Source organism: Crinia signifera, unplaced genomic scaffold (assembly GCF_055691185.1).
Source record: "Crinia signifera unplaced genomic scaffold, ASM5569118v1 HAP2_SCAFFOLD_272, whole genome shotgun sequence".
Taxonomy (NCBI): Eukaryota; Metazoa; Chordata; class Amphibia; order Anura; family Myobatrachidae; genus Crinia; species Crinia signifera.
This window is the reverse complement of record NW_028142165.1, coordinates 46,268-118,356: the sequence shown is the minus strand read 5'-3', so window position 1 is coordinate 118,356 and position 72,089 is coordinate 46,268. Positions and strand designations below refer to the sequence as shown.

Genomic DNA, 72,089 nt, shown 5'->3' with positions numbered 1-72,089 from the left:
TACCATCAACTCCCATTGTAGTGACATTTGATTCTGGGGGGGGGGGCAGATGCAGGAGGGATGCAGCTGCATGCTCTGTCTTGTGGTGGCTGGTCCCCAGTGAGCTTTCCTCTCCCACAGACTGATGGAAATAAGAAGCCGCATCTGGAAGTAATGTCAATGTGACTGGGTTTCCCTTTGACAGAGTTGGACTGCTCTGCAGATCCCTCTTGCAATTGTACTGAAGCATTAGAAATTACAAGGGAAGACATTTTTTAAATATCTCTTCCCAGGTAAGTTTGTTAGGAATAATTGCTCTTTGGGAAATAATCAATTAGAAAATAAAATGTCAAACCTGTGCTCAAAGTGGGGTTCTATACAGCAACATAACATACCAGCAGGACTTTTCCTTCTGTTTCCTTTTTATTTTCAATATGCTTTTCATAATTTTTCCAATGAAGCTGCGATGAAACACATTGATTGATAATGCTCAGAGATCCTGTTAGTGAAATCCAGCACCAGATCCCCTATTTATTTATTTACAGTTTCTTATATAGCGCAGCATATTCCGTTGCGCTTTACAATTGGAAACAACAGTGATCAAACAAACTGGGTAGATACAAACTGACATGGAGGCAGGAGGGCCCTGCTCGCATGTTTACAATCTATAGGGATAATAAGAGGGATACATAAGGATAGATTTTCATTGCATGGCAGTCCCACCAGATTACAAGACAGTCCTGATGGGATGCAAATAGATATAAATGCTATTGGTGGTTGTGTGGGGGTTCCTGAATATGATAGGCTTGCCTGAAGTGGGAGCAAGTAATGAGTGTGGATGAGAGATGCAGATCTTGTGCAGAGCGGAGAGGTCGGGTGGGGATATATTTTGAGATAAGCAAAGAGATATAAGTCGGTGTAGTCAGAGTGATGGCTTTGTATGTAAGTAGAAGTATTTTATATTGAATACTGTCAATAAGGCAACCAATGGAGGGACTGACAGAGTGGATCAGCAGACGATGAGTTTCTAGCCAGGAAGATCAGTGTTAGTGTTTTTCAGTGTCTTGTGTAAGGTATGGATGAATTTTGGATACGTTTTTTTAAATGCATGTAACATGATTTAGAGACAGATTGAATGTGAGGAATGAAGGATAGTTCAGAATCGAGGATGACTCCTAGGAAGCGATCTTGTGGATTAGGATTAATTGTTGTGTTCTCAACAGTGATAGAGATATCAGGTTGGTAACTACTCTTGGCTGGTGGGAATATAATTAATTCTCTTTTGGAAATGTTGAGTTTGAGGTGGCAAGATGACATCCAAGATGAAATGGCAGAAAGACATTCAGAGACACGGAGCAACACTGATGGTGACAATTCCGGTGAGGAAAGATAGATTTGAGTATCATCAGCATACAGATGATACTGAAATCCAAAAGAGTTGATTAATTTCCTAAGTGAGGAGAAAAGTAATTTCTTAAGTGAGGAGTTATAGATTGAGAAAAGCAGAGGACCTAAGACTGAGCCTTGTGGTACTCCAATGGACAGAGGTAGTGAGGAGGAGGTAGAATCAGAGAATCAAACACTGAAAGAGCAATTAGATAAGTAGAAAGAAAACCATGAAATGACTGTGCTCTGAAGATCTAGAGATTGTAGTGTTTGTGGTTTACAGTGTTATAGGCATCTGAGAGATCTAGAAGAATAAGAAGTGAGAAATGGCCTTTCAAATTAGCAGTGGCCAAATCATTGACTACTCCATCTCTGTGGAGCGTTGAGAGCAAAAGCCTGACTGAAGTGGGTTCAATAAGTTGTAGGAGTTAAGAAAGTGTGTGAGGCGAGTGTAGGCAAGTCTCTCAAGTAGCTTGGAGAGGCATGGGAGGGTGAAGGAGGGTAAAGAGGCATGGGAGCTGAGAGATAGGACGGTAATTAGAGAGACAGTTTGGATTAGAATTTTTAGAATGGGAGTAACAAGTGCATGCTTGAACAGAGAAGGAAAGATACCAGTAGAGAGAGAGAGGTTACTGATTTTAGATAAGCTTGGGATAAGCACAGGAGACAGAGCTTTACTGAATTGTAAGGGTATAGGATCAAGAGGAGAGTTAATGGAGTAGGAAGATGAGAAGAGTGTGGATACTTCATCCTCACTTGTGGGGTCAAATGAGGAGAAAGTGGCAAAGGGCTCAGGAAAGGAAGCAAGCAAGTCACTGGCTGACGAAGAGCATGCCATTTCATCTTGGATTTTAGCACTCTTTTTCTTGAAGAAGGAAGCAAGCTCTTGCGCACTGATATCAGCAGGTGGGGAGGGTGAAGGAGGGTAAAGAAGTGATTTAAATGTATTAAAAAGTCGCTTGGGGTTAGTGGCATGAGAAGAGATGAGAGATTGAAAATAAGTTTGTATAGCAGTGTCCAGAGCATTACGATAGGAATGGTAGGTAGTCTTAAATGTGACAAAGTCACTTGGATTTTGAGATTTACGCCACTGATAGTTTTTGAAGGTGTCTTTTTAATTTAGAGTGCCATGATTGGCATCTAATCCTACGTGGATTGTGAGGAGTAGCTGGAGCAGCTTCATCAAGGGCAGTTTGTAGAGTCTGGTTCAGGTGGGTTACAGCTGTCTCAGGACAGGCAATTGTAGAAATGGTTGAGAGCAGTTGTTGCAGAGAGGTGGAAAGTTGTTGTCTTACTGAGAAACGAAAATGAGGCTTGGTTCACAAATAATAAAGATGGCCGCGGCTCCCTGAAAAATAAAAACGAGGCTTGGAATCCAAATAACAAAATGTCTGCCGCTGTCTATATATAGCAGCAGAGCCAAAACGAGGCTTGGAATACAAACCAGGAAGTGCGGGAGCGCAAGACGCGCGAACTGGCACACTATTAAAAAACGCCACTTGTACACCTGATAGCTCAAACTGAGAAAGCTGCCGATAAGCACACAGGCGGAGAAACGCGTTTTTGAGCTTTACAGACACCTATTCCTTCAGGCTATACCGGCCAGTTACATCTCACAGTGGACATCATTCCATCCAGTTACATCACTGGTAAAGGAGGAGGAAAACGTGCCACCCACAGAATTTCACCTGCATAAGGAGGCGCATCCACCTGTAAATCACTGTTGAAGGACTGGTAACTATAAACGGATTACAAAATGCCAATAAGGAACTAATACCATGCCTTGTCATTTCCAAGCCTGCTAAAATTGCCTCTAATCCAAAACAGCCAGCAATTTATGTTATATGTTGTATGTCATTCTGTTGTGTATGTGTTTTTTATTATTGTACATTGCTATGGTGAAGTGCACTTCACTCATATATTTATATGCTTAACTTTGCAAAATAAATACATCAAAGTATTTTACTATATTTCGTGTTTAATGTTTATTCAGGTCAGACTGCGCTTCTTAAATTGACAGCGTCCCAATTTTGGGACAAAATCACTTCACAATTCTTTTCCCAGTATCTTGAAGAGGCTACACATCCTCTCTTACAAGCGGCAGCAGTCTCATCTGTTATTTTAACCATTTTAATCGTATTGTGATCCACATCACCAATTATAGTGCTTCCAGCGCTCTTATAGTGCCCCTAGGGACACTCCACCCCCTTTGTTGTTTGGAAAGCCCAGGTGGGCGATAGATAGCTGCAACACGCAGAGAGAACGGGGTGAAAACCTGATAGAGTGAATGTGAGTGAAGGAACCAGTGGTTGGACTGTGTATGTGCACAGCTGGGACAGTAATATACATACCCCACCTCCTTTACTGTTACCATGCCTGGAGGTGTGTGTGAAGTGGAAACCACCACGTGATAGTGCTGCAGGGGAACCGGTGTCTGATCTCTGTGAAAGCCAGGAGATTAAAATTGCAAGAGATGAAGAGGTTGTGGATTGATGTTAATTTATTACAAACAGAGCGTGCATTTAGTAAGGCACAATTTAGTGACTTGGAGGGTGATGGGATACATGTGACAATTATGAGGTTGGCTAGATTTCTATAATGTTTTGACCCAGCTGAATGTGATAGTGGCAGGTGATTAGGGCCTGGATTTGTGGATATATCACCAGCTAATAAAAGCAGAAGAGCTAAATAAATGTTGTGGAGGTTTGTGAATATTTGGTATAGTGACAAGTTTTGGATGATAAAGTGCATGTGGAAAAGTAAGTAAAAAGCTCATGAGTGTTCAGAAGAGGGGAGTGAATAATGGAAGCAGAAATGTGCACAGAGGGGATAGATGTAGGGGTATTGCAGGATAAATAGATTTTTAAAAGAATTCCCCTAGAACACAGAGATATACCTGTAGGTCACCCAGCCAGCAAGTACTCACCGGTGAGTGTGGCAGTGTGGGAGTAAAGTAGACAATTTTTGTTTATCTGCAGCAGTTGTGTTCTAGATTTCAACAACAGGAAAAGCAGAACTTTCCTGGAAAGATCCCCACATGGACAACATCAGACAAAGGTGTCTGCCACATCTTCCAGATATAGACACTAGGCTTTATTCTGGTTGACTTGCTCGGATGCAAATTTGCATCCTTGTGATACATCCTAACCCCACATTGCGAATGCTTAGCCACTCATTCGCAAGCGGGATTTATTCGCAAGGCTTGCAAATAGATGTTGTACATGAACATCCATTCGTATGCCAGTAGGATCCTCCCCCATCTTTCGATGGTCGCCGACCACCGACTGATGGCGACGGTGTACTCATATGCATACCATTTACAATTTAAGGTATTCAGTACACACACATGTTCTACCTAATATTAAAGGAAGTCATTTTTATTGAAATGTGTTGGTTGCTTCAATAGTTTGTCCCTCACATGCCCCTCCTGCCCAACTACAGCATGTCCCTCACATGCCTCTCTTACCCAACCACAGCATATGCCTCACATGCCCCCTCCTTCTCAGCCACAGCATGTCCCTCACATGCCCCTCCTGCTCAGCCAGAGCATGTCCCTCACATGCCCCCTCCTGCCCAACCACAGCATGTCCCTCACATGCACCCTCCTGCCCAACCACAGCATGTCCCTCACATGCACCCTCCTGCCCAACCACAGCATGTCCCTCACTTTCCCATTCCTGCACAGCCACAGCATGTCCCTCACATGCCCACTCCTGCCCAACCACAGCATTTCCCTCACATACCCTTCCTGTTCATCCACAGCATATCCCTCAGATACTCAGCCCTGCTTACCAACAGCATGTCCCTTACAAGTCTCCTCTTGCCCACCCACATCATTTCCCTCACATGCCCCCCTGAACCCCCACAGCAAGTAACTCACATATCTTCTCCTGCTTACCCACTGCATGGTATTCACATGCACCCTCCTGCCCAACCACAGCATGTCCCTCACATGCCCCCTTCTGCCCACCCGCAGCATACCCCTCATATGTTTGCTAATGCTTACTCACAACATGTCACTCACATGCCCCCTCCTGCTCACTCACAGAATGTACCTCATGTGCCCCCTCATGCACACTTGCATCATATCCTTCCCAAGCCCACTGATCCCCTGCAGTATCTTTCTCACATGCCCTTTTCTGCCCATCCACAGCATGTCCCTCAAATGCTCCCTCCTGCCATCCACTGCATGTGCCCCACATTTTTCCCTCTTGCCTACCCACAGCATGTCCTCCAATTACATCTTCCCAAACCTGCCAATGTCTCATTGCAAAATGGACAAAAGTAGCCATGTTGAGTGGCATGCCCCTCTGCTCTCCCACAACATATCCCACACACTTTCTGTCAGGCTCACCCAAATTGTGCCCATTCACCCCTATCTCTGTCACTAGCCCTGTCCTCCTAAAAACACATTCCTTTTGAGTGTCCCTTCTCCGCTGTGCACAACACAACACCACGAAGTGAACAATAAATGCCTTTGTATTTGCCATACCCCACATCAAACATCCCACTTCTACCACTGGTTCTAGCTCAAGGTCAAACAAAAACATAAATGTACAGTATTACATAGTTTAATCGTTATTCATGAGAATACAATAAACTGTTACACCAGTGCACTACACCCAGAACACTGCTATTCTGTCTCTTGTGTGTTGTATATTATTGTATTGTACAGCATGTCAGTAGTGTCACCCCCTTATGTCATTGCTTCTTGTATTGGTGCACTGGTGCAGAGGATGGATGTAGATGAGCATTTTTCCAGGTTTTCTCCAGGTTTTTTTTTTAGCAATATTGATTTTAATAAAAAAAATATTATATTCAGAAAATAAAACAGTTTTCAGTGGTATTGAAGGGATACAAGGTAACTGAATTAAAAAACAGATGTTAGATTCAGGTACTCAGAGTGACTGCATGTGAGTAATAAGGGATATATTACTAGTAATCCTCCTGCTGCATTCAGAGCAATCAAATGGTTTCTCTCCAGTATGATTCCTATGATGTATTTTTGGATAAAACACTTGCTGCAATAAGAGCATTTAAATGTCTTTACTCCTGTGTGACTCCTCTGATGTGTGACATGATGTGACTCATGGGAAAACACTTGCTACATGCAGAACATGTAACTGGTTTCTCTCCTGTGTGACTCCTCTGATGTGTAACACGATGTGACTCATGGGAAAACATTTGCTACACTCAGAACATGTAACTGGTTTCTCTCCTGTGTGACTCCTCTGATGTGTGACATGATGTGACTCATGGGAAAACACTTGCTACACTCAGAACATGTAACTGGTTTCTCTCCTGTGTGACTCCTCTGATGTGTAACATGATGTGACTCATGGGAAAACACTTGCTACACTCAGAACATGTAACTGGTTTCTCTCCTGTGTGACTCATCTGATGTGTGACATGATGTGACTCATGGGAAAACACTTGCTACACTCAGAACATATAACTGGTTTCTCTCCTGTGTGACTCCTCTGATGTGTGACATGATGTGACTCATGGGAAAACACTTGCTACACTCAGAACATGTAACTGGTTTCTCTCCTGTGTGACTCCTCTGATGTGTAACATGATGTGACTCATGGGAAAACACTTGCTACACTCAGAACATGTAACTGGTTTCTCTCCTGTGTGACTCCTATGATGTGTAACATGATGTGACTCATGGGAAAACACTTGCTACACTCAGAACATGTAACTGGTTTCTCTCCTGTGTGACTCCTCTGATGTGTAACAAATTATCGCCTATAATTAGATTGATTTGTAAAAATCATTTGCCATCCCTAGAACACATATTGGGGTAATACAACTTAAGGCCCATACACACTAGATGATATGAAAGACAGCAGATATTGGTGAACATTTTCCCTTGAATTGATCATGAAAGACATTGTGCATACACACTGAAATATATGAAATTGAAGACATAAAAGACAACAAATATTGGCACCAATCTTCTGAGACACTTCAGTGACTGCACATTTATATAATGGGCTGGTGTGAAACCCTGAAATTTAAATGAAGGGCAGGCATTTGTGGGAAGGCGGCCTGAGTACTGCAGTATGCACCATTATAAAATCCTTTCCTTTATTAATTTAAAGTTAATAAGAATACTAATGGTGCCCATAAACTTATACAATCAGATGCAATATCGCAATGCAAAGTCCTATCGGATCCAATCGCATTTGATGGAGCCTAAAGTGTCCTCTTCCAGCACCCGATGTCGTATGCCGTCTGCACTGGCATATCACATGCTGTAAGAGGGTGGGTGGCAGTGGAGCATAGCGCTGTGAAGGAGGCTAGTGGGTGGCTGGAGCCAGTGGCAATAACAGAACCTTAAAAACACTGGCCTCACAATCAGGTGGACACTGATTGGCTGAGAGAGCTCTTTCAGCCATTAAGAGGGCCACCTAGGGGCTTAAACTTTTTTTTTAACTTTTGCCACCACCACTGACACTGACTTTGCCACCACCACTGACTCCCACCACCCAATAGTGTTCCTTCACAGAGCTATGCTCCACTGCCACCACAGCTCCCCGCAGCCCCTCTCCCCAAACTGATGGCACCAAAAGTGTTCCCTCCGCCCCCCACCCGCTGATTGCATTGGATTGAAAGCATGTGGTTAGAAACCACCAGCAATTGCTCATGCAATGCTATAAATACTATATGCAGCATATAATATCTATCACGATATGCTACCGACGGACCCATTTGATGTGCATACAGTTCTTGGTTTTATCGCATAGATGTGATCGAAATGGAAGGATTGTATGCAATATTGCCCTAGTGTGGAGCATAATGTGTCAGGGGCATTGCGAGGTGCAGCATATTGTGTAAGAGGCATTGCTGTGTGCAGGATACTATGTCAGGGGTATCGTGTGTGTGGTATAATGTGTCAGGGGCACTGCGGGGTGCAGCATATTGTGTAAGAGGCATTGCTGTGTGCAGGATACTATGTCAGGGGTATCGTGTGTGTGGTATAATGTGTAATAAGCAATGGAGGTGGGCGTTGACATCATGTGACATCAGCTGCCCACCCCTAGCAGGCTGTGGAATGCTTCTGTTCACCAGGGCACCCCCAGCATTTATCTGGTTGTGCCCAGCAATTTTTGGTGCATGCCCAGAAAAGGCTGGGGGTATGTCTCTGCACGCCCCCGGCCTGCCAATCACCCTACATTTGGCTTCAAGCATCTGAAGTAGATTGTAGCAGGGCCCAGCTATACTTTGGTGGCAGCATGTCACATGTTAAAATACATACAGGCTATACATTGGTGGATTGTTGGTGTATGTATGCTACACACAGCAGAGAGAGAGGCAGCAGGGTAGTTCAGCCTTGGGTAGAGAAGGAGACATGTTGGCAGGAACAGGCGTAAAGATGGCAACAGCCTTCCGGAGAGGAGGCAGTGAGGTGGGGGGAGATGACAAGATCTTTCATGTTGTTCGGTGCTCCATACACACATAATGATTTGCCAAACGACATGAAAGATAAGCTGTAGATTCGGCAGATGCCGACGCTAGTTAATGACATGCAGGGCCACGCATGGTTAATGAGATAAGGCATACACACTACATGACATTGGCCTTAATATCATTCAAAGGCCCTTTATGAACAATATTGATGACAATATATTCTAGTGTGTATGGGCCTTTATCTAATAAACACATGCAACATCCAGACAATCAGAGTAACTCATTATGTGATTAACAAGTGTTATCTTTGTAGTAAGACATTTACTACAGGAATAACATGTTACATGGTTTCAGTCTGGTGTGAATCCTCTGATGTGAAACCAGATGGGTCTTCTGGGAAAAAGATTTTCTGCATTCAGAGCATTTAAATGGTCTCTCTCCTGTGTGACTCCTCTGATGTGTAACAAGCGCTTGCTTTGTGATAAAGCACTTGCTGCATTCAGAACATGTAAATGGTCTCTCTCCTGTGTGACTCCTCTGATGCGTAACAAGCTCTTGCTTTGTGATAAAGCTCTTGCTGCATTCAGAACATGTAAATGGTCTCTCTCCTGTGTGACTCCTCTGATGCGTAACAAGCTCTTGTTTTGTGATAAAACACTTGCTGCATTCAGAACATGTAAATGGTCTCTCTCCTGTGTGACTCCTCTGATGTCTAACAAGATTGTGCCTGTTAGAAAAACACTTGCTGCATTCAGAACATGTAAATGGTCTCTCTCCTGTGTGACTCCTCTGATGTGTAACAAGCTCTTGCTTTGTGATAAAGCACTTGCTACATTCAGAACAATTAAATAGTTTCTCTCCTGTGTGACTCCTCTGATGTCTGATAAGATTTGCCTTTTGTGTAAAACACTTGCTGCAATTAGAACATGTAAATGGTTTCTCTCCTGTGTGATTCCTCTGATGTGTATCAAGCTGTTGCTTGGTGATAAAACACTTGCTACATTCAGAACAAGTAAATAGTTTCTCTCCTGTGTGACACCGCTGATGTCTGACAAGATTTGCCTTTTGTGTAAAACACTTGCTGCAATTAGAACATGTAAATGGTTTCTCTCCTGTGTGATTCCTCTGATGTGTATCAAGCTGTTGCTTGGTGATAAAACACTTGCTACATTCAGAACAAGTAAATAGTTTCTCTCCTGTGTGACTCCTTTGATGTTGAACAAGATGTGACTTTTGTGTAAAACACTGGGTACATTCAGAACATGTAAATGGTTTCTCTCCTGTGTGACTCCTCTGATGTATGAGAAGCAGTGATTTACATGTAAAGCATTTGTCACACTCAGAGCACATATGTGGACTGTCTCCTGTGTGACTCCTCTGATGTCTGAGAAGCGCTGATTTATATTTAAAGCATTTGTCACACTCAGAGCACAGATGTGGTCTGTCTCCTGTGTGACTCCTCTGGTGTCTGAGAAGATGTGATTTATATGTAAAGCATTTGTCACACTCAGAGCACAGATGTGGTCTCTCTCCTGTCAGATTCATCCTGTATTAGATGAGATACAATAAGCTGTACAAAGTTTCTTCTACCTGGAAGATGTGAATAGATTTTGTGAGTTCCCCAGAGCTGTAAGAAGAAATTCTATCTGTAGTTGGCTTGATCAGAGAACAATGTTTCCACAATGTCTTCTAATATTCTTAGTGGGATTTTGGTTTCTTAATTGTTCTGTAAGAAAAAAGTTAATATTTAAAAGCATAAAGGTTACTGGGGAAATTCTGTTTTTACAGTAGTAAAGTTATTTTGTATGAGGAACATGATAAATTGTCACATTGGGTTTTATTCTGATTGACTTGGTAACCTGCGAACATCACAGTTTACTGAATACCAGAGAGCCCGCCCCACCAAAGCCACATCCCCTCACATGTATCTTCTGCAGGAGAAATGATTTAACCCCTTCAGTGGCAGTCCCGAAAAATTTTTCGGGCCAAGCTGCGATGCTGCAGAGGGCCATCCCGGAAAATTTCCGGGCATGCCACAAATCTACAGGTGTGTACCAGTGGTGCCTGCAGGTGTGCACCACTGGTGCATCACCTCCCCAGCGACCCCCACTATGCCGCTCCCTCCCCACCTCCACTGTTGTGCCCCCTCACCTTCGCTCCGGCGATCCTACTACGGAGCTCAGCTGCCGCCGCCATTACTTCGGGAGAGACGGAGGCAGGCTCGAGTATGTTCAGGTGCCTAGGAGGACTCAGGATCACTCGAGCTTTCAGGTGCCTGAGTCCTCCCAAACCGCCCTGAACATCCCCGAACCTGCCGCCTGCTGCCGGTCAGTGTGCTGCTATGATTGGCAGCAGCCGCAGTGGCAGGGGAGCTCCGCTGAAGACCGCTCGAGTGGAGGGGGGGGGCACAGGAGGGGAGGGGAGCGCTGGGACTCATCTACCCTATTAGTGGAAATTTTTTCTGGGACAGGAAAAATATGTCCTATTTAGGTACTCCTGCCCCAGAAAACCCCCACCACTGAAGGGGTTAATGGTCACCGACCATCGAATGATTACTCCTGGACTTGCAAATAAAAGTAATTGTAAACATGGTTATTTGCTTTTGCCGGGACAAAGACATCCTGGGCAGCTGACGGGCTGTGATGGCAGCAGCCCACCCTGCAGCACACATTAGCCCACCCACATTCCCATGAGTGACACCCATAAGCCTCGCTGTATGCCCCCGGCCATCCCTAATCCCTCAAAGGGCTCACAGACTGCTAAATAACTTTGAAAGCATAGGATTGGATACTAACATGGTTGTATGGATAAGATCTTGTATGCAGGATAGAAAATAGAGAATTGTAGTAAATGGAGCAATCACAGGAGGGAAATGACACCAGTGATAAACCCCGGGGATCTGTACTTGGGTCAGTGCTTTCTAATGTCTGTACTTGTGACCTTGCAAATAGTTTTGAAGGCATAGTATGCCTTTTTGCAGACGACACAAAGGTATGCAACAGGGTAGACACAGCAGGAGGGGTAACACATGACTGATAATCTAGGTAGACTAGAGGAATGGTCAATAGCATGGTAACTACAGTCTAATGCCAAACAATGCAAAATCATACACTTGGGTCTCTAAAATCCAAAGGCTAAATATATTGGAACTATATTGGGAACTACCGAGGAGGAAAGGGATCCAGGAATTACAATTTCAGTTGACAAAATGGCCGGTAAGCAATGTAACAAAGCAATGAGGAAAGCAAGTCAGATGCCTGGTTGTACAGAGAGAGGAATCAGCAGCAGATAGAAGTAATAATGTCACTGTATAGGTCATTGGCCGACCTCATCTAGATACTGTGCCCAGCTCTAGAGGCAATATTTCCATAATGATATAATTACATTAGAGAGATGGTAAATGGCAACTAAAATGGTGCATGGCCTACATCATAACTCTCACCAAGAAAAACATATAGTTTGGCACAGAATAATGAAAGGGGACATAATAAAGAAAGTCAAATATACCAATGGTATTAACAAGGTCCCAGAGGGAAACAATTTTCAAAAAAAAAAAAGATTTAGAACACAAGGACATGCACTGACACTGGGGCAGGGGAGGGAGGTCTGGGAGAAATGTGATGATTTTTTTTAGAAACGGTATTGGATAAGTGTAATAGCCCCCCATCAGAGGTGGTAGAGGATAAGATTGTTGAGCAATTTAAACATGCACGGGATAGACATAGGGACATCCTTACATAGAAATAATAATCAAATAGGAGTTGATGCAACAATATAGTTTAAAATGGACAGACTAGATGGGTCAAATAGTTCTTATCTGTTGTCAGGTTCTATAAAAAAAACTACAAAATAGTATTTACAAGATTGTATTTATATATAATGTATTAGAATAAATTCATAATATAATTACCTTTTTGATTTTTTTTGTCTGTCTCTCTCTCTCTCTCTCACTCCTCCTTCCTCCCAGTTCTTTAACCAGTTACTCTGCAGCAGCTCCTCCATCAGCTCCCAGTGGCCTGATACAGCCTATTTATAGTCACTCCTCCCCATCTCTCCCCAGTAGTTCCCAGGATGCCCTGCAGGAATTCTTACACTGAGAGGTGACATGTAAATTAGGGTCACATATCATTATTATACAGTCATTCAACACAGCAGCTCCTCCTGCCCAGCCCCTTGTCTTGTAAATGAGGTGTAAATATTCCTATAGTCACTTACTACAATGGGAAATGCTAATTACACCCTGGCAGGGTAACACCTTGTATTCTAATTCGATCACAGTAGCCTCCGACCTTCTGTTATGTCACCAAAGGGACCTTTTATTACATTTTATAATAATATTACTATCTAAATACTACCGTTTAGGCAGTTAGGTTCAAAATATTCTTTATTACTTTAAAGTACTAAAACTGATTTATAAGCAATAGCTGTTTGCAACCTACATAATAATATTGTATAGTATATGCCAAGTATAGAGTAGTCATCCAAGAATGGTCTGATTTTGCATTGGAAGGTATAAAAAGTTAAACAAAATTCCAGTAATATAAATGTATTATATATGAAAACTACATAAGCATGTAAAAATACCGCCAGGAACATCTATACTTGTAGTGTACAACTTCTTTGTACACTAATCTATGACATTGTTTTGATTTAATGAAAAAAAAAAGTTATTTCTTGAATTATAAATCAAAGGTTCTGTAAATCTTTTAACCCCTTCCTGACACAGCATGTTTTTGCCTTCCTGACAGAGCCCTTTTTTTCAAATCTGACATGTATCACTTAAGTGGGGATAACTTTTTTTTGCTTTTACTTATCCCAGTGATTTTGAGATTGTTTTCTCGTGACACATTGTACTTCAAATTAGTGGTAAATTTGGGTCGATACAGTCTGTGTTTTTTTGTGAAAAATACCAAAATGTCGTAAAAAATGGAAAATTTAGCAATTTGCAAAATGTTAAATTTTCTGCTTGTGAGATAAATAATCATACCACTCAAAATAGTTAATAACTAACATAGACCATATGTCTACTTTATGTTTCCATCATTATTTCAACTTCCTTTTAATTTTTTGGACACTAGGAGGCTTACAATATGAATAGCAAATTTTCAAATTTTCAAGAAAATTTCAAATACTGATTTTTTTAGGGACCAGTTCAGTTCTGATGTGACTTTGAGGGACTTGTATGTGAGACACCCCCATAAATGATGCCATTTCAAAAACTGCACCCCTCACAGTATTCAAAACAGCATTTTGGAAGTTTGTTAACCCTTTAGGTGTTTCACAGGAATTAAAACAAAGTGTAGGTGAAATTTCACAATTTCATTTTTTTTGCAGATTTGCAATTTTAATACATTTTTCTAAGGAACACAGTAGATTTTACTAGAGAAATGTGACTAAAAATTGATTCCCCCAATTCTTTTGTTTTCATAAATATCCTATATGTGGCCCTAGTGTGCACGTTGACCAAACCACAGGCTTCATAATAGAAGGAGCACCTACTTGATTTTGGAGCCTCCTTTTTATGAGATTATTTTTTAGGCACCATGTAGGTTTCTAGGCACCATAAGATGCTAAAAGTTAGGAACCCCCCCACAAGTGACCCCATTTTGAAAACTACACCCCTCAGGGAATTCATCTAGGGGTATAGTGTACATTTCAAACCCCCAGGGGTCTCACCAATTGTGGTACAACTGGGCAGTGAAAATGAAAAAATATTTTTTTTACACAAAAATGCAGTTCTGGCTCCTAATTTTTCATTTTCACAAGGAATGAAGGAGACAAAGCACCCCAAAATCTGTGCCCCAATTTCTCCCAAATACGGCAATGCCTCACATGTGACCAAAAAATACCATATGGGTGCATGGCAGGACTCAGAAGGGAAGGAGTGATATTTGGATTTTGCAGCACAGATTCTGGTGGAATTTTGGTGGGTGCTATGTCGCATTAGCAAGACCCCCAAAGCACCAATACAGTGGAACCCCCCCATAAGTGACCCCATTTTGCAAACTACACCCCTCAGGGAATTTATCTAGGGGTATAGTGTACATTTCAAACCCCCAGGGGTTTCACCAATTGTGGTACAACTGGGCAGTGAAAATGAAAAATTAATTTTTTTACACAAAAATGCAGTTCTGGCTCAAAATTTTTCATTTTCATAAGGTATGAAGGAGAAAAAGCACCCCAAAATCTGTGTCCCAATTTCTCCCGAGTACGGCAATGCCTCACATGTGACCAAAAAATACCATTTGGGTGCATGGCAGGACTCAGAAGGGAAGGAGTGATATTTGGATTTTGCAGCACAGATTCTGGTGGAATTTTGGTGGGTGCTATGTCGCATTAGCAAGACCAACAAGCACCAATACAGTGGAACCCCCCCACAAGTGACCCCATTTTGCAAACTACACCCCTCAGGGAATTCATCTAGGGGTATAGTGTACATTTCAAACCCCCAGGGGTTTCACCAATTGTGGTACAACTGGGCAGTGAAAATGAAAAATTAATTTTTTTACACAAAAATGCAGTTCTGGCTCAAAATTTTTCATTTTCATAAGGTATGAAGGAGAAAAAGCACCCCAAAATCTGTGCCCCAATTTCTCTCGAGTATGGCAATGCCTCACATGTGACCAAAAAATACCATTTGGGTGCATGGCAGGACTCAGAAGGGAAGGAGTGATATTTGGATTTTGCAGCACAGATTCTGGTGGAATTTTGGTGGGTGCTATGTCGCATTAGCAAGACCCCCAAAGCACCAATACAGTGGAGCCCCCCCACAAGTGACCCCATTTTGCAAACTACACCCCTCTGGGAATTCATCTAGGGGTATAATGTACATTTCAAACCCCCAGGGGTTTTACCAATTTTGATACAACTGGGCAGTGAAAATGAAAAATTTCATTTTTTTACACAAAAATGCAGTTCTGGCTCAAAATTTTTCATTTTCATAAGGTATGAAGAAGAAAAAGCACCCCAAAATCTGTGCCCCAATTTCTCCCGAGTATGGCAATGCCTCACATTGGACCAAAAAATACCAGTTGGGTGCATGGCAGGACTCAGAAGGGAAGGAGTGATATTTGGATTTTGCAGCACAAATTCTGGTGGAATTTTGGTGGGTGCTATGTCGCATTAGCAAGACCCCCAAAGCACCAATACAGTGGAACCCCCCCCCACAAGTGACCCCATTTTGCAAACTACACCCCTCAGGGAATTCATCTAGGGGTATAGTGTACATTTCAAACCCCCAGGGGTTTCACCAATTTTGATACAACTGGGCAGTGAAAATGAAAAATTACATTTTTTTACACAAAAATGCAGTTCTGGCTCAAAATTTTTAATTTTCATAAGGTATGAAGGAGAAAAAGCACCCCAAAATCTGTGCCCCAATTTCTCCCGAGTACGGCAATGCCTCACATGTGACCAAAAAATACCATTTGGGTGCATGGCAGGACTCAGAAGGGAAGGAGTGATATTTGGATTTTGCAGCACAGATTCTGGTGGAATTTTGGTGGGTGCTATGTCGCATTAGCAAGACCCCCAAAGCACCAATAAAGTGGAACCACCCCACAAGTGACCCCATTTTGCAAACTACACCCCTCAGGGAATTTATCTAGGGGTATAGTGTACATTTCAATCCCCCAGGGGTTTCACCAATTGTGGTACAACTGGGCAGTGAAAATGAAAAATTAATTTTTTTACACAAAAATGCAGTTCTGGCCTTAAAATTTTTCATTTTCATAAGGTATGAAGGAGAAAAAGCACCCCAAAATCTGTGCCCCAATTTCTCCCGAGTATGGCAATGATTCACATGTGACCAAAAAATACCATATGGGTGCATGGCAGGACTCAGAAGGGAAGGAGTGATATTTGGATTTTGCAGCACAGATTCTGGTGGAATTTTGGTGGGTGCTATGTCGCATTAGCAAGACCCCCAAAGCACCAATACAGTGGAACCCCCCCATAAGTGACCCCATTTTGCAAACTACACCCCTCAGGGAATTTATCTAGGGGTATAGTGTACATTTCAAACCCCCAGGGGTTTCACCAATTGTGGTACAACTGGGCAGTGAAAATGAAAAATTAATTTTTTTACACAAAAATGCAGTTCTGGCTCAAAATTTTTCATTTTCATAAGGTATGAAGGAGAAAAAGCACCCCAAAATCTGTGCCCCAATTTCTCTCGAGTATGGCAATGCCTCACATGTGACCAAAAAATACCATTTGGGTGCATGGCAGGACTCAGAAGGGAAGGAGTGATATTTGGATTTTGCAGCACAGATTCTGGTGGAATTTTGGTGGGTGCTATGTCGCATTAGCAAGACCCCCAAAGCACCAATACAGTGGAACCCCCCCACAAGTGACCCCATTTTGCAAACTACACCCCTCTGGGAATTCATCTAGGGGTATAATGTACATTTCAAACCCCCAGGGGTTTTACCAATTTTGATACAACTGGGCAGTGAAAATGAAAAATTACATTTTTTTTTACACAAAAATGCAGTTCTGGCTCAAAATTTTTCATTTTCATAAGGTATGAAGGAGAAAAAGCACCCCAAAATCTGTGCCACAATTTCTCCCGAGTATGGCAATGCCTCACATGTGACCAAAAAATACCAGTTGGGTGCATGGCAGGACTCAGAAGGGAAGGAGTGATATTTGGATTTTGCAGCACAAATTCTGGTGGAATTTTGGTGGGTGCTATGTCGCATTAGCAAGACCCCCAAAGCACCAATACAGTGGAACCCCCCCACAAGTGACCCCATTTTGCAAACTACACCCCTCAGGGAATTCATCTAGGGGTATAGTGTACATTTCAAACCCCCAGGGGTTTCACCAATTTTGATACAACTGGGCAGTGAAAATGAAAAATTACATTTTTTTACACAAAAATGCAGTTCTGGCTCAAAATTTTTCATTTTCATAAGGTATGAAGGAGAAAAAGCACCCAAAAATCTGTGCCCCAATTTCTCCCGAGTACGGCTATGCCTCACATGTGACCAAAAAATACCATTTGGGTGCATGGCAGGACTCAGAAGGGAAGGAGTGATATTTGGATTTTGCAGCACAGATTCTGGTGGAATTTTGGTGGGTGCTATGTCGCATTAGCAAGACCCCCAAAGCACCAATACAGTGGAACCCCCCCACAAGTGACCCCATTTTGCAAACTACACCCCTCAGGGAATTCATCTAGGGGTATAGTGTACATTTCAATCCCCCAGGGGTTTCACCAATTGTGGTACAACTGGGCAGTGAAAATGAAAAATTAATTTTTTTACACAAAAATGCAGTTCTGGCCTTAAAATTTTTCATTTTCATAAGGTATGAAGGAGAAAAAGCACCCCAAAATCTGTGCCCCAATTTCTCCCGAGTATGGCAATGCCTCACATGTGACCAAAAAATACCATATGGGTGCATGGCAGGACTCAGAAGGGAAGGAGTGATATTTGGATTTTGCAGCACAGATTCTGGTGGAATTTTGGTGGGTGCTATGTCGCATTAGCAAGACCCCCAAAGCACCAATACAGTGGAACCCCCCCACAAGTGACCCCATTTTGCAAACTACACCCCTCTGGGAATTCATCTAGGGGTATAATGTACATTTCAAACCCCCAGGGGTTTCACCAATTTTGATACAACTGGGCAGTGAAAATGAAAAATTTCATCTTTTTACACAAAAATGCAGTTCTGGCTCAAGATTTTTCATTTTCATAAGGTATGAAGGAGAAAAAGCACCCCAAAATCTGTGCCTCAATTTCTCCCGAGTATGGCAATGCCTCACATGTGACCAAAAAATACCAGTTGGGTGCATGGCAGGACTCAGAAGGGAAGGAGTGATTTTTAGATTTTGCAGCACAGATTCTGGTGGAATTTTGGTGGGTGCTATGTCGCATTAGCAAGACCCCCAAAGCACCAATACAGTGGAACCCCCCCACAAGTGACCCCATTTTGCAAACTACACCCCTCCGGGAATTCATCTAGGGGTATAGTGTACATTTCAAACCCCCAGGGGTTTCACCAATTGTGGTACAACTGGGCAGTGAAAATGAAAAATTAAATTTTTTACACAAAAATGCAGTTCTGGCTCAAAATTTTTCATTTTCATAAGGTATGAAGGAGAAAAAGCACCCAAAAATCTGTGCCCCAATTTCTCCCGAGTACGGCAATGCCTCACATGTGACCAAAAAATACCATTTGGGTGCATGGCAGGACTCAGAAGGGAAGGAGTGATATTTGGATTTTGCAGCACAGATTCTAGTGGAATTTTGGTGGGTGCTATGTCGCATTAGCAAGACCCCCAAAGCACCAATACAGTGGAACCCCCCCACAAGTGACCCCATTTTGCAAACTACACCCCTCTGGGAATTTATCTAGGGGTATAATGTACATTTCAAACCCCAAGGGGTTTCACCAATTTTGATACAACTGGGCAGTGAAAATGAAAAATTACATTTTTTTACACAAAAATGCAGTTCTGGCTCAAAATTTTTCATTTTCATAAGGTATGAAGGAGAAAAAGCACCCCAAAATCTGTGCCCCAATTTCTCCCAAGTATGGCAATGCCTCACATGTGAACAAAAAATACCAGTTGGGTGCATGGCAGGACTCAGAAGGGAAGGAGTGATTTTTGGATTTTGCAGCTCAGATTCTGGTGGAATGAATGGTGGGTGCTATGTCGCATTAGCAAGACCCCCGAAGCACCAATACAGTGGAACCCCCCCACAAGTGACCCCATTTTGCAAACTACACCCCTCTGGGAATTCATCTAGGGGTATAATGTACATTTCAAACCCCCAGGGGTTTCACCAATTGTGGTACAACTGGGCAGTGAAAATGAAAAATTAAATTTTTTACACAAAAATGCAGTTCTGGCTCAAAATTTTTCATTTTCACAAGGAATGAAGGAGACAAAGCACCCCAAAATCTGTGCCGCAATTTCTCCCGAGTACGGCAATGCTTCATGTGTGACCAAAAAATGGCAGGACTCAGAAGGGAAGGAGTGATATTTGGATTTTGCAGCACAGATTCTGGTGGAATGTTGGTGGGTGCTATGTCGCATTAGCAAGACCCCCAAAGCACCAATACAGTGGAACCCCCCACAAGTGACCCCATTTTGCAAACTACACCCCTCAGGGAATTCATCCAGGGGTATAGTGTACATTTCAAACCCCCAGGGGTTTCACCAATTTTGATACAACTGGGCAGTGAAAATGAAAAATTACATTTTTTTACATAAAAATGCAGTTCTGGCTCAAAATTTTTCATTTTCAGAAGGTATGAAGGAGACAAAGCACCCCAAAATCTGTGCCCCAATTTCTCCCGAGTATGGCAATGCTTCATGTGTGACCAAAAAATGGCAGGACTCAGAAGGGAAGGAGTGATATTTGGATTTTGCAGCACAGATTCTGGTGGAATGTTGGTGGGTGCTATGTCGCATTAGCAAGACCCCCAAAGCACCAATACAGTGGAACCCCCCCACAAGTGACCCCATTTTGCAAACTACACCCCTCAGGGAATTCATCTAGGGGTATAGTGTACATTTCAAACCCCCAGGGGTTTCACCAATTTTGATACAACTGGGCAGTGAAAATGAAAAATTACATTTTTTTACATAAAAATGCAGTTCTGGCTCAAAATTTTTCATTTTCAGAAGGTATGAAGGAGAAAAAGCACCCCAGAATCTGTGCCCCAATTTCTACCGAGTACGGCAATGCCTCACATGTGACCAAAAAATACCAGTTGGGTGCATGGCAGGACTCAGAAGGGAAGGAGTGATTTTTGGATTTTGCGGCTCAGATTCTGGTGGAATGAATGGTGGGTGCTATGTGGCATTAGCAAGACCCCCGAAGCACGGTGAAATTATGAACCTAATAATCCATAGATGTGTGGTATATTTTAAAACACTCCTTTATACATAGGCCGGGTTTGTCGGGGCAAGTGTCACACTGGAAAATAGTTTGCTTTCTTATTCCCTTTTTATAGCAAACTTTGCACCTTTTTTGTGTCCTGCCCTTTTTTCCAGTGAAGGGGATTTCATCAGAAAAATGCTGCCCTGGTACAATACGGGGGCCAGTACTAGAAGTACTGGGGCCCTCTGCCTGCTGGTTCCCAAATATTAGGCCCTTTATGACTTCCTCTTGAAAGTGCATAAATGTCCCCCTCTGGCTGGTAGAACGGAATAGCACGTAAGCGTTATACAGTGCCATCTGGATGATATACACGGCCAGCTTCTTGTACCAGATTTTTGTTTTCCGCAGGGGACTGTACGGCTTCAGTACCTGATCTGAAAGATCCACTCCGCCCATGTACCTATTGTAATCCAGGATACAATTAGGTTTTGAGGTGTGGGTACTGGTACCTCGTACAGGGATGGAGGTGGTACTGTCTCCGTGAATTGTTGTCAGTATAAGGACATCCCTCTTGTCCTTATATTTGACCAACAACATATTTTCGGTGCATATTCCCCTGCTTTCACCCCTTCTCATTACTTGGGCAATGTGCGTTTTTGGGAGGCCTCTTTGGTTCTTGCGCACAGTACCGCAAGCTGCTGTACCTCTTGAACCAAGGGCCTTAAACAGGGGGATGCTGGTGTAAAAGTTATCCACATAGAGGTGATAACCTTTATCCAGGAAGGGGTGCACTAAATCCCAGACAATTTTTCCACTAACACCTACGAGGGAGGGGGGGCATTCTGGCGGTTCAATTCTTGAATCCTTCCCTTCATATACCCTAAACCTGTGGGTGTACCCTGAGGTGCTTTCACACAGCTTATACATTTTTATGCCATACCTTGCCCTCTTACTGTGAAGGTACTGGCGGAATTTAACCCTTCCTTTAAAATGTATAAGGGACTCGTCTATGCAAATGAATTTATCTGGGATGTACATCTCTTCAAATTTGGCACTGAAGTGATCAATGACCGGCCTGACTTTGAATAGCCGGTCAAAGGTGGGATCATCTCTGGGTGGGCACTGTGCATTATAGTTGTAATGCAAAAATTTAAGGATTAACTCAAAACGAGTCCGGGTCATGGCCATACGGTAAAGTGTGGTGCTGTACAGAACATCTGTACTCCAATATTGCCTAATTTCTGGCTTTTTTACTATGCCCATATGAAACACCAGACCCCAAAACGTCATCATCTCTACTGCATCTACAGGGGTCCACCTAGCAAATGATGACGTGGGGTTTTGAGCAATAAACTGCTGGGCATATAAATTAGTTTGGTCCACCATTAAATTTATAAAATCATCAGAGAAAAATAATTTGAAAAAGTCAATTTCTCTGAGACCTGTGGAATCAAATTGGATTCCTGGGATGGCCAAAAACTCAGGAACCTGGGGCTCAAAATTGTCTGGTGGTGGGGTCCATACGAGATCAATTATTGGGGGGGGGTCTCAGCTGCTCTACGGGGGCGTCTTTGAGGGGGTCCCTCATCACTAGAGGAGGAAGAGGAGCTTAAGATGAATCCCTCAAATTCCCCGCTTGCCTCACTGGCTGTGTCAGAGTCAGAGGCAAGCATGGCATATGCCTCCTCCGCTGAATACATTCTTCTGGATGACTGGGATGACATTTGGGATGACATTTGGGATGACATTTGGGATGCCATTTTTATTTTTGTGTTTCTGGTAGTGAAATGTTTCAACACGTGTATAGTGTAGGGGGGGTACAAACTTTATTTCAATGTAGTATGTAGTGTGTAGTGTGTAGTGTGTATGTAGTGCAGAAAAAAAAAGAAAAAAAAAAGGTCCTGCGCCAAAAATTGAGCACAGATGTTGGTCAGTAACGTCCGTCACTGAACAGCGCTCAAAGGCAACAGGAATTTGATCAAAAAAATTTGATAAAAAAAAATTAAAAAAAGACCCCACAGCACCCTCAAAAAAAAAAAAAAGGTGATCAGTGATGCGACACTGATTACCAGTGAGGGGCAGCAGGTGCACAACCTTTGGTGCAACTGACAGTGCAACTGGCAGGTATATATAAAAAAAAAACCTCTGCACCCCCAAAAAGTTGCTGATCACCTCAGATATAGTGATCAGCACAAAAGGAGGGGGCAGCAGACACAAAATATAGCACTCTCTATCACTCTCTGTCACTATCTCTCTCTATCTCTCTCTATCTCTCTCTATCTCTCTCTATCTCTCACTATCTATCACTCTATGACACTGCAGCAGCAGCACTGACAGTTATATATATATAAAAAAAAACCCTGCACCCCCAAAAAGTTGCTGGGGGTGCACAAAAGGGGGGCAGCCGACACAAAATATAGCACTCTCTATCACTCTCTGTCACTATCTCTCTCTATCTATCACTCTATGACACTGCAGCAGCAGCACTGACAGTTATATATATAAAAAATAACCCCTGCACCCCCAAAAAGTTGCTGGGGGTGCACAAAAGGGGGGCAGCAGACACAAAATATAGCACTTTCTATCACTATCTCTCTCTCTATCTCTCACTATCTATCACTCTATGACACTGCAGCAGCAGCACTGACAGGTATATATATAAAAAAAAAACCTGCGCCCCCAAAAAGTTGCTGATCAGTTAATTTATACTGATCAGCACAAAAGGGGGGGGGGGGGGGGCAGCAGTCAGTTGCACACGCAGTACAGCTGTATATATATAAAAAATATATAGCACAATCTGTCACTATCTCTCTATCTCTCTCTATCTCTCTCTATCTCTCTATCTATAACTCTATCACACTGCAGCAGCACAAAATATAGCACTCTCTGTCACTAGCCCTCTCTATCTCTCTCTCTCTATCTCTCTCTATCTATAACTCGAACACACTGCAGCAGCACAGCAGCACAACACAGCACAGCACAACACAGGAAGTCACAAGATCCAGGAACGCTACAAGCAGTGATCAGGTAAGTGTTTGCAAGGATCAGGTCAGTATATCGCGGCAGATAGGCACGGTGACCGCACTGCACGCAATTCCAGACCGGAATGGCGTCTGCAGTGCAGTCACCGTTAGTTTAAATCACCCTCCATGGCTGTGATTGGTTCGTCGGTCCGACGAACCAATCACGGCCTTTGGGGGCGGGTTGGGTGAGGTGGGGTGACACCAGTGTCACCCTTACACCCCGTGGTGATTGGTGCTGTACTTTACAGCACCAATCACCACCGATCCCTGTGTCACCGGCGAACGTTATTCGCCGGTGACACAGAAAACGCTGTAATTGGCTGTTCACACTGAACAGCCAATCACAGCGATCGCCGACGGGGGGGCGGCATCGCAGCCCCCCCTGGGCATGCAGGGACATGTCTGCTGTCAGGGACAGCAGACATGTTTAAACTGTCACCGCGTCTATAGACGCGGTGACAGTTAAATGGCATGACGTACATTTATGCCATGTGTCAGGAAGTACATCCCGGCCATGACGTAAATGTACATCAAATGTCGGGAAGGGGTTAAAATATCTTGAGTACATAAAATGGAAAAGCAAATATCTATGGGTTACTATTGGTATTCTCACCATGTATACATCTATACCACATGCAAAAGATGGCAAAAAATAATTTTCTAATAAAAATCTTATATAACCTACTTTATAATAATAATAATAATAATAATAATAATAATAATAATAATAATAATAATAATAAAAAACAAAAAAAACACACCACACCGCCTTAGGAATAATACTGCATTGGCATATACATTTCCATGAGAAACATCATGTCATTCAGGTTTGTACAGACATTTGACTGGTGTTGCAATAACATAGGCGTGCGCATGATTGTAGCACCTCCTTATTACTGGCAGCAGCAGCAGTGGCATAACTAAAAAAAAACCTGCGCCCCCAAAAAGTTGCTGATCAGTTAATTTATACTGATCAGCACAAAAGGGGGGGGGGGGGGGGGGGCAGCAGTCAGTTGCACACGCAGTACAGCTGTATATATATAAAAAATATATAGCACAATCTGTCACTATCTCTCTATCTCTCTCTATCTCTCTCTATCTCTCTATCTATAACTCTATCACACTGCAGCAGCACAAAATATAGCACTCTCTGTCACTAGCCCTCTCTATCTCTCTCTCTCTATCTCTCTCTATCTATAACTCGAACACACTGCAGCAGCACAGCAGCACAACACAGCACAGCACAACACAGGAAGTCACAAGATCCAGGAACGCTACAAGCAGTGATCAGGTAAGTGTTTGCAAGGATCAGGTCAGTATATCGCGGCAGATAGGCACGGTGACCGCACTGCACGCAATTCCAGACCGGAATGGCGTCTGCAGTGCAGTCACCGTTAGTTTAAATCACCCTCCATGGCTGTGATTGGTTCGTCGGTCCGACGAACCAATCACGGCCTTTGGGGGCGGGTTGGGTGAGGTGGGGTGACACCAGTGTCACCCTTACACCCCGTGGTGATTGGTGCTGTACTTTACAGCACCAATCACCACCGATCCCTGTGTCACCGGCGAACGTTATTCGCCGGTGACACAGAAAACGCTGTAATTGGCTGTTCACACTGAACAGCCAATCACAGCGATCGCCGACGGGGGGGCGGCATCGCAGCCCCCCCTGGGCATGCAGGGACATGTCTGCTGTCAGGGACAGCAGACATGTTTAAACTGTCACCGCGTCTATAGACGCGGTGACAGTTAAATGGCATGACGTACATTTATGCCATGTGTCAGGAAGTACATCCCGGCCATGACGTAAATGTACATCAAATGTCGGGAAGGGGTTAAAATATCTTGAGTACATAAAATGGAAAAGCAAATATCTATGGGTTACTATTGGTATTCTCACCATGTATACATCTATACCACATGCAAAAGATGGCAAAAAATAATTTTCTAATAAAAATCTTATATAACCTACTTTATAATAATAATAATAATAATAATAATAATAATAATAATAATAATAAAAAACAAAAAAAACACACCACACCGCCTTAGGAATAATACTGCATTGGCATATACATTTCCATGAGAAACATCATGTCATTCAGGTTTGTACAGACATTTGACTGGTGTTGCAATAACATAGGCGTGCGCATGATTGTAGCACCTCCTTATTACTGGCAGCAGCAGCAGTGGCATAACTAAAAAAAAACCTGCGCCCCCAAAAAGTTGCTGATCAGTTAATTTATACTGATCAGCACAAAAGGGGGGGGGGGGGCAGCAGTCAGTTGCACACGCAGTACAGCTGTATATATATAAAAAATATATAGCACAATCTGTCACTATCTCTCTATCTCTCTCTATCTCTCTCTATCTCTCTATCTATAACTCTATCACACTGCAGCAGCACAAAATATAGCACTCTCTGTCACTAGCCCTCTCTATCTCTCTCTCTCTATCTCTCTCTATCTATAACTCGAACACACTGCAGCAGCACAGCAGCACAACACAGCACAGCACAACACAGGAAGTCACAAGATCCAGGAACGCTACAAGCAGTGATCAGGTAAGTGTTTGCAAGGATCAGGTCAGTATATCGCGGCAGATAGGCACGGTGACCGCACTGCACGCAATTCCAGACCGGAATGGCGTCTGCAGTGCAGTCACCGTTAGTTTAAATCACCCTCCATGGCTGTGATTGGTTCGTCGGTCCGACGAACCAATCACGGCCTTTGGGGGCGGGTTGGGTGAGGTGGGGTGACACCAGTGTCACCCTTACACCCCGTGGTGATTGGTGCTGTACTTTACAGCACCAATCACCACCGATCCCTGTGTCACCGGCGAACGTTATTCGCCGGTGACACAGAAAACGCTGTAATTGGCTGTTCACACTGAACAGCCAATCACAGCGATCGCCGACGGGGGGGCGGCATCGCAGCCCCCCCTGGGCATGCAGGGACATGTCTGCTGTCAGGGACAGCAGACATGTTTAAACTGTCACCGCGTCTATAGACGCGGTGACAGTTAAATGGCATGACGTACATTTATGCCATGTGTCAGGAAGTACATCCCGGCCATGACGTAAATGTACATCAAATGTCGGGAAGGGGTTAAAATATCTTGAGTACATAAAATGGAAAAGCAAATATCTATGGGTTACTATTGGTATTCTCACCATGTATACATCTATACCACATGCAAAAGATGGCAAAAAATAATTTTCTAATAAAAATCTTATATAACCTACTTTATAATAATAATAATAATAATAATAATAATAATAATAATAATAATAATAATAAAAAACAAAAAAAAACACACCACACCGCCTTAGGAATAATACTGCATTGGCATATACATTTCCATGAGAAACATCATGTCATTCAGGTTTGTACAGACATTTGACTGGTGTTGCAATAACATAGGCGTGCGCATGATTGTAGCACCTCCTTATTACTGGCAGCAGCAGCAGTGGCATAACTACAGCTTGGGGGGACCGGCGGTTCCAGCACACAATCCCCTACAACGTTTTGATGTATGTTTTAATATACTGTCCCCTGTCAGTGTTACAATGAAGGGGGGGGAGCTGATCCAAGCTCTCCTTGAGTCCTCTCCCCTCTTCTAGGCCCTCTCTGAAGGTGCCATTGCTGGGGCTTGACGTCATGATCTAGTGACCAGCCCTGGCGCGAAAAACAAATCTGACCTGCTATCAGCGCTGTGACCATGGGTGACCTGGCACAGTGACCACTAATGTCCTGGTGATGTGTCCCCGGAGACCTGGCCCTGAGACTGCAGAGATCCGGCACTGTATCTCTGGGAGACCCGGCTCTGCACCTGAGGGAGATGCTGTGTGTGAAAGACTTGGCACTGTCTGCAGGAGATGATCCACTAATCAAGGTAGTTGTGCTCAATGGGAATCTGGGAGGGAGCAGAGCAAGGTTATTCAGTGCCACCTCTATAGGGACAAGGGGTATGGGATTATGAAGTACAAAGTGATGCCTTAGAAGTTGACTTGTTATTTATACTTTCCTTCTTCCCTATACTTTATAATTAGCCCACATTTGAACCTATTTTTCCTATTTCAGAACGGGGGGTTCGTTATTTAGAGACTCTTGTAAATACAAAGATGTATTCGAAAAAGTATTCCTGAGTGCTATTATTAGGGGCGGTGACAATGTTTGTATATATGGCAACCACATCTCAAGAAATTTCTAGGTCAGTTTTTCTTTCTGGGTTGCTGCCTCAGTCCAGTCCATTAAAAATAAATACCTTATTCTAGGAAAATTCAAAGATATAGGAGGTGGAGTAGAGTCTATCCACTGTGATAATATAGTATTTTTAGTGGTTGCTGTCAGATTAATAAGTAATTTCCTGATATCTGGCGTGAGTCTTTTTTGCTCTTGTGGTGAGTATATGCCCCAGTATATGCCCCAGTATATGCCCCAGTATATGCCCCGGAATCCTCATTTTTTCGAGATTGTAAAATCTATTTGTAAAATCTGATTAATGTATTCTTGTACTTCTATCCACAGAGTCTGTACTATCATGCGTGACTACATGCAGTGTATTAGATCTGCACTGGGATCTTTACATTAATAACAATTATCGTTTGTGGCCTTTCCTGTTAGTTTTTTACGTTTTGGTGTATAATAAACCCTGTGTAATAATAATTTCTGGTGCATCTCCATATATGAAGAGGACACCAGAATTTTATTTAAATCAGTATAAGCTTTCAGCATATTCTTCATACCAAGTTCTGGAAAATCCAACTGCCTCCGCAACATTCCTTTAGGTGTCTGATCTAGCTCAATTTGCGAGCGACATACCTCATATATTTGTGACGTGGTGTTTAACCTTCCAGAACCTATGAGTCTATCTAAAGAGAATGCGGAATGCCCTCCCAAGCATGCCCTCCCTGCGGAATGCCCTTCCAAACCTGTAAGCGTTCCCTGAAAACTCACCTCTTCAGGCAAGCTTATAAAATTCCAGAACCAGTCACTTAACCTTCATATACCATTCCTATCCAATCACATCCCCACTGTACAGTCCACACACATATCCACTCTTTCTTTTTCTCATTTTCCATCCTCCTGATCTATGGCCAAACGGCTGGGTCACCGTAACTTACAGCACAGCAGAAACCTTGCATTCTGGTGGAATTAATGCAATTAAGAATATCTATCCTTGTGAATCAATGCGTAGTTCCCTATAGATTGTAAGCTTGCGAGCAGGGCCCTCCTACCTTTTGACTGTCTGCAAATGCCCTGCTTGTTGTATCACTGTCTCCTTTTGTATAGTGCAATAGAATATGCTGCGCTATATAAGAAACTGTTTATTAATGCAACACCAGTCAAATGTTTGTACGAACCTGAATGACATGATGTTTCTCATGACCACAGCCTTTATAACATGTAATCCTGGTGTCCAATAAAATGCAGAATTATAAATGTGAAATGTTTCCCATTCCCCTAAGAAAATGTATATGCCAATGAAATATTATTCCTAATGCGGTGTCATGTGTTTTTGTTTTTTAATTATTATTATTATTACTATTATTATTATAAGTTAGGTTATATAAGGTTTCTATGATTAGAAAATTATTTTTTTGCCATCTTTTGCATGTGGTATAGATGTTTACATGTTCAGAATACCAATAGTAACCCATAGATAAACACAAGAAAAAGGTATATCAGCGCTAAAACCCACAAATATTGTCAATTTAACAGATAGCCTTTAAGTGTAGACCAAATACGCTGTTAGAAGAAGCCACCGAGTCCCCACGGAGGCGGGGAAACGCGTCTTTTTGAGCACCCATTTCTATCTTCACACTCTCCGGAGGATAGGAGGTCAAACCTGGTACCTGGAACTACTGGGAGCCCCATTGTGACTAGGAGCCCGGGCTCATAATAACCCCACAGAGACTGGTACTCCTGCATACAGCCATAAGAATGCACCCAGCAGAACAGAAGCAGGTACGGGGAGGACGCTCCCAAACAATACATATTTTCTTTTTTTTTTTTTACTTTTTAAAAAGAAGTTTTTCTGGCCAGATATCAGTTCATGCCATATACAGTATAGGGGATTTGGAAAATCACCTTTTTCTATAAAAAAAAGCATTTATTCCCTATACACAAAAACCAGGATTGGACAGACAATATTGTCCCATAAGCTTTTTTAATAAATGTTTTGATGCAGAATTTATATAAACTGTTCCATCGTGTATGTATTTTTACTGTGTAATACTCTCACTGGCCAGTGACACTTAGTGTAATTAATAAATATTTTTTATTTTATCCATACATTGTTTCTAGCGCGTTATATTTATTTTTTCTGTCTTGTTTTTATTGTAACCCATAGATATTTATTTTTCCATTTTATGTACTCAAGATATTTTAAAAGATTTATAGAACCTTTGATTTACAATTTGAAAGGAATAGCATAGACCTTCCTGTATTTTTTCATCATTATGTATTTTTTATTTTTTCCATTAAAGTTTTTATTGAAGGTATTTTGCAGAAAAAACAGAAGTTACTTATCAACAACTACATGCGAGTCTCACAGTCAGATATCTTGTTAGGCATCGTTAATTGACGTGATAGTCAGATGAAAGGCTTAAGCACGGTTATACTGGCATGTAGTCATAACAGTCTTAATGGAACTTATTTTCTTGTAGCATAAGTCAAAAACAAGATGAAGAACATATCTGGTAATGTTACAGAGAGGAAGGTATATAAAGGTAGGGAGAGGGTGGAAAGAGGGGAAGGAGTAGAAGGGGTACTATCCGCGTAGCCATTGACAAGTTATCGTCATATCTATCTTGATATTTTGATATCCTAATATGTCTTAAATAGGAAAGGGAGTCTTTGAAAATGAGCTATGGTGTCCATATAGCATTAAACGTTTTATAGTTAGAAGGGCCGGACAGAGACAGGTCATCCATAGACATGTAGAACTCAAGTCTCCTAAACCATTCAGCTATGGTTGGGGGGGAAGAGGACCTCCAGTGTATCGGGATAACGGCTTTAGCTGCACTGTTCAAGTGTTTTAGTAAAGATTTTTTGTATATGGAAATAGGACAGTCTATTTTATTAAGAAGCCAGAATGTAGGATCAGAGCTTACATCCTGTCCCATCATTTCCTTAGTTATAGAAAACACTGAATTCCAGAAAGGGCGAGGGCTACTACATTACCACCATATGTGTAGCGGGGATCCTACGGCTGCGTTACATCTCCAACAAGATGCAGGTACTCCAGGGTACATCCTAGCCAATATTGAGGGGCATCTGTACCATCTAGATAATACCTTATATTGGGTCTCTATCACTGAATAGCTTGACGAGCATAACATAGTGACCTGAAATAGTGACCATTCTTTATGGCTCAGCTGTATACCTAGATCCGTTTCCCAATCCATAGTAGAACGTGGTAGCGTAGCGAACGTTTATTCTATTACGAGTTTATATCCTATGGAAAGGAGATGTTGAGGAGAGGATTCAGCCCGGCATAGAGCCTCATAGGATGTGGGGGGTCTGTGTGCCTTATGTATTTTTTAATTATAATACACCATTTAAATTACAGGAAATTTAATGCCAAAATAATCAACACTTTTAAACAAATACAAATAACGATTCACTCATTTTATTAGTGGTAGGATCTTTTTTAATAAGTTTGTGATTTTCATTTAGAAGTTTATTAGCTTGGCTACAATATTATTATCTGGGTTGCAAACAGCTATTGCTTATAAATCAGTTTTAATTTACTTTAATGTATTAAAGAATGTTTTGAAATGAACTGCGTCATGATTCTAAACGGTAGTATTTAGATGGTAATAATATTATTAAATGTTACAAAACGTCCCTTTGGTGACATAACAGGAGCCCAGAGGCTGCTGTGACCTAATTAGAATACAAGGTGTTTCCCTGCCAGGGTGTAATTAGCATTTCCCATTGTAATGCTTTTGTATGGTTCAAATATTAAATATACATGTTGAAATCTATATAATAATTACATTAAATAAAATTAATTGATATTTAGTGAGTTATTTTGATGAAAGTTAAAATATTCCTAATGGTTTCTCAATAGTGAGGGTCTGATTGATTGATTGATTGATTTGGCACAATTATTTCTATTTCTTTTTTTTAAGCCTTTTAAATGAAAAAAGGTGACTGTAATATGCTGTAAGAAAATGTATTTTTCTGTTTAGAAAATGGATTTTTTGCTGTTTGTGATATCTTAAAAAATTATTTTGTGTATATTTTTTGTAACTTTTTGTTACCAGAACTAGCTTTAATATTGTGTATTGTGTGTGTGATGGTGACACTTGTGATGAATATAGTGTGTAATGTACTTTTTTTAATTTTAGAGTCATTATTTAAAAGTGCTTCTAATGTTGGTAATACTATCTATCCTCTGTCTCATGGACTGATTACATATATGTTACCTGATGTCGATTATCTTCCCCAATTCTTAACCTTAGTAAGTTTATCATCCATTTTTATCTGTTTCATTTTTTTTTTTTAATTGTGACTATTTGATGCTCAAAGTGGGATAGATTTATCTAGATATCCTGTACATGGAATGAGAGGTAGAACAATGTTTTGATCTTCCAATGTATCTCCTTATGGTCTCTCTTCCACTCTTCAACTATAAATCTAAAACACAACTTGTGCAATGTAAAAGACATAAGGACCTTATCTAAACCTTTACCTAATAGACAAATGATCTGCATCTATCACCCAGAACACTTCCTTCTGGCCCCAAATCTCTGATTTACTATATAACCAACTCCTAGCACACACTTGTTTTCCCAAATTAAGGACATTCATCTCTGCTTGGACCAGACCAGGACCAGTATGGATGCAGTTTCTATTGGGACACCGATATTGGCATTGGGACTGTTTTTATTATACATAATTATAGGATCGACCATCATTTACATCACAAACATCACTAAACTTATCCCCACGTGGTTAGATACTGTAACAACATATGCTTGGTCTGTGCTTCTAGGAGTCAGACACCATCGGTTGTCCCATAAAATCGGTCTGGTGAGAATCACATGGACAAGCAGAGACATTTCCTAATATACATCTGTGTGCAGGAACCTGTGTGTCATTTTATCTCTTCTGTTGTTTTAATACTTGTTTTAACCCCTTACCGCCGCAGCCTGTTTTTGCCTTCCTGACAGAGCCCTTTTTTTCAAATCTGACATGTATCACTTTATGTGGGGATAACTTTTTATTGCTTTTACTTATCCCTCGTGACACATTGTACTTTAAGTTAGTGGTAAATTTTGGTCGATACAGTCTGTTTTTTTTTGTGAAAAATACCAAAATGTCGTAAAAAAAATTGAATATTTTGCAATTTGCAAAATGTTAAATTTTCTGCTTGTGAGACAAATAATCATACCACTCAAAATAGTTAATAACTAACATAGACCATATGTATACTTTATGTTTCCATCATTATTTCAACCTCCTTTTATTTTTTTTGGACACTAGGGGGCAGCAGAGTCAAAATTATACACATAACACAGAAAACGCTGCAATTGGCTGTTCACATTTGAACAGCCAATCGCAGCGATCGCCGATGGGGGGGGAGCATCGCTGCCCCCCCTGGGCCACGAGGGAAGATGTCTGCTGTCAGGGACAGCAGCCATCGTCCCTCTGTCACCGCGTCTATAGAAGGGGTGACAGTTTAAAGTCATGACATACATTTATGCCATGTGTCGGGAAGTACATCCCGGCCATGACGTAAATGTATGTCAAATGTCGGGAAGGGGTTAATAAAAACTATTTATATATGATATACAGGCAATCTATTCTATTAAATCAGTGTCTGAATTACAGGGTAGCAGCCCCTCTATTGTCTGTATCACTGGGTGATCACGTGTTGTAATATCATGTATATCTTTCCTCCTGTTGTCGGCCATGGATCAGACTATGGAACAGGAGCATCCATGTACTATCAGTGACAGCAGTAGCACTGATTCCAATTCTAATATTAAATAAATCTGTGGGAAAGTGTAATATAGGACAATACAGGATCAGTGTTGGATAATCTCATAGAAGCCCTAAGCTCTACCTATAAGTAGTCAGGTGATGGTGAGATGTCTGATGATTATACTCATTGGAGCCCTGAAAGCCAAGAATCTCCTGTTTTATATGGTACTGGTCTTGCTGGTATATAATGCCATATGCCATACACCATGCTGTGCTACTTATGGCGGGACAAACGCCATAGGCAGGCTAGATGATGGTGGCTCCATCTGTATCTCCCCTGGTCCCATCATCTAATATGTAGAACAATGTACAAAAGGATTTAATACTTATAAAATATATTAGATCAGCAGCCAAAAACAGAATCATATCATTTATAAAGATCAGTATTTATTCAACAACAAGTATTATGGAGATAACTGTCAGTAACATAAATAGTAGTTACTGATATTGTTTGATTATAGTCACTAAGTCATTTTAATTAAGTTCTTGATCATAAACTTGGTAAACAATGTGTTATCAATGGGATTTTATTCATAACATGGTGTAAAAACAAAATATGTGCTGTTACCCAGAGCAACCAGATATCAGCTTTAATCACCTAGTGCCAGCAAGCAAACAACTGTATAATCATTGATTAATATGGGATACAGGGGATTGATGTCTTAGTTGCACCATTATACAATATAATACATAGTATATGAATCAGAGGGCGGTAAGACAGCAATAGGAATGTATGAGGGACAGAATACGGAGGTATAATAGGGACTGGGAGTAGCTGCTGGAACTCTGTAATGGATATACAGCTCTTTCCTGTACTAGCCCCAGCACCAGTGTGAGCAGAACAGCTGTATATTACAGGGCACAGTAATGGCAGCCACATCGTCATTGTCTGTTATACTGCAGCTCTATTTCCCAGCAGAGAGATTGTACCAAGGGAAAAGCAGCCCCCAGCTTACTGGTCACAGCTCTCCTGTCTTTAGCAAGATGGATTTATATCAACTTATTGCCATATTCATACTGTAACATTAAAGTTACCTTCCTGAAACACATAATGTGGTGATACAGCTTACTATTGATTCGCATGCAACAGTCAGACCCTCAGAGTGACTATGTATGTGAGTAATAAGGTTGATCTCTTTAGTAAAACACTTGCTGCACTCAGAGCATGTATATGGCTGATCCCCTGTGTGACTCATTTGATGTATAACAAGTTTTTGTGGTTTCTTTTAGTTGCTTCCACCAAACTCCACCTGAGAATGCCGGGCTGCTCACCCCAACTTACAGCAGGTGTTCCTACACACAGGCTGTGAATGGATGTTTCATAGACATCCATTCGCAGGCTGCAGGGGAACACCCATATCATTCGATGGTCAGCGACCATCGAATGATGTGGAAGGCACACGCACATCTGCTTAGAACTACCTTAGATGTGTGTGAGAATTCAGAAGGAAGTGGGCAGGCAGCTGACAACCGGTGATATCATCTGCCTGCCCCTGTACCCGCATCATTGGCCCATTAGCATGATAATGCCCAGTGTTATCTAGGGATCACCCATTAAGTGCTGGGCGTTCCCATATGCCAATGGTCCGGTCCACCACCACCTGCCCCCCCTGCCCTCAAGGTTGTGTGTTTGCACCCATTGAACAGTCCCCTACAGATGACAATGCACATGTACAGACACATAACATCAGAGCCGCCCGGATCTGCTGTAAAATGTCATCTTATGCTGTGACAATAGCCCAACATCGGACCCCTTGCGAACAAAGGGGTCCAAACGAACAGACATGAATAAGGTCCCTTGTTTCTTAGTGAAACACTTGCTACGTTTAGAACATTAATGTGTTTTTATCCAGTGTGAATCCTCTGATGAAGAAGAAGATTTCGCTTGTCTGTAAAACACTTTCTGCATTCAATGCATTGAAATGGTTTCTCTCCTGTGTGACTCCTTTGATGTTCAGAAAGAGTTGACTTCTGAGAAAAACACTTGATACATTCGAAGCATTTATATGGTCTCTCTCCTGTGTGAATCATCTGATGCCGAACAAGTGCTTGCCTGGTGATAAAACACTTGCTACATTCAGCACATTTATATGGTTTCTCTCCGGTGTGAATCCTCCGCGAAGCTCTGATTTCCATGTAAAGCGTTTGTCACACTCAGAGCAAGGATGTGCTCTATCTCCTGTGTGACTCCTCTGATGTATTAGAAGATGTGATTTACATGTAAAGCATTTGTCACACTCAGAGCACAGATGTGTTCTCTCTTCTGTGTGACTCCTCTGATGGCTAAGAAGAGATGATTTACATGTAAAGCGTTTGTCACACTCAGAGCACAGATGGGGTCTCTCTCCTGTGTGACTCCTCTGATGTCTGAGAAGATGTGATTTACGTGTAAAGCGTTTGTCACACTCAGAGCAAGGATGTGCTCTCTCTCCTGTGTGACTCCTCTGATGTATTAGAAGATGTGATTTACGTGTAAAGCATTTGTCACACTCAGAGCACAGATGTGTTATCTCTTCTTTGTGACTCCTCTGATGGCTAAGAAGAGATGATTTACATGTAAAGCTTTTGTCACACTCAGAGCACAGATGTGGTCTCTCTCCTGTCAGACTCATCATGTATTCGATAAATTACAAATTAGCTGTGGAAGGTTTCTCCCATGCAAAAAATGAGAACGTCTTTAGTGAATCCTCCAGAGGTGTATAGGAAAACACTATATATAGTTGGCTTGATCAGAGAATAATGTCATTTTAACAATGATGTCTTGTAATTTTCTTAGAAGAATTTCTGTATTTTATCTGTAACACAAAAAAAAAATCAAAATTGAAAATATAAAAATGACAGGTGTAGATCTAGTTATTTTTTTCTTCTTTCAAATAAAATTGTATCGCATAAAACTTGACAAGTAATAATAGATTATTCAATGCATGTGATCCTGATATATATGCATGGCAATCGTCAAACATCCAAATGGTATATCATAGCAAATACAGTGGGTAAGAAATAGCACAATATAATAGTCAGAAATGTCATTCCATTAATATACCAAATAAATATGATGCAGTTTGTCACAAATGAGGAATTAATACATGAAAACTCTTCCAAGAAACCTTTGTGGAGATAATAGCAGTATTGCTGTCCATAAATATATCATAAGCCAATGCATGAGAAGATAAGGAAGGGGCAGGGGGTGAGAGGAGCCGCACATGGGAAGGCTAAAATTACCCCCTGTCCTATGTTGTAGGGAATATTTCCCAAGACTCTCTGTTGTTCATACCACGTGGAATATTTTAGAGTATCTGCTATTCTACACTGGATTTCCCTTGGTAGAGTGGAAACATAACCTTCCTACATATCAAATACACCTGGTGCTAAGTGTTCTTCATTCAGAGAAGTTTCTATCCAGTCCCAGACAGATATTGGGCCCAGGATTATAGTCTATAAAGTGTAATTTGTCATAAACAAAGTTCCCATTTCCCATGCAGCAATGTATAGATTGAGTAGTGTGGCCAGTGCTGCTGATTGTCTGAGAAAGGGGAGGGGCCCTGTCTATTATGTCAGTTCTGGGTCCCACATATTCTGATGGCAGCCCTGATCCCAATGATTGCCCATCTATCATACAATTTAGATGAAAAATGATAAAGTCGTTTTAATATATTTAGAAATATAATGTGAACTTTCATGAATTTGTATATTGATTTATGAATCCTTAACTGCAATGTCACGCATAGGATAAGGCCATATTATTCTATTATATAGTAATATTAACTAATTATATACTGGTCAAATAAAATGTAATTACTAATAACAAGGCAATATTCACAAAAGCATAGTAAAACCGATTGTGTACTCATCAGCATAATCCTATGTATAATATAATTACCTTACTCTGGGGATCCTTCCTCTGTCTCTCTCTTACTCCTCCGTCCTCCCAGCTCTCCAACCAGTAACTGATCCAGCAGCTCCTTCATCAGCTCCCAGTGGCCTGATACAGCCTATTTATAGTCACTCCTCCCCATCTCTCCCCAATAGTTCCCAGGATGCCCTGCAGGAATTCTTACACTGAGAGTTCACATGTAAAATAGGGTCATATCACATTGGTATATAGTCATTCACCACAGCAGCTCTTCCTGCCCAGCTCCTTGTCTTGTAAATGAGGTGTAAATATTCCTCAAGTCACTTACTACAATGGGAAATGCTAATTACACCCTGGCAGGGTAACACCTTGTATAGTAATTAGATCACAGCAGCCTCTGACTTCCTGTTATGTCACCAATGGGACCTTTTGTTTAGGAGTCACCTATTGTCTGGGCAGAGTTTCATCAGAAAGACTTGTTCTACATATCAGTAATAGAAGGAAAATCACTCTCTTTTTGCTGGTGCACTCTTTTAAATGGATCTCCTGTATTCACAAATAGAAGATATTAATTGAAAATAGTATGAGTGGCTATCTACATTAGGATATGTAATAAAGCTAGGCAAGTTCTAGAGTTTGTAACCAGTAATGGACAGGAAGGGGAGTTATTCCCACCTATCCAAGGTTACACTAAAACTAAGCTTTCAATATGATATATTAAAATATTGCACATATACACACATATATAAAACTGTGACAGAGATAAACAAAACATCAATGTTAAAGAATCACATTTACCTTTGTCCCCCCTGCAGTGCACGTGGTTTTGTGAACCAGAATAAGGCCCAGTGTGAGAGCTCCTTAATCGAATTAGTAAGCACACCTCCAGCACACCAAACGGCATTAGTGATAAGATTTGAAAAACCAACATAATAGAAGGTAATTCAGAGATCTTAGAGTCGTCTATTTTGAAAAACAAATATGATAAGCTGCCGGGCCTCGGCAAGGCTTCTCTGATACCGCACAGCACCCATTCTGGGCCACATAATTGTCTACTGCAGAATTTCTTAAACTCAGTCCTCAGGACCCCACACAGTTTTCTGTGTCACCCACCAGGTGCACAGGTGCATTCATGGCTCATTAAAACATTTTTAAAGATCAACAGGTGGAGCTAATCATTGCACTTGTGTTTCTGTGAGGAAACCTGCAAAATGTGCACTGTGTGGGTAATGAATGTACCTGTACACCTGCCGGTTAACCTGGAAATTGTCATTTTGTTGAAATGTGTTGGTTGCATCTATAACATGTCCCTCACATGCCCCTCCTGCCACACCACAGAATGTCCCTCACGTGCCCCATCTGCCCAACCACAGTATGTCCCTCACATGCCCCTCATACCCAATCAGAGCATGCCCCTCACATGCCCCTCATGCCCAACCAGAGCATGGTCCTCATATGTTTGCTAATGCTTACTCACAGCATTTCAATCACATGCCTGCTGTTGCTAGGGTTACCACCTAGTCCCTTTAATTCCGGACACATATTAATTACACAGGTTCTGTGGCTGGCTGACTTCAAGACTCCACTTCACCTGATTTTAAACTGCCACAGATCCTGTGTAATTAACATGTGTCCGGAATTAAAGGGACTAGGTGGTAACCCTAGCTGTTGCTCATCCACAGAATGTACCACACTTGCCCCTTCCTGTCACCAACTGCATGTTTTGTAAGCACACCTTCCCATGCCTGCCAACATGTCCCATTCCAAAAGGGACAAAAGGTTCCATGTTGAGTGGCATGCCCCTCTGCTCTACCACAACATATCCCATACAATTTTTGTCAGGCTCATCCAAATTGTGCCTATTCACCCCAATCTCTGTCACCAGCCCTGTCATAATGAAAATACATCCCTTTTGAGTGTACATGCTCCGTTCTCCTCTGTGCACAATGCAACACCATGAAGTTAACAATGAATGCCAGTACTTGTGTATTTTGACAGCGCATCGCATACCATAAGGCATACGATGGTATGCGATGTGACGCGATATCGCATGATGCTGTACAATGTCATACAATTTTAAAATTGTATGACATTGTACATGGCATACAATGCCATACAATCCGATGCGACGCGATTAAACATTGTATAAGCACCCTAATGGGTGCTTACAATGTGAAATGCACCCCCACGCCACCCCCCCCCACTATAAACGTGAACCCGAAGCGTGGCTAGTGCAGCGAGCCCGCGAGGGACGGCGGTACGCGTCCTCTGACCTTTTCATACCCCCACTATCCACGTCGGCGTGGAATTGAGAATAGAATGTGTGGCGAGCGGACACGGATACCTGTGAAGCCCGCGAGGGGACTCCGATACCTGTGAAGGTATCCGCGTCCGCTCGCCACGCTTTGGGCTCGGTGGCTCGCTGCGCTTGCCACACTTTCTATTCTCAACTCCATGCCAACGTGGATAGTGGGAGTATGAAGAGGTCGGAGAACGCGTACCGCCGCCCCTCGCGGGCTCGCTGCGCTCGCCACGCTTCGGGTTCACGTTTATAGTGGGGGGGTGGCGTGGGGGTGCATTTCACATTGTAAGCACCCATCAGGGTGCTTAAAAGCACCCTTTATGGTGCTTACACGATCTTTCATTGCATAGGGGGCAAAAATCGCGTCGCGATGCATGCCATGCGACGCGATATAAACATTGCGTGATGCACATCAGGGGCGCCGCTATAATACACAAGTACCTGAATGCCTTTATATTTGCCATATCCCCACATCAAACATCTCACTTCTACCCTGCGGAATGCCCTTCCAAGCATGCCCTCCCTGCAGAATGCCCTTCCAAACCTGTAAGCATTCCCTGAAAACTCACCTCTTCAGGCAAGCTTTTTAACTTCCAGAACCAGTCACTTAACCTTTATATACCGTTCCTATCTAATCACATCCCCACTGTACAGTCCACACATATCCACTCTTTCTTTTTCACATTATCCATCCTCCTGATCCCTGGCCAAACTGCTGGGTCACCGTAACTTACAGCACAGCAGGAACCTTGCATTGTGGAATTAATGCAATAAAGAATACAGTATTTATCATTTTGTATCAATGACTATTTCCCTATAGATTGTAAGCTTGCGAGCAGCGCCCACCTACCTTTTGACTGTCTGTAAATACCCTGTTTGTTGTATTACTGTCTCCTTTTGTAAAGCACAATGGAATGTGCTGCGCTATACAAGAAACTGTTTATAAATAAACAGTGGTGCAAGTAGAATTTTTTTCTTGGTGGTACTGATAGCCTCCACCAAAAATGGGCGTGGTTATGTGTCATGAGGGGGCGTGGTCACACAAAGCTAGAGGAGTGACTAAATGACAATAGTAGCATGGAATCAGAAGACAGGGAATGAAAAACAGGGAATGGCTGGGGGTGGGTTGGCTCTTGCTTGGGGGAGAGCCGGGCAGATTGTGCTTACAATTGTGGAGCCTGCTCTTCATGCTGTCGGCGCTGCTGATGCCTGTCAGGGTGACAGGCTAAATCAGCAGTAGCCGGTAGCTGCATACAGCACCAATCATAATGCTGGGTGGGTGGGCTGCTGATGCATTATATTTAGACTTAAAATAAAAATAGAATTGACAGTGGGTCAGGGGGTAAGTGGTACTGCGTACCTGCAACATATTTCTTACAGGTACTCCGTACTCTTGTCAAGATGTATTCGAAAAAGTATTCCTGAGTGCTATTATTAGGGGCGGTGACAATGTTTGTATATATGGCAACCACATCTCAAGAAATTTCTAGGTCAGTTTTTCTTTCTGGGTTGCTGCCTCAGTCCAGTCCATTAAAAATAAATACCTTATTCTAGGAAAATCCAAAGATATAGGAGGTGGAGTAGAGTCTATCCACTGTGATAATATAGTATTTTTAGTGGTTGCTGTCAGATTAATAAGTAATTTCCTGATATCTGGCATGAGTCTTTTTTGCTCTTGTGGTGAGTATATGCCCCAGTATATGTCCCAGTATATGCCCCAGTATATGCCCCAGTATATGCCCCAGTATATGCCCCGGAATCCCCATTTTTTCGAGATTGTAAAATCTATTTGTAAAATCTGATTAATGTATTCTTGTACTTCTGTCCACAGAGTCTGTACTATCGTGCATGACTACATGCAGTGTATTAGATCTGCACTGGGATCTTTACATTAATAACAATTATCGTTTGTGGCCTTTCCTGTTAGTTTTTTAAGTTTTGGTGTATAATAAACCCTGTGTAATAATTTCTGGTGCATCTCCATATATGAAGAGGACACCAGAATTTTATTTACATCAGTATAAGCTTTCAGTATATTCTTCATACCAAGTTCGGGAAAATCCAACTGCCTCCGCAACATTCCTTTAGGTGTCTGATCTAGCTCAATTTGTGAGCAACATACCTCATATATTTGTGACGTGGTGTTTAACCTTCCAGAACCTATGAGTCTATCTAAAGAAACAGACACAAGGTTTGATACTTAGCGCTGATTGGTATTAAGCACTGCAGCTAATACCTAGGGGGATTTACCAGAACCCCTAATACTAAAGACAAAGAAAAAAACGGAATGGTACAGCGCTGTGCTTAATATAAATTATAAATTTATTAAAAATTAATTTGCAGAATTATAACAATAATATAAAAAAATATTTTTTATAATGTATTCAATGTGGCCAACATTGGGACAAACAAGACTAACAAACATAAATTGAACAGCAAGCTTCCCTCAAAGCAGACCCCTTGCAGGTGTTAGTGGGGGTAATTAGTAGCAGCATGCGGTTAATGGCAGTTTTTGGAGGGTTAGAAATAATTTAAAAGTTATAGGTATACTCCTTTCTTGTTAGAGACCGGTAAATTTTGTAAGGTAATCCTTATGCCAGTTCAAGTAAGATTAGTGCACAATAGTAAGTATACTTAAGTGGGCATCCGGACAAGCAGCAGGGAGCTTTGTTTGTAGTCTCCTACAGGGACCTCTCCGACCACCGATTTTCGATTGTTAGTGGTCCTATCTGAGACTGGTCCAGTCGTGTTGTCAGGTATCAGCTTCAATCCCAATCCTCTACGCGTTTCTCCGCCTTTGTCACCGTCAGCGGCTTCCTCAGGAGGTAATAGTATGTAGCTTCATTGCCGCCATTTTATAGCGGTTACTTCCGCTTATCTAATTGGCGCGCATGCGCCCGTCATTGCGGGTCGCGCCTCGCTTTCGAATGCGTACAGTCTTAAGCTCTTATTGGTGTTCAGTCCTTGCGTGTCAGATCTCAATTTCATAACGAGTCTGGTCTGGCTGTTACTTAACGTCTTTTAATGTGTGTACGTTTCTGCGTGTCAAGCCTCACTTTGGGGCCCGACTTCATCCTTTTTGTTTATACGCTGCTATAGTTACTCAGGCTTGTACGTAGCAATACTTTGTATTTCTTATTTCAGAGTAGAATCTTTAGTTTTTTACAAGTGAAAGGCTGTGCCAACCTGGTAGTCAGGTAGAAAGTATTTTAGCGTGGATGTTTAATATAACGGCTACTACATAGAATATTATAATTCCAGGGATATTCTTTTAAAGGGACAGACAACATTTAACAAATATACACAATCTATCAATTTTTACATATATTATAATACAATCATATAAAATCATAATGTTAATATTAAATTTAGTGTATAGGAATCAAATGAAGGAAAAGAGACAAGTTTAAAATTATTTGATATCAAAAGAGAGAAACAATTTAAAAACCCATCAGAGTTCTACCCTCTACAATACAAAGGACCATTTGTAGAGTGCTTTTACAAATCTACACTAGAACAATTCAGATCTATGTGTGAGAAAAGTGAGAAGAATGACAGTAAAATCTGGAACGACAATTTAAGAAAAGAGGAAAGAACAGCTCTAAGATGTATATATAAAGATAAAAGCATAACAATAAAATCTGCTGACTAGGGTGGTGGGATTGTCATCATGAACACTGTGGACTATATAAAAGAGGCCTACCGGCAGTTGGAGGACAAGGAGTTCTACAGTGTCCTGGATGGCAATCCCACCACCCCCTATCAAAAAGAACTGAGAGTCATGTTACAACAAGCAATAGACGAAGGCGCTATATCCAAAGAAACATATAATTTTCTTTATATCATTCACCCTATCACCCCCACCTTTTATTTTTTACCCAAAATTCACAAGACACTTCACAATCCCCCTGGGCGCCCCATTATATCTGGTGTAGGGTCCCTCACTAATAATTTATCCTTTTTTGTTGATCACTACCTTCAAAACCACGTGGAGAAGCTTAAGTCATATATACGTGACACTAAACACTTTCTTAATTTAATTAATCAGATAGAATGGAAAGAGGATTATATCCTATTAACTTGTGATGTACAAGCATTATATTCAAACATACCACAAGATCAAGGTATAACAGTTATGGAAACATACCTTAAAAAAGATACTGATTTATCAGATTCTCTTCGTGGTTTAATTTTACGTGCAATTAAATTCATACTACATCACAATTATTTTTTATTTAATTCACGTTATTATTTACAGACACGGGGGACTGCTATGGGGACCAGATTCGCCCCGAGCTTCGCCAACCTATACATGGGGGCCTTTGAGGATGACCATGTGTGGGGCGGGGAGTTCGGGGGGAATATGGTCCTCTATGGCAGATTTATCGACGATTTATTTATAATTTGGAAAGGGGACATCACAAGTTTGCATGCATTCACTCACAGTCTTAATATTAATAATTTTGGTTTACAATTCACCAGCACATATAGTTTAACAAAAATTAATTATTTGGATATAGCAATCTCGATAAACAATGGCAAACTAGAGACAGAAACTTACATCAAACCAGTGGACCAGAATCGTTACCTTAATTATACAAGTGCTCACAATAAAGTCTGGAGGGATAACATTCCCAAAGGACAACTTATCAGAATGAAGCGAAATTGCTCAACAAATGAGTCATATAATCGCCAGACAAAAAACCTCATTTCCTCATTTCAAGAACAAAATTATCCGGAAAAAATTATACAAAAAGCGATACAAGAAACAGATAAAATAGAAAGAGAAAAATTATTGATAATAAAACCCAAGGACCAAATAGACATAACTAAAACTACTAACAAAGATAGATCAACACTATTCATAACGCAGTTCAATGAATGCTCTCAGGAAATCAAAAATATAATAAAGAAAAACACCTCTCTGTTGCTACAGGATGAATTCCTAAAACATATTATAGAACCTGGTGGAAAAGTAATTTTTAGAAAAGGAGAGAACCTTAAAAACAAACTTGTACAGAGTCATTTTGACAACAAAGATAGGTGTAATGACAAACACAACACCACATTAAACTGGCTCCCTGAAAAACCCTGTGGATTCCACAAATGTGGAAATGACAAATGTCTCACATGCTCAGATATAAAACAGAAAAAAAGTGTTGAATTTAGTTCACAAGTTACTGGAGAGAAATTTATGATAAAGAGTTTCCTCAATTGCAAAACTCCATATATAATCTATATAATTGAATGTGGTTGCGGTCTGCAGTATGTGGGCCGCACCACAAGATGCCTACATATAAGATATCTTGAGCATAGGAGGAATATCCTGGGAGGGGTGAGAACACACCCTCTCTCAAACCATATAAGAAAATGTCAAAACAACTCTTTAAAAAATATTGAAATAAAAGCCATTGAACAAATCACTTCTACGAGTAGAGGAGGCGACAGGTTTAAAAGATTGTGCAGTAGGGAAGCCTACTGGATTTTCCGCCTATGCTCAATGATACCTAATGGACTCAATGATGCGATAGAGCTTAATAATATTTAGTTGTAATTAAAAAAATGTTTTTGGATTTATTGACGTCTTTTTCTCTGCTTAGGGAGGGGAGGTGGAGGGTGGGAAGGGAGTTAAAATTGGGGGAAAAGGGGGGGGGGGAAGGGGGTTTGGGATTTGGGGGTGGGATAAGGGGGAGTTGGGTAGCCAAATTGGATTAAAATTGAATTAAACTAATGTCCTTATTCTTATAAACCTAACTATGACAAATCTCCCTATGTTAGTATAAATTTCTTCATTAAAAACTGGATTGAGATAGAATTCTTTACATAAAACTATATTCCTTATATATTTGCTTTGATGTTTTAAGGTGTCTTTGACACATATATAAAACTTATTGAGCTGAATCATGTATTTCACTGTAATCTATATGTAGCCCATGAGATCAAAATAGACCATTGGGCAAAAATGGGTTTAGTCATATGTAGTAAAATAATTATCTATATATGAATTATTTATTTTTATTATTATTATTATTATTATTTTTATTTTTATTTATATTCATTTCTATCATTGAATATTTTTTATTTTTTATCTTTATTATTTATTTGTGTCTCTATATATGCATGTATGAATTCTATAAATTAATAATGAGATATGAAATTTATTACTATACAGCGCATTTATATGTATGTGCTGTATAAGAATTTGTTTGGTAAACTTTGGTAACTATATAAATTATATATGAAAACACATCTCGCTCTGTGTATACTATACACTAAATTTAATATTAACATTATGATTTTATATGATTGTATTATAATATATGTAAAAATTGATAGATTGTGTATATTTGTTAAATGTTGTCTGTCCCTTTAAAAGAATATCCCTGGAATTATAATATTCTATGTAGTAGCCGTTATATTAAACATCCACGCTAAAATACTATCTACCTGACTACAAGTTAACAGGTTGGCACAGCCTTTCACTTGTAAAAAACTAAAGATTCTACTCTGAAATAAGAAATACAAAGTATTGCTACGTACAAGCCTGAGTAACTATAGCAGCGTATAAACAAAAAGGATGAAGTCGGGCCCCAAAGTGAGGCTTGACACGCAGAAACGTACACACATTAAAAGACGTTAAGTAACAGCCAGACCAGACTCGTTATGAAATTGAGATCTGACACGCAAGGACTGAACACCAATAAGAGCTTAAGACTGTACGCATTCGAAAGCGAGGCGCGACCCGCACTGACGGGCGCATGCGCACCAATTAGATAAGCGGAAGTAACCGCTGTAAAACGGCATCAATGAAGCTACATACTATTACCTCCCGAGGAAGCCGCTGACGGTGACAAAGGCGGAGAAACGCGTAGAGGATTGGGATTGAAGCTGATACCTGACAACACGACTGGACCAGTCTCAGATAGGACCACTAACAATCGAAAATCGGTGGTCGGAGAGGTCCCTGTAGGAGACTACAAACAAAGCTCCCTGCTGCTTGTCCGGATGCCCACTTAAGTATACTTACTATTGTGCACTAATCTTACTTGAACTGGCATAAGGATTACCTTACAAAATTTACCGGTCTCTAACAAGAAAGGAGTATACCTATAACTTTTAAATTATTTCTAACCCTCCAAAAACTGCCATTAACCGCATGCTGCTACTAATTACCCCCACTAACACCTGCAAGGGGTCTGCTTTGAGGGAAGCTTGCTGTTCAATTTATGTTTGTTAGTCTTGTTTGTCTATCTAAAGAGAATGCGGAATGCACTCCTAAGCATGCCCTCCCTGCGGAATGCCCTTCCAAACCTGTAAGCGTTCCCTGAAAACTCACCTCTTCAGGCAATCTTATCAAATTCCAGAACCAGTCACTTAACCTTCATATACCATTCCTATCCAATCACATCCCCACTGTACAGTCCACACACATATCCACTCTTTTTTTTTCACATTTTCCATCCTCCTGATCTATGGCCAAACAGCTGGGTCACCGTAACTTACAGCACAGCAGAAACCTTGCATTCTGGTGGAATTAATGCAATAAAGAATATCTATCCTTGTGAATCAATGCCTAGTTCCCTATAGATTGTAAGCTTGCGAGCAGGGCCCTCCTACCTTTTGACTGTCTGCAAATGCCCTGCTTGTTGTATCACTGTCTCCTTTTGTATAGTGCAATAGAATATGCTGAGCCATATAAGAAACTGTTTATTAATGCAACACCAGTCAAATGTTTGTACGAACCTGAATGACACGATGTTTCTCATGACCACAGCCTTTATAACATGTAATCCTGGTGCCCAATAAAATGCAGAATTATAAATGTGAAATGTTTCCCATTCCCCTAAGAAAATGTATATGCCAATGCAATATTATTCCTAATGCGGTGTCATGTGTTTTTGTTTTTTAATTATTATTATTACTATTATTATTATTATTATTATAAGTTAGGTTATATAAGGTTTCTATGATTAGAAAATTATTTTTTTGCCATCTTTTGCATGTGGTATAGATGTTTACATGGTCAGAATACCAATAGTAACCCATAGATAAACACAAGAAAAAGGTATATCAGCGCTAAAACCCACAAAAATTGTCAATTTAACAGATAGCCTTTAGGTGTAGACCAAATACGCTGTTAGAAGAAGCCACCGAGTCCCCACGGAGGCGGGGAAACGCGTCATTTTGAGCACCCATTTCTGTCTTCACACACTCCAGAGGATAGGAGGTCGAACCTGGTACCTGCATTCAGTCAATAGCCACTGGAACTACTGGGAGCCCCATTGTGACTAGGAGCCCGGGCTCGTAATAAACCCACAGAGACTGGTACTCCTGCATACAGCCATAAGAATGACTAAACCCAGCATAACAGAAGCAGGTGCAGGGAGGACGCTCCCAAACAATACATATTTTCTTTTCTTTTTTTTTTTTTTACTTTTTAAAAAGAAGTTTTTCTGGCCAGATATCAGTTCATGCCATATACAGTATAGGGGATTTGAAAAATCACCTTTTTCTATAAAAAAAAAAAAAACATTTATTCCCTATACACAAAAACCAGGATTGGACAGACAATATTGGCCCATAAGCTTTTTTAATAAATGTTTTGATGCAGAATTTATATAAACTGTTCCATCATGTATGTATTTTTATACTCTCACTGGCCAGTGACACTTAGTGTAATTAATAAATATTTTTATTTTATCCATACATTGTTTCTAGCGCGTTATATTTATTTTTTCTGTCTTGTTTTTATTGTAACCCATAGATATTTATTTTTCCATTTTATGTACTCAAGATATTTTAAAAGATTTATAGAACCTTTGATTTATAATTTGAAAGGAATAGTATAGATCTTCCTGTATTTTTTAATCATTATGTATTTTTTATTTTTTTCCATTAAAGTTTTTATTGAAGGTATTTTGCAGAAAAAACAGAAGTTACTTATCAACAAATACATGCGAGTCTCACAGTCAGATATCTTGTTAGGCATCGTTAATTGATGTGAAAGTCAGATGAAAGGCTTAAGCATGGTTATACTGGCATGTAGTCATAACAGTTTTTTTTTTTTTTTTTTAAATCTTCATTTTTATTATTTTAATACACAGTTAAAAAAAACAGACAAGAGAACATCAGCTCACAAGAGGTACATATAGATATTACATTAGCTGTTGTTGTACGGCTGATTGCTCACACAATGACAGTACTAGATACAACACAATACAATACAAGACAAGAAAAAAAAAAGGACAATGTAGTATAACCGTTTTTATCTTCATCCTTTTTTCTAGTGGACGGCGAAGTGACAAGGCCTGGGCATATCCGTTATTATCTATCAATATCGTCATGGAGCAACTATCGTATCATCACTGACTACTGATTTTCTATTAATACTGTTTTATCTTTTTATGGCAGGCGTGTATATAATGCTATGGTCATATTGACTTATTATATGATACATCTTAACCTATTTACTTGTTTTTGGCTACATGGCACAGCTACTTATTCGGTTTTTTTAACTCTTTAAATATATTTAACTTATGTGCATGCCCTATAATTTGTGAGAGAATAAAAAAAAAGGGGGGGGGGGAGTGAGGGAAGGAAGAGGGGGACTCTAAGTCCTCCAAATATTGTGACTTAATTAACTTTATTTACTGATGTGTTACACTTTTTACATAAATAGATTCTAACCATCTGTGCCATATATTGAAATATGTGCTTAACTTTTTTCTACCTAAATAAATATATCTTTCTTGTGTACTCGTGTAGTTGACTAGTGCCATCCATGCAGCAGGGTCGGGGCCATCCTTAGATAGCCAGGTTCTTGCTATCATCATCTTGGCCAGAGCACACATATTATATATATACAGCCTGTCATATTTATTCAAAACATCTGCACAGATAGATAAGATACAGCTTTTAGGATTCAAGGTGGTTACAGGAATACCCGTATTCACCAACATTTGTAGCACTTCCCTCCAGAATTCTTTAACAAAAATCGCATTCCCATAGTAAATGCCAAAATGAGCCCGGCGCCCTCTTGCATTTTGGACATAGGGGGGATGCCCTGGCTCTCATCTTTACCAGCCTGGTCGTGGACATATACGATCTGTGCAAAACATACATCTGTACCTGTTGTACTCTTACAGAGTTGGTTGCACATTGCACAGAGGCCAGTGCCATCTCCCATTCACCGCGCAGAAAAACACCTACATCCTCTTCCCATTTCTGGGCTAATGATACCATTCCACCGTTGCTATGTGTATCTGACATCATATTGTATAACCTTGCTACAATTTTTTTTTACCCTCTTTCAACAACTCTCTTTTTACTGAGGATATAGAAAAATTTGGTATGCTATTTTTAAATTGGGCTTCCAATGCACATCTCAACTGTAGGAACCTAAAGAAAAAATATTTGGGGAGTGAAAACTCTACTGCCAGGTTTGTATATGATTTTAAAACTCCATGCTCATAGAATTGACTAATCGCTACCACCCCGTATGTACCCCAAACAGTGTCAGGCTGAAGGGTTATCAGCTCCCCAAATTTCCCATAGTCTGATAATGGATGATCAATCTCAGTATCGGAAAAGCCAATTAAACTATTGGCTTCTCGCCATATCTTGACTGCCTGTGCCACTAAGGGGGGGTCTTTTTTAGTGACTCTCCCCTTCAGTAAGTACTGGAGTGGAGTACATCTATCGTTCCCTTGTGACATAAGGATTTTAACTAAGCTGTTATCATACTCTGTAGTAATCCAGTCTTTAATGTGCAGCATTTGTCCTGCTAAATAATACCATCTGAAGTTGGGGAGAGAGAGACCACCTTTTGTCTTTTTCCTCACCAGGGTGTTCATTTGGATTTTAACTCTGTTATTGTTCCATATAAATGACGACAACTGGGAGTTTAATTTTTTGAACAAGGACATCGGCAAGTACACTGGTGACTGCTGAATAATATATAAAACCTTGGGTAAGATAATCACCTTGATCAAGTTGATCCGGCCAGTGACAGTGAGCAACAATTTGCTCCATGATTTGAATTTTACTGTAATAAAGTTCAACAATGGTTGTACATTCAACTGGCAGAAATCATACGGGTTTCTTGATATCCAGATCCCAAGATATTTAAAGGAATCTGTCCATCTGACAGGCAAATCCACATATGGTTCGTTGGGTATAAACTGTTTCGTAGCCATTATACTAGATTTATTTACGTTTATGCTAAACCCCGAATATCTACCATGTGATTAAATTAGATTTAGAACTTTAACAGCTGAAACTGTGTAGTCCTGCATAAAGATTAGTACAATGCCACTGCGTCCACACAGTTACCAGCTGCAAATCCTACAATGTCAGGGCTAGATCTTATAGCACTAGCAAGCGGCTCAATAGCCAAAGAGAACAGGCTTGGTGATAGTGGGCATCCCTGCCTCGTCCCGCTCTGGAGGGGGAAGGCAGCGGACGTCCAGCCATTTATTGACACCCTAGCTGTTGGATTATTGTATAAAATTTGAATCCACCTAACAAAATTACCCCCAATGCCAAGTGCCTTCATAACCGCCCATAGGTATTCCCACTCGACTGCGTCAAATGCCTTGGCGGCATCTAAAGACATTATTGCTGATTTACTTGTGATATTTTGCGAGATTTGGAGGTGCCTAAATACCTTTCTTATATTTAACGATGTGGATTTGCCTGGCAGGAACCCTGTTTGATTGGGGTGTATGATTTTCTCCAGGTGTTCATTCAGCCTAGTCACCAGTATCTTGGGCAGTATCTTTGCCTCTGCTGGGATCAATGAAATTGGCCTGTTTGCCTCGGTGTCAGTTGGGTCTTTCCCCTGCTTCAGCAAAAGTATTATTTTAGCTTCCATCATGGAACGGGGGCACTCCCCTTTTTCAAAACAGGACGCAAACAGATCCATCAACAGAGGAGCAAAAAAATCAACATATTTTTTATAGACGTCAATGGGTATGCCGTCTAAACCGGGGGCTTTGCCGCCTGGTATTGTCCTTATAGCATATGCTATTTCTTCCAACGTTATTGGGGCTTCCAGGACATCTTTATCGTCTGGATGGAGAGTGGGCATTACAATGTTACTCAAAAAATTCTGTATTTGCAGGGGCTTAAACTGATTCCTAGATGAATATAAGGTTTCAAAAAAATCTTTAAATACCATACCAATATCCTCAGTTTTGTGTTGCATAATACCCCTACTGTCTAACACTCTGTAGATATTATTTGAGGGTTTTTCTACACGTGCCAAATAGGCCAGATAACTGCCCACTTTGTCAGAGAAGGCATAGAACCTCTGGGTATTAATTTTTGTATATTTTATATCTTCAGATTTTATGAAGTCAAGCCATTTCTCTCTGGCCTGGTCCCATGCTTTTTTAGCTGCAGGGGTACCATCTGTTAAGTAACTGCCCTCACAGATATTGCAAGCATTTTCAAGATCCAATATTTTCTGTCTCTTAGCTCTTTTGATCTCCCCTGGTTTTTTTTGATAGTGCCTCGTAGATAAGCTTTGAAAGTGTCCCAAATTATCATATCTGACGCTGAGCCTTTATTAATAGCCCAAAATTCATCCCATTGCTCGATTAGCCCGGTCATGGCTTCTGTATTATTTAGCCAGGTAGCATTAAATTTCCAAAAAACACAGCTCTTTACTGTGGAGTCGTCTAGCTCTAACACTAACGGGGAGTGGTCTGAGATGCCTCTTGTTTTGTAGCTTATGCTGACTATAGATGGCAATAGCTCTTTGGATACCAAGGCCAGGTCTATTCTTGAGAATGCTGTGTAAGATGTGGAAAAGCATGAATATTGTCTTAATTCTGGATTTGCTACTCTCCATGGATCAGTCCACCCTAAATCTTCAACAAAATTACTAAAACTTCTAGAGCAGCTGTCGACCTTGACGCCCAGTTGAGTTCTTTTCCATCTGTCCATATTGGGATTCAACACATTGTTAAAATCTCCAATACAGACTACTGGCACATCAGGAGTGGTTGCGACAAAATCGGCAGCTGCAACTAGCACATCAAACACAAAAGGGGGTGGTATGTAGATAGCCAGCAATTGTATATGTTTTACATTGATTATACCGTCAAGAAAAATATACCGACCACCTGGGTCTATCTTTACTCTATTGCATTTAAATGCTACTGTTTTTTTAAACAATACCGAGATGCCCCTTGCGTGTGTCGTGAAGGGAGCATGATATGCCTGGTTTACCCATGGCCTGTTAAGAGCCTGTAAATTTGGCCCTGTAAGGTGAGTCTCAGATAGACATATTATATCTGCCTTGCTTTGTCGCACCTGACACATGACAAGGGAACGCTTTATTTTGTCATTTATTCCTCTGGTGTTCCATGCTAAAATACAGACCATCTAATCCTTACGCTTTAATATATAAACGGATAGGCCAATTATTTACCAGGCTAGCACTATCACTGCACATCATGCTCCCTTCGTTGTCACCAGCGGGATCCATTGCGTTATCAAAATTACCATGACACTTCACCGTCCTTTTAAACAATACTACATAAAGACAATAACATTTACCCTCCTCCCCCCACCCTATATGCCCCCCACCCTAGGCATATTTAATAAATCCTTCCTACACAAAAAACTATTATTACAAAATGATTAGCACCCAACAGGGGGCTATTGAACCCTAAACCACGGAAACATAATAAGGCAGTTGTCCTATCCCTCTCCCCCGACTTTTATAAGAAAAAAGGGCCCTGGGGAAGTCCTTTAATTAGGGAGCCAGTTGGTGTCTTGCTGGAACCTTTTTGTCCAGCCATATTCCTGCTTCTCTCGGTGTCTGGAATAAATGTGATTCCCCGTCAACCATAACCTTCAATTTTGCGGGAAATTGCATAGAGTACTTTATATCCAATTCCCTAAGGCGTTTTTTAATATCTGCGAACTGGATTCTGCTCTTCTGGACGTCGAGTGAAAAATCGGGAAATGCTGAGATTTTAACCCCTTCATGTTCCAGCGAGCCTTTTATACGGGTCAAACGCAGCAGGGTATCTCTGTCCCGGTAGTTCAGTAATTTAAAAATAAGTGTACGGGGTGGTGCACCTGGTTGAGGAGGCTTTGCAGGCACTCTATGGGCCCTTTCAACCGCAAATTGTTTCGTGAATGAGGCAATATCATGGTTATTGCTTATTAATTGCTCCACGAACTTTGAAACATCAGCCCCTTCTGCTCTTTCAGGGAGCCCCACAAGTCTAATATTGTTTCGGCGTGATCTGCCTTCAACATCTGACAATTTATACTTGATTTCACGAATCTGTGAGGCCATGTCGGCCATAGAGTGCTGCATTTTTACATTGGAGTCTTCCACTGCCGAGATGCGGCTCTCTGCCGCGCTCAGCCTGTTTTTAACTTCCTTTAAATCATCTTTAATCTGGATTACATCAGCCTGCACACTATTTATTTTTTCCCCTAGGCGCATCTCACTGTTATTAATAGCGTCCAAGATCTGTTGCAGGGTGGCATCTGGTGGGGCAGCGGGGCTTTTTTCTTTTAAAGGGGTAGTTTGGGGAGTGGAGATTGAAGTTTGCGAGGTATTACCAACCTGGGTTCTAGCATATTTCTCCAAGCGGGCTGCGGCTGCTGTACCAGTTTTCCCCATATTTAGAGAAGGGGAATGGTGCTGTTATCTTTGCCAAGACAGGGTGATTGTAATATCACAAGTGAGTGGGTCTAGCCGCTAGGTCCACACAGTCATTCAATTGTCCCCGCTAGGTAGATAATAATATGCACAGTGCTTGAATCTTTAGGGCTACAGTGACGCTATACACTTAGCAGTTGCCCCCTTCCTCCACCGCTGGTCACAATATGCCAATCAAAATACCGTCTGTGTTATAATGTAACCAGAAGAATTTAAGCTTTGTCCAACTCACCCAGAATTACTTGCGCTGTTAGGCCACAAAAGCTGCGTGATGTGCCCCGCTATGCCAACCACCGTACCTGCACTGCTACAGTGTCCCGTTGTTTACACGTAGCCGCAGATGCTGGTGCACTGGCGTGCTATACTCGGCAGGGGAAGCCGTCAGATGTACCCACGAGGTTGATCTCGCTTGCTTGCCCTTGCTCCGGCTGTATGTGTCGCGACCCGCCGACTTGCTTGCTCCTCTCCTGGAGCCCTTACTCGCCTGGGGGTTACAGGTGTTGGGCGTACAGCCCTTTGGCGCCCCCGAGAACAGAGAGGGGTAGAAGGCTGTATACAGGATGATGGGTGCAGATGGTGGCGTGCTGGCGTGCTGTGTGCGGCAAAGAAAGCCGTCGGATGCGCCCGCAGGTTCCACTTCTCTCCCCTGCTCCGACTGCTTAAGCCGCGGCTTGCCAACTAGCCCGCTCTGGTCCTGGAGCCCGTGCTCGCCTGCACATCCGCAGGTGTTTGGCGTGGAGTACTTTGGCGCCACAGGGAATGGAGAGAGACAGCGTGCTGTATTCAGGGAGATGGCTGCAGCATCGCATAGTGCGCCGGGTAACCTCCACGCTCAGTCTGCACGTCAGTGGCGGGGAAACAGCAAGAGGATGCCGGGTAGCAGGTTCAGACACTTCCCCTGTGTTACATACGGATGGTGTCGGGAGAGAGCTCTGCCTCACACGTCCTCACTCTCCCTCAGCCGTGGCCACGCCCCCCGTAGTCATAACAGTCTTAATGGAACTTATTTTCTTGTAGCATAAGTCAAAAACAGGATAAAGAACATATCTGGTAATGTTACAGAGAGGAAGGTATATAAAGGTAGGGAGAGGGTGGAAAGAGGGGAAGGAGTAGAAGGGGTACTATCCGGGTAGCCATTGACAAGTTATCGTCATATCTATCTTGATATGTCTTAAATAGGAAAGGGAGTCTTTGAAAATGAGCCATAGTGTCCATATAGCATTAAACGTTTTATAGTTAGAGGGGCCGGACAGAGACAGGTCATCCATAGACATGAAGAACTCAAGTCTCGTGAACCATTCAGCTATGGTTGGGGGGGAAGAGGACCTCCAGTGTATCGGGATAACGGCTTTAGCTGCACTGTTCAAGTGTTTTAGTAAAGATTTTTTGTATATGAAAATAGGACAGTCTATTTTATTAAGAAGCCAGAATGTAGGATCAGAGCTTACATCCTGTCCCATCATTTCCTTAGTTATAGAAAACACTGAATTCCAGAATGGGCGAGGGCTACTACATTACCACCATATGTGTAGCCGGGATCCTACGGCTGCGTTACATCTCCAACAAGATGCAGGTACTCCAGGGTACATCCTAGCCAATATTGAGGGGCATCTGTACCATCTAGATAATACCTTATATTGGGTCTCTATCACTGAATAGCTTGACGAGCATAACATAGTGATCTGAAATAGTGACCATTCTTTATGGCTCAGCTGTATACCTAGATCCGTTTCCCAATCCATAGTAGAACGTGGTAGCGTAGCGAATGTTTCTTCTATTACGAGTTTATATCCTATGGAAAGGAGATGTTGAGGAGAGGATTCAGCCCGGCATAGAGCCTCATAGGATGTGGGGGGTCTGTGTGCCTTATGTATTTTTTAATTATAATACACCATTTCAATTACTGGAAATTTAATGCCAAAATAATCAACACTTTTAAACAAATACAAATAACGATTCACTCATTTTATTAGTGGTAGGATCTTTTTTTAATAAGTTTGTGATTTTCATTTAGAAGTTTATTAGCTTGGCTACAATATTATTATGAGGGTTGCAAACAGCTATTGCTTATAAATCAGTTTTAATTTACTTTAATGTATTAAAGAATGTTTTGAAATGAACTGAGTCATGATTCTAAACGGTAGTATTTAGATGGTAATAATATTATTAAATGTAACAAAAGGTCCCTTTGGTGACATAACAGGAGCCCAGAGGCTGCTGTGACCTAATTAGAATACAAGGTGTTACCCTGCCAGGGTGTAATTAGCATTTCCCATTGTAATGCTTTTGTATGGTTCAAATATTAAATATACATGTTGAAATCTATATAATAATTACATTAAATAAAATTAATTGATATCTAGTGAGTTATTTTGATGAAAGTTAAAATATTCCTAATGGTTTCTCAATAGTGAGGGTCTGATTGATTGATTTGGCACAATTATTTCTATTTCTTTTTTTTAAGCCTTTTAACCCCTTCCCGACATTGCCTTTTATGGTAATTTTTTTTTTCCTCCTTGCGTTCAAATAAGCGTAACTTTTTTAATTTTCCGGCTATATAGACACATGAGGGCTTTTTTTTTGCGGGACAAGTTGTACTTTTTAATGGTACCATTTACTATACCGTATAATATTCTGGGGAATCAGGAAATAATTCAATGTGGGGTAAAAAGAAAAAAAAACGCAATTCCACAATTTTGCGCTGGTTACGGTTTTTTTGGAGTTCATAGTTCGTTTAAAATGATGGGTTATCTTTATTCTATGGGTCGTTACGATTCCGGTGATACCAAACTTATATAGTTTTCGTTACATTTTACCACTAAAAAAAAAAATAGAAAATGTTATGGTTTTTCGAATTTGCGTCGCGTCGCCATGTTCTGCGGCTTATAACTTTTTTATTTTTCCACCTACGGACCTGGGTGAGGGCTCATTTTTTGCGGGCTGAAGTGTACTTTTTAATTAATACCATTATGGGATATGGGCGACTTTCTGATCTCTTTTAGCTATTTTTTTTGGGGTAGGCGATGCGACCAAAAAACGTAGTTTTGGCGTTGGGGATTATTTTCCGTTTACGCCTTTAACCGTGCGGGATAACTAATGTTATATTTTAATAGATCGGACTTTTAGGAACGCGGCGATACCAAATATGTTTATTTTTTTTATTTTTTATTTATTTTTATTTGGGAAATGAAAGGGGGGTGATTTGAACTTTTAATATTTTTTTATTTTTTTTTTATTTTTAAACTTTATTTTTATTTTTTTTTACTTTTACTACAAGGCCCCCTAGTGTACTTGACCACTAGGGGGCGCGATCACCTGTACTAGGTTCAGCCATAGAGCTCTATGGCTGAACGTAGTGATTTTATGCACTTCCTATTACATCCTGCCTCAGGCAGGATATGATAGTTATGCAGACACGGCCAGCACAGGGGTCTACATTAGACCCCTGGCTACCATTGCAACCGATCGGCACCCTCCGATCTCGCTGCGGGGGGCCCCGATCGGCGCCGGAGGGGGGCGCCCCCCCTCCGATCAGCTATTTAAGCACTGCGGTCGCTTTGCCCGCGGTGCTTAAAGGGTTAAACGGCCACGATCGGCGAACTCGCCGCTCGTGGCCGTGAGAGCAGGGACCTGGCTGTAATATACAGCCATTACCTGCTCTCTTTCAAGCCAGCTCACTCCGTGAGCTGGCTTGATTCCCCCGCAACCGACATATGACGTAAATGTACGTCATATGTCGGGAAGGGGTTAAATGAAAAAAAAAAAGGTGACTGTAATATGCTGTAAGAAAATGTATTTTTCTGTTTAGAAAATGGATTTTTTGCTGTTTGTGATATCTTAAAAAATTATTTTGTGTATGTTTTTTGTAACTTTTTGTGATCAGAACTAGCTTTAATATTGTGTATTGTGTCTGTGATGGTGACGCTTGTGATGAATATAGTGTATAATGTACTTTTTTAATTTTAGAGTCATTATTTAAAAGTGCTTCTAATGTTGGTAATACTATCTATCCTCTGTCTCATGGACTGATTACATATATGTTACCTGATGTCGATTATCTTCCCCAATTCTTAACCTTAGTAAGTTTATAATCCATTTTTATCTGTTTCATTTTTTTTTTTGTAATTGTGACTATTTGATGCTCAAAGTGGGATAGATTTATCTATATATCCTGTATATTAAATGAGAGGTAGAACAATGTTTTGATCTTCCAATGTATCTCCTTATGGTCTCTCTTCCACTATTCAACAATAAATCTAAAACACAACTTGTGCAATGTTAAAGACATAAGGACCTTATCTAACCCTTTACCTAATAGACAAATGATCTGCATCTATCACCCAGAACACTTCCTTCTGGCCCCAAATCTCGGATTTACTATATAACCAACTCCTAGCACACACTTGTTCTCACAAATTAAGGACATCCATCTCTGCTTGGACCAGACCAAGACCAGTATGGATGCAGTTTCTATTGGGACTCCGATATTGGCATTGGGACTGTTATTATTATATATAATTATAGGATCGACCATCATTTACATCACAAACATCACCAAACTTATCCCCATGTGGTTAGATACTGTAACAACATATGCTTGGACTGTGCTTCTAGGAGTCAGACACCATCGGTTGTCCCATAAAATCGGTCTGGTGAGAATCACATGAACAAGCAGAGACATTTCCTAATATACATCTGTGTGCAGAAACCTGTGTGTCATTTTATCTCTTCTATTGTTTTAATACTTGTTTTAATAAAAGCTATTTAGATATGATATACAGACAATCTATTCTATGAAATCAGTGTCTGAATTACAGGGTAGCAGCCCCTCTATTGTCTGTATCACTGGGTGATCACGTGTTGTAATATCATGTATATCTTTCCTCCTGTTGTCAGCCATGGATCAGACTATGGAACAGGAGCGTCCATGTACTATCAGTGACAGCAGTAGCGCTGATTCCAATTCTAATATTAAATAAATCTGTGGGAAAGTGTAATATAGGACAATACAGGATCAGTGTTGGATAATCTCATAGAAGCCCTAAGCTCTACCTATAAGTAGTCAGGTGATGGTGAGATGTCTGATGTTTATACTTATTAGAGCCCTGAAAGCCAATAATCTCCTGTTTTATATGGGACTGGTCTTGCTGGTATATAATGCCATATGCCATATACCATGCTGTGCTACTTATGGCAGGACAAACGCCATAGGCAGGCTAGATGATGGTGGCTCCATCTGTATCTCCCCTGGTCCTATCTTCTAATATGTAGAACAATGTACAAAGGGATTTAATACTTATAAAATATATTAGATCAGCAGCCAAAAACAGAATCATATCATTTATAAAGATCAGTATTTATTCAACAACAAGTATTATGGGGATAACTGTCAGTAACATAAATAGTAGTTACTGATATTGTTTGATTATAGTCACTAAGTCATTTTAATTAAGTTCTTGATCATAAACATGGTAAACAATGTGTTATCAATGGGATGTTATTCATAACATGGTGTAAAAACAAAATATGTGCTGTTACCCACAGCAACCAGATATCAGCTTTAATCACCTAGTGCCAGCAAGCAAACAACTGTATAATCATTGATTAATATGGGATACAGGGGACCGATGTCTTAGTTGCACCATTATACAATATAATACATAGTATATGAATCAGAGGGAGGTAAGACAGCAATAGGAATGTATGAGGGACAGAATACGGAGGTATAATAGGGACTGGGAGGAGCTGCTGGGACTCTGTAATGGATATACAGCTCTTTCCTGTACTAGCCCCAGCACCAGTGTGAGCAGAACAGCTGTATATTACAGGGCACAGTAATGGCAGCCACATCGTCATTGTCTGTTATACTGCAGCTCTATTTCCTAACAGAGACAAGGGAAAAGCAGCCCCAGCTTACTGGTCACAGCTCTCCTGTCTTTAGCAAGATGGATTTATATCAACTTATTGCCATATTCATACTGTAACATTAAAGTTACCTTCCTGAAACACATAATGTGGTGATACAACTTACTATTGATTCGCATGCAACATTCAGGCCCTCAGAGTGACTATGTATGTGAGTAATAAGGTTGATCTCTTTAGTAAAACACTTGCTGCACTCAGAGCATGTATATGGCTGATCCCCTGTGTGACTCATTGGATGTATAACAAGTTTTTGTGGTTTCTTTTAGTTGCTTCCACCAAACTCCACCTGAGAATGCCGGGCTGCTCACCCCAACTTACAGCAGGTGTTCCTACACACAGGCTGCGAATGGATGTTTCATAGACATCCATTCACAGGCTGCAGGGGAACACCCATATCATGTCAGCGACCATCGAATTATGTGGAAGGCACACGCACATCTGCTTAGAACAACCTTAGATGTGTGTGAGGATTCAGAAGGAAGTGGGCAGGCAGCTGACAACCGGTGATGTCAGCTGCCCGCCCCTGTACCCGCATCATTGGCCCATTAGCATGATAATGCCCAGTGTTATCTAGGAATCACCCATTAAGTGCTGGGCGTTCCCATATGCCAATGGTCCAGTCCACCACCACCTGCCCCCCCTGCCCTCAAGGTTGTGTGTGTGCACCCATTGAACAGTCCCCTACAGATGACAATGCACATGTACAGACACATAACATCAGAGCCGCCCGGATCTGCTGTAAAATTTCATCTTATGCTGTGAAAATAGCCCAACATCGGACCCCTTGTGAACGAAGGGGTCCGAACGATCAGACATGAATAAGGTCCCTTGTTTCTTAGTGAAACACTTGTTACATTTAGAACATTAATGTGTTTTTATCCAGTGTGAATCCTCTGATGAAGAAGAAGATTTCTCTTTTCTGTAAAACACTTTCTGCATTCAATGCATTGAAATGGTTTCTCTCCTGTGTGACTCTTTTGATGTTCAGAAAGAGTTGACTTCTGAGAAAAACACTTGATACATTCGGAGCATTTATATGGTCTCTCTCCTGTGTGACTCCTCTGATGTATAACAAGTGCTTGGCTGGTGATAAAACACTTGCTACATTCAGCACATTTATATGGTTTCTCTCCGGTGTGAATCATCTGATGTCTGAGAAGCTGTGATTTCCATGTAAAGCATTTGTCACACTCAGAGCACAGATGTGGTCTCTCTCCTGTGTGACTCCTCTGATGTCTGCGAAGATGTGATTTACGTATAAAGCATTTGTCACACTCAGAGCACAGATGTGGTCTCTCTCCTGTGTGACTCCTCTGATGGATGAGAAGCTGTGATTTACATGTAAAGCGTTTGTCACACTCAGAGCACAGATATGGTCTCTCTCCTGTGTGACTTCTCTGATGGATGAGAAGCTCTGATTTACATGTAAAGCGTTTGTCACACTCAGAGCACAGATGTGGTCTCTCTCCTGTGTGACTCCTCTGATGTATTAGAAGATGTGATTTACGTGTAAAGCATTTGTCACACTCAGAGCACAGATGTGTTCTCTCTCCTGTGTGACTCCTCTGATGTCTGTGAAGATCTGATTTACATGTAAAGCATTTGTCACACTCAGAGCACAGATGTGGTCTCTCTCCTGTGTGACTCCTCTGATGGATGAGAAGCTGTGATTTATATGTAAAGCGTTTGTCACACTCAGAGCACAGATATGGTCTCTCTCCTGTCAGACTCATCATGTGTTTGATAAATTACAAATTAGCTGTGTAAGGTTTCTCCCATGCAAAAAATGAGAACGTCTTTAGTGAATCCTCCAGAGGTGTATAGGTAAACACTTTCTATAGTTGGCTTGATCAGAGAATAATGTCCTTTTAACAATGTCTTGTAATGTTCTTAGAAGAATTTCTGTATTTTATCTGTAACACAAAAAAAAAAAAATCAAAATTGAAAATATAAAAATGACTGGTGTAGATCTAGTTATTTTTGTTCTTCTTTCAAATAAAATTGTATCGCATAAAACTTGACAAGTAATAATAGATTATTCAATGCATGTGATCCTGATATATATCCATGGCAATCGGCAAACATCCAAATGGTATATCATAGCAAATACAGTGGGTAAGAAATAGCACAATATAATAGTCAGTAATGTCATTCCATTAATATACCAAATAAATATGATAGTTTGTCATAAATGAGGAATTAATACATGAAAACTCCTCCAAGAAACCTTTGTGGAGATAATAGCAGTATTGCTGTCCCTAAAAATATCATAAGCCAATGCATGAGAAGATAAGGAAAGGGGCAGTGGTGAGAGGAGCTGCATATGAGAAGGCTAGATTGAGTAGTGCGGCCAGTGCTGCTGACTGTCTGAGAAAGGGGAGGGGCCCTATCTATTATGTCAGTCCTGGGTCCCACATATTCTGATGGCAGCCCTGATCCAAATGATTGCCCATCACTCATACAATTTAGATGAAAAATGATAAAGTCCCTTTAATATATTTATAAATATAATGTGAACTTTCATGAATTGGTATATTGATTTATGAATACTTAACTGCAATGTCACGCATAGGATAAGTTAATATTATTCTATTATATAGTAATATTAACTAATTATATACTGGTCAAATAAAATGTAATTACTAATAACAAGGCAATATTCACAAAAGCAATGCTAAAACCGACTGTGTACTTATCAGCATAATCTTATGTATAATATAATTACCTTACTCTGGGGATCCTTCCTCTGTCTCTCTCTTACTCCTCCGTCCTCCCAGCTCTCCAACCAGTAACTGATCCAGCAGCTCCTCCATCAGCTCCCAGTGGCCTGACACAGCCTATTTATAGTCACTCCTCCCCATCTCTCCCCAGTAGTTCCCAGGATGCCCTGCAGGAATTCTTACACTAAGAGGTGACATGTAAATTAGGGTCACATAACATTAGTATAGACATTCACCACAGCAGCTTCCCCTGCCCAGCTCCTTGTCTTGTAAATGAGGAGTAAATATTCCTAAAGTCACTTACTACAATGGGAAATGCTAATTACACCCTGGCAGGGTAACACCTTGTATTGTAATTAGATCACAGCAGACTCCTGTTATGTCACCAATGGGACCTTTTGTTTAGAAGTCACCTATTGTCTGGCCATAGTTTCAGCAGAAAGACTTGTTCTACATATCAGTAATAGAAGGAAAATCACTCTCTTTTTTGTTGCTGCACTTTTTTAAATGTATCTCCTGTATTCACAAATAGAAGATATTAATTGAAAATAGTATTAGTGGCTATCTACATTAGGACATGTGATAAAGCTAGGCAAGTTCTAGAGTTTGTAACCAGTAATGGACAGGAAGGGGAGTTATTCCCACCTATCCAAGGTTACACTAAAACTAAGCTTTCAATATGATATATTAAAACAGCGGTGGCCAACCCGCGGCTCGCGAGCCGCATGCGGCTCGCCGCGCTGTAACTTGCGGCTCCATCCTCCCATCCCGTCTGCAAAGCGGGGTTTTGAATTTGGCGCCAATTCGGCTGCCAAATTCAAAACGCCGCATCGGTGGCCAATAGGAAACGGCCGCGGCGAGCCAATCAGCGCTCGCCGCGCCGTTTCCGCCCTGCCCCCGGCGTCTGACATCAGACGCCAGCGGGAGGGCGAAAAGTCTTCTCCACGCCGGCGGAGCGCTCCTGAAGACGCAGGAATCCGCCGGAGGATGGCGCAGAAGACGGCGGCGGGGAGAAGAGTTCCGGCGCCGCTGAAGAGGCCAGAAGACGCCGGGATCAAGACAGAAGATCTCCGGCGCCTTCTGCAAGAAAAAAGAAGATGGCTCCTGGAGAGGCCAGCGGGGGTGGGAAGCAAAAGAGCTGACGAAGCTCCCCCCAGCGGCCTCTCCCAACACCAGGTAGGGGCCTTTGGCCTCCTACCCTCCATCCACCCTAGACCACCGGGTGTCGGGCACTAGGCCCGTGGGCAAATTCAGGCCCTTCTGGCCTGTGTGCGCATTAGTCGGGCCCTCTTGGCCCGTGGCTCATTTGGTTGTTGGGCCCTCCTGGCCCTCTAGGTGGGCCCTTTAGTTAGGAAGCTGGGCCCTCCAGCATAGGTGTTGCACTGTGGGCAACACCTGTGCTGGAGGGCCCAGCTTCCTAACTGTGGGGGCATATGATGTTTGGCACTGTGGGGGGCATATGTTTGGCACTTTGAGGGGCATGTGATGTTTGGCACTGTGGGGGGCATATGATGTTTGGCACTGTGGGGGGTATATGATGTTTGGCACTGTGGGGGGCATATGATGTTTGGCACTGTGGGCGGCATATGATGTTTGGCACTGTGGGGGGCAAATGATGTTTGGCACTGTGGTGGGCATATGTTTGGCACTTTGAGGGGCATGTGATGTTTGGCACTGTGGGGGGCATATGATGTTTGGCACTGGGGGGCATATGATGTTTGGCACTGTGGGGGGCATATCTGGCACTCGGTGCATAAAGTTTTGTCATGTGGCCACTCTCCTTGTGTCATATGACCACGCCCCTGACCACTCCCCCGACCACGCCCCTTTTTGGCGCGCGCGCCTTTGGCACGCGCATGATGTTGGCTCTTTGGCTTGACGACTGATATTTTTCGGCTCTTTACCTCTGACCGGTTGGCCACCCCTGTATTAAAATATTGCACATATACACACATATATAACTGTGACAGAGATAAACAAAACATCAATGTTAAAGAATAACATTCAGAGGTATAGTAACAAGTTTGTTTTTCCTAGTGAGGTGATGCAAAGCGCACTGTTGTTTAATACAATGTAATTAATTATGTTGATACTATGGGGAAATTTAATAGAATGAGAGATTCAGAAAGTGAGAGATTTGGTAAGAAACGGCAATCATTTATACTGCAAAACCAGTCTGATTTTGCAGTGTAAATGATTGCCGCTTTAAAAAAAACTGGAGACTTCTTACCAAATCTCTCACTTTCTGAATCTCTCATCCAGCGCACCTGCGACCGGGCCCCTGAGCCAGGGGGGCCGATGGCAGCAGGTCCCCCCGGGCCGCTTAGCCAGTCACAGGCTGCCCTCCTGCGCTGGCCGCGGCTTCCAGAACACGGCCGCGGCTACAGGAAAATGGCCGCTGGCCTCCTGCACTGAGGATATGCCAGCGGCCATTTTCCTGTAGCCACGGCCGTGTTCTGGAAGCCATGGCCAGTGCAGGAGGCTGCCTGGCCGCAGCCAGTGACTGGCTAAGCAGCCAGGGAGAGCAGGAGGCTGTCTGACCCCACCGGACCCCACCGGATCCTCCCCCCCCTCGCCCAGCAGCAGCAGCAGCAGCAGATGGAGGGGCAGCATTGCAGCAACAATCGTGAGTTGCTGGTGGGAAATTCTGGCACTGTGGGGGCATATGTTTATTTGGCACTGTGGGGGCATTTCTGGCACTGTGGGGGCATATGTTTATTTGGCACTGTGGGGGCATTTCTGGCACTGTGGGGGCATATGTGTCTCTGGCACTGTGGGGGCATATCTGGCACTGTGGGGGCATATGTGTCTCTGGCACTGTGGGAGCATATCTGGCACTGTGGGGGCATATCTGGCACTGTGGGGGCATATGTGTCTCTGGCACTGTGGGAGCATATCTGGCACTGTGGGGGCATATGTGTATGTGGCACTGTGGGGGAATATCTGGCACTGTGGGGGCATATGTGTATTTGGCACTGTGGGGGCATATCTGGCACTGTGGGGGCATATGTGTCTCTGGCACTGTGGGGGAATATAAACAGACCAAGATTTTAATTTTGTTGTATGTAGGGGGGCCCCAAGCTGACCTTTCGTACCAGGGCCCATGAACCTTTAGCTACGCCCCTGCTCTCATCCTATTACATTTCACCCCTATGTATCACTTAGTCTGCAAGTAAGATCTAAATATACTTAGTAAATAGTCCAGTTATACAGTTGCTGAATTGAAAGTCCCTGTAATTATAATCCTGTCAGCACTGGATACATATAGTTAGTTTCACAGTCTGTACAAAAGGGAAACACATAGATGTTACCAGTGATAATCTAATTAGGTATAAACTGTGTGTCTATAATACATCACATACGGGCCGGTTGCAAAAGACAATGCTAAGTACACTTCAGCAATAATAATAGTCCTATTTCATGTTTGAATGTTGCCTTCAGCCCGAGAGTAGTCACGTGACTTGATATGAGAGCACACAATTAGTGGTGTAATTACACAATTATCCCAGTGAATGTGCTTTTAGATGGAAACATCACATTTCTAGTGCAAGACAAGTAACTATGACACTATAGGGATATAATCTTACACTGTCTTGTCTGCTGTAGGTATATATTTTTCTCAATATTATTAATTAATGACTAGTCTAATTTAAGATGAATAATAAAACAATTTCACGTCATTTGTATGGACAATTTGTATGTTACATATCCATAAATGCAGGTAGCCAGGGAATATATTGTCAGGTAATGCAAGAGACACCTTGTATAGAAATACCCCAGCACAGAATGTTGTCCGTCAGTGGTTGTGATGAGAGTATTCAGGGAAAAGAGGTGGGATAGGTAGGAGATACATAGAACAGCCTTTTACCTTTTCCTAGTGTGCTGCTGCCTATCACATACAATTGTATTGTCTTGGTGGATGGTGAGCGACACTTAGTCAGTGGTGGGGCTGTTAAGGTGAAATAAGGTGAGAGGCATGTATCAATATCTGTATGCACGTGCTAAAGCATAATGCCTGTAGAAAGGAGAGACGGGGATTCAGAGAGGTACTTTTTGATCGGCCTGATAATCTGTGTCGGATTCTGCCTGAGTTAGCTGCTGTGGCGTCCGCCGTGCATGGCGGTTAATGCGCCAGATGATCGTATCGCACAGGGGGTTGCGATGCTGAAGTCCAATAAAACGCAGAATTATAAATGCATATTCCAGTACAATTTTTTTTTCAAAATTTTGTGCTATGAATTGCAAGAATTTATTTTGTTAAAATAAATTATTATTCTGAATTAGTTTATATAACATTGTGTTGTATTAAGAAAATGTGGGGTATTTTTTGCATATTGTATAGCTGTAAGCATGGTCAGAATACCAATAGTAACCAAGACATAGTCGCTTTTCTATTTTATGTACTAAAGATATCTTAAAAGTTTGATATAACCTGTGATTTATTATTTCATAGAAATAACGCTGTATTTAATAAAATCAATTACATGTGAAGGATTAGTGTACAAAGAAGCCACTACCACATGTACAGTTCTTCCTGGTGGAGTTATTAAATCCTTATGTATTTTTGAAACATAATACATAATTTGTATTACCAGGATTTTAATGTAGAAATGCTCAATGAAACAAATACAAACAATTCTTTATTATCTTTACTAACTTTAAATCAGACCTATCTTGATTGATGCATCCTTGTCCACAACATTATCAGCCAGGTAGCAACCAACAGCTAATGCTTTTAAATCAGGTTTGCGTATGCTTTACATTAATAATACAATATTTAAAAATTAACTGTCATATGGTTTGGGATACGGTCAGTAGGTCTACAAGCATTGGGCCAACTAGCATTAGGTTGACAACATTATGTCGACATGCATTAAGGTCGGCATGCATGAAGGTCAACATGCAGGAAGGTAGACATGATGGAAGGTCGACGTGGGTTAGGTCGACAGGATCATTAGGTCAACACAAGCATTAGGTCGATATGGGAAGGTCCACAGTCAAAACGTCGACATGGGGATTTACTCTGTTCTTTGAGTTGACTTGTGCCGACAGGTGGTATTTCATGCCCTACCATCCACTAGGGCAGGGCTGGGCAACACCGGCCCTCCAGATGTTAATGAACTACACATCCCAGGATGCTTTGCATTAGTTTTGCTATGTGGCCATGCTGAAACTGATGCAAGGCATGCTGGGATGTGTAGTTCATCAACATCTGGAGGGCCGTTGTTGCCCAGCCCTGCACTAGGGTGTGGTGGGAGAATGGGGACGTGGTTCTACATTTCAGTGTCCATGTCGACTGTGTCGAAATTCGGGACAATTTAAAAAAAAAAAACATGTCGACCTTTCGACCGGAGACCTTCTGCATGTCGACCTAATGCTTGTGCCGACCTAATGACCCTGTCGATCTAATCAATGTCAACCTTCAGTCATGATGACCTTAATGCATGTTGACCTAATGTCTGTCGACCAATTTGCTGTCTACCCAATGATCCCATTTCTAGGGATTTATAGGGTGGTTATAAGATGGCAATTCATATTTATTATTATAAACATTATTTCTCTCTGTGATATAAAATTATATTATTATTTTAGAAAATGCTTTTGTATGGTTCAAATATTAAATATAGTTGTTGAACTCTATATAACAATCACATTAAATAAAATTAATTGATATCTAGAGAGTTATTTAGATGAAACTTTAAATATTCTTAATGGGTTCTCAATAGTGTTGGTCTGTTTGATTGATTTGGCACAATTATTTCTATTACATTTTTTAGCCTTTAAAATTAAAAAAAAAAGGTGACTGTAGTCTGCTGTAAGAAAATGTATTATTTTATATATAAAACAGATTTTTTGCAGTTTGTGATATCTAAAAAAAAAATATCTTGTGTATGTTTTTTTGTAACTTTTTGTGACCAGAACTAGCTTTAATATTGTTTATTGTGTCTGTGATGGTGACGCTTGTGATGAATATAGTGTGTAATGCACTTTTTTTTTCCATTTTAGAGTCATTATATAAAAGTGCTTCTAATGTTGGTAATGCTATCTATCCTCTGGGCGAAATGTAATAGGGTGCGATTTTTTAGACTAAAAGAAAAAAGTAAAAAAAAAACGGCGTGGGGTCCCCCCTCCTAAGCATAACCAGCCCCGGGCTCATTGAGCCGGTCCTGGTACCAAAAATACGGGGGACAAAAAATCTGGGGGTCCCCCGTATTTTGAAACCAGCACCGGGCTCCAACAGCCCGCGGTGTCATGCCACAGCCGGGGGACACTTTTTATACAAGGTCCCCCGGCCAAAACATGAGCACCGTGGCTGGTCAGCCTTGGACGGGGTACCTGGAGGAGTGGGGACCCCCCAATAAAGGGGTCCCCCCCCCAGGCATCACCCGTCCAGGGCTGAAGCCCGGGGCTGTCACCGGCGTCCGTGGCCAGTGGACGCCGGCCTGATAGGGTTAAATCGATCATACGTTACATTGCTTTATACCGGAGAACTACAAGTGCCAGCAGACCTCCCCCGCATGCTGGGACTTGGAGAACCACAAGTCCCAGCATGCGGGGCATTAATGGGCCCGCTGGGACTTGTAGTCCACCTGTAAAAAGAATGTTTATAAAAAACACACACACAGAGAAGTAAAAGTTTATTACACACATACCTCACTTTTACACCAGCGTTACTTACCATTCCTGGATCCAGCGCTGGTCTGGCTGCTTCACAGCCGGCTCCCCCCGCACTGACAGGCAGCGGGGAGAACCGGCTTTCTCCGTTGCCTCTAACAGCTTCTGTAGCGCTGTCCCAGCAGACCTCCCCCGCATGCTGGGACTTGGAGAACTACAAGTCCCAGCATGCGGGGCATGCTGGGACTTGCTGACAGGCAGCGGGGAGAACCGGCTTTCTCCGTTGCCTCTAACAGCTTCTGTAGCGCTGTCCCAGCGCTACAGAGGCTGAGAGCGTGATTGGCCGATACGTCTCCATGGAGACGCATAGCTCAGTCCTGATTGGCTGAGCTATGCGTCTCCATGGAGACGCATAGCTCAGCCAATCGCGCTCTCAGCCTCTGTAGCGCTGGGACAGCGCTACAGAAGCTGTTAGAGGCAACGGAGAAAGCCGGTTCTCCCCGCTGCCTGTCAGCAAGTCCCAGCATGCCCCGCATGCTGGGACTTGTAGTTCTCCAAGTCCCAGCATGCGGGGGAGGTCTGCTGGCACTTGTAGTTCTCCGGTATAAAGCAATGTAACGTATGATCGATTTAACCCTATCAGGCCGGCGTCCACTGGCCACGGACGCCGGTGACAGCCCCGGGCTTCAGCCCTGGACGGGTGAAGCCTGGAGGGGGGGACCCCTTTATTGGGGGGGTCCCCACTCCTCCAGGTACCCCGTCCAAGGCTGACCAGCCACGGTGCTCATGTTTTGGCCGGGGGACCTTGTATAAAAAGTGTCCCCCGGCTGTGGCATGACACCGCGGGCTGTTGGAGCCCGGTGCTGGTTTCAAAATACGGGGGACCCCCAGATTTTTTGTCCCCCCGTATTTTTGGAACCAGGTCCGGCTCAATGAGCCCGGGGCTGGTTATGCTTAGGAGGGGGGACCCCACGCCGTTTTTTTTTATAAAAACACTTTTACACATTTTTATTAACAGGACCATGCACAGATCTCAATGATCTGTGCATGGTTCTGTCAAATTCGCCTGTCAGAACCTGGTCTATTTTTTTTGTGATTTTTGGTAACATTTACCAAAAATCGCACCCTATTACATTTGCGAGTTGTATACTTTATAATGGGAAAACATCTGGATGCGATTTGAAATGTGACTAAAAATCGCCACTTCCAAAAGTGCGATTTCGCGGTAAAAAGTGTGATTTTTTACCGTGATTTTCAACCTATTAAATGTGCGATTTTCGGAAAATGTGCGATTTCGGCCGTTTTTGACCAAAAATCGCACATGTCTAAAAATCGCACCCTATTACATTTCGCCCTCTGTCTCATGGACTGATTACATATATGTGACCTGATGTCGATTATCTTCCCCAATTCTTAACCTTAGTAAGTTTATAATCCATTTTTATCTGTTTCATGTTATTTAAAATTGTGACTATTTGATGCTCAAAGTGGGGTAGATTTATCTATATATCCTGTATATGGAATGAGAGGTAGAACAAGGTTTTGATCTTCCAATGTATCTCCTTATGGTCTCTCTTCCACTTTTCAACAATAAATCTAAAACACAACTTGTGCAATGTTAAAGACATAAGGACCTTATCTAACCCTTTACCTAATAGACAAATGATCTGCATCTATCACCCATAAAACTTCCTACTGGCCCCAGATCTCTGATTTACTATATAACCAACTCCTAGTACACACTAGTTTTCCCAAAATTAAGGTCATCCATTTCTGCTTGGACCAGACCAGGTCTAGTATGGATGCAGTTTCCATTTAGGAAATCATTGGGACTCCTATATTGGCATTGGAACTGTTATCAAGCATATTACAAAACTGATGACGATCGACCATCATTTACATCACAAACATCACCAAACTTATCCCCATGTGGTTAGATATTGTAACAACTTATGCTTCATCTGTATTTATTATTCTAGGTCTAAGACACCATCGGTTGTCCCATAAAATCGGTCTGTTGAGAATCACATGGACAAGCGGAGACATTTCCTAATATACATCTGTGTGCAGGAACCTGTGTGTCATTTTATCTTTATTGTTTTAATACTTGTTTTAATAAAAACTATTTAGATATGATATACAGGCAATCTATTCTATGATATCAGTGTCTGAATTACAGGGTAGCAGTCCCTCTATTGTCTGTATCACTGGGTGATCACATGTTGTAATATCATGTATATCTTTCCTCCTGTTGTCAGCCATGGATCAGACTATGGAACAGGAGCATCCATGTACTATCAGTGACAGCAGTAGCGCTGATTCCAACTCTACTATTGAAAAAAATCT

At 41.6% G+C, this 72,089-nt stretch overlaps 1 pseudogene; it reads right to left on the bottom strand.

Moving 5' to 3' along the window:
* Positions 1 to 35,487: 35,487 nt before the first annotated feature.
* Positions 35,488 to 62,141, bottom strand: LOC146054613 (uncharacterized; annotated as a pseudogene).
* Between the last annotated feature and the right edge of the window lie 9,948 nt (positions 62,142 to 72,089).